Source organism: Phaseolus vulgaris, chromosome 1, assembly GCF_000499845.2.
Source record: "Phaseolus vulgaris cultivar G19833 chromosome 1, P. vulgaris v2.0, whole genome shotgun sequence".
NCBI lineage: Eukaryota > Viridiplantae > Streptophyta > Magnoliopsida > Fabales > Fabaceae > Phaseolus > Phaseolus vulgaris.
Window position 1 is genome coordinate 51,238,788 of NC_023759.2, and position 62,220 is coordinate 51,301,007.

Below are 62,220 nucleotides of genomic sequence, written 5' to 3' on the forward strand. Positions count from 1 at the left end.
TGCCTCCCCCACCTTAGCCTCACCGACACTCACTGCCAATTCCCTCCACCAGAAATATTTTTAAAACATCTTCATACCAATTTTCAACTAAAAACACTGTTTAAAAGATTATCACAACTTCAATATTTATAACTTACTTAAGATTTTTCTTCTTTAAATTTGCTAAAAGTAACTTATCAACTCATTGCAATCAATTTTATAATAATCTTTTTCAAGGAAGTTGTACTAACGTTTTCTTGGAAAAAATAGGTGTTAATAAATCAATTGAGGCTTGGAAAAATTATTGCTTCAATAAGCTTTGGTAATTAATGTTGCCTTCGATGGTCCAAAACTAAGAAAACCTTAAGAAAATGTGTGCTAACATATTATTTGTGCTTTAATATTGATGAATAACAAGTAAAATTTAAAAAAAGCGTATAAAAATTCTCTCCGCTTTTATCTCCACACATTCCAGTATTCGTCCCCATCACAAAGTTATAATGATTCGGTGATACAAGAAAACATGCCAAATTGCAAAGCCACGAGTGACGGAAGTTTCTCTCACTGTAAATCTTATACGGTCGTCAGATAGCATCGCATAAAAAATAAAATTTTTATTTATTGCATTTGACAACTCACTGGGCATATACAATACTATTTCATCAACTGTATTTATATTTTTTAATGTACGAGACTAAATACGTATTATCATTCATTCCAGACAAAAATAGATAATACAAAATGCTTTGCCCACACGCATCATCATATATGATGAAAATATCCCTATTTCACGTAACTTGTCGTTCAATCGTTATTAATATTACAAATACATTCAATTTTATTTCATTTTAGACTAGAAAAACAACACACTTAACAAATGTTTAATTTCGGTTTAACAGTAGATACTCTACATTAACAAATGTTTAATTTCAGTCCCATGTTTGACAAATTCTCCCAGTGCACACACAAATGCAGTGTGTCAGCCCCTAGTTATAATAATTTTGATGTTTATCTATGTCACGACACATGTAATAGTGATAGTGATTGGACAAGTACCTGTGGTTTTTAATGTCCTTAAGTGGGCTTGGTGAGTTTTAAGGCCCAAACAAATCAACTAGGAAGGCAACAACCCAAATTTATGCACTGGACCTTGAAAACTAATAAGATATTCAACCCATAATTGTTCGAAACAGACATTCCATAAACGTCGTAGAGTAGCATATGTTACCGAAGAAAACACAGCAATCCACTAATGACTACTTTACCTTAATCAAAGTTGTAGGCATAAACATTAAATCTCAAAACTAAGCAGAAGCCCAAGCAAATAAAAAAGATTGGATCACCAACCACCATCATTACGAGAAGAATAACCACCACCGCCACCAGATCGTGGCCCAGAAGGTCTATCGTTTGCATATGACACCCTAATGTTTCGCCCATTTAGATCCTAAGGAAGAACAATAGCAAGTCAGTCAACTAACAACGACTATGTCAACAAAAGTTCAAAAATAACAAAGAAAACCACTCTCACCTGCCCATCCATGGCAGAGAGTGCCGAGGTTGCAGACTCGTCACTGGAGAAGTTGACAAATCCAAATCCCCTTGATCTTCCAGTGTCTCTGTCAGTTATAACCCTTGCTGTAAAGCAGACCACCATGTATAAGTATGTGCCAGAACAAAAAACAGGACCGTGCTGGCAAGAAATCTGACCACTCAACTCTTCTAATGTTTATTCCCCAATTTCGTAAATAATTAAACCAATAAATTGTCCCTAGAATACACCAGCACCAGAAATATTTTCGTAGCTATTCTGACGATTAAGATACAAATGCTATTTTGACTACAAATGTTATTAGGCTTTTAAGAATGGTACACAGGTGAAATGCACAGACAAAATGGCATTATGCACACATACTCCAGCTGCCAATAAAAATCTAATGGTGCATCATTTATCAATAGCAGACAGCAAAAATGACAAAAGCTGAAACTCTGCTGCTGCCATATGACGGACTTAGCAGAAGTTGAACCACAATGGAGTCAGGATAGCAGATTGGAGAGGATTTCAGCAATGCCATTGTGCTATAGCGGCCACTATATAACAACTATGCATGTTACAGTGAAACCGAACAAAACTAGATAACATATGGTAAACCGATGCTAACACGTGACTCCATGACTAAAATCGAACCACCATATAACAACAACGAAAGAAACTGAACTCACCCTCAACCACGTCTCCATAGCCAGCAAATGCGTCCCTAAGAGACTGGTCATCAACTCCGTACGAAAGGCCTAAATTATCAAAAGACCAAACAAATAAAAACATAAGAAAATTAGCTTCCACAAACGTGGTCTGTATCCACCACAATCTTTCCAACAAGGTCAATACCTCCAACGAAAAGCTTGCTTGAAGACATGCAGCGAATATAATTAAGCATGGATGAAACAGGTGCTTGTGTGCTGCGAGCGGCACCCTGCCTCAAAACATTTCCAACCTTATTATAAAACGCCATTATGCAACCGAGTTCCTGAAAGCAACAATAAGACCAGTAAGGTGACGATCGCTGGGATGAACACACATGATCATGGTAACCACAACACAACAACCGAATGACAAAATTCTAAAATGTTATATAAAACCCACTTCTCAAAATCCAACACAACTTTTGCCTTTCTCGTTTTAGGCATTATAATCTCCATTTCAAAACAGAAACCTTAGCAAAAGAACTTAGTGATGGCAGAGCATCTATTCTTATCACTGACCCACTAGCATGATAGTTAGTAGAACCCTAAACCCAGAACTCAAATAAGCATAAAATCAGAAAAACGAATGAAAAACCCTTAAACCCCCAAAACTCGAAGGAAATGATCAACAAGAAAAAATAGGGAAATGAGAAAATAAGAGAAAGTGAGGGAGATAAATGCATCATAATGAAAAAATGAGAAGAATGAAGAAGAAAAATACCGAATTGAAGAAGGAAGAGCGAAGCGGCTGGCTAGGGTTTAAGGTGAAAAATGAGAGACTTTAGAGCAGTGCAATGAGGTAGCAATGCAAAATATCGCTTCCTTTATAGAGTGAATGAAGGGTTCTAGTCACCAAAGATTCAATCCTCTGCATCCCAATCTACTTCTTTAAAACTACAACCGCATCTTATTGCTCTACTTTTTCTTTTCCTTCCTTATTATTAAGGCCTTTATTTTGGTTACCCAACTTTTTTTTTCTGAACTCTGTTTCTTAAATAATTAGAATTACTAATAGAAATTGTATTTGTTAAATTGATATTAGATGTTGCTGTTTAATTTATTTTTAATAATAATTATTATTATTAATATTGATTGATATAAAATTTAATAAAGTACAAAGGTAAAATCATAATTGTTTTGCATTTCAATAAGTAATTGGATTAAGAAATCAATACTGAAGAAGAAGATTAAATTAATGTCTTATTATTTTTTATATTTATTATTATTGTTATTTTGAACCCTATTAGTAATTTTCCCCGTACTTTTGGCATAAAATAATTTTTTTTATTTAATATTAAAAACATATGTTTATTATAAATAGGTTGATAAATTGGTATTGATATATAAGAAGATTTTAATAATATTATTGAAATCTAAAAACCAACAATACAAAATAGGAACAAAAATTAAAATTGAAAAAAAATAGTTTTTCACATTATTATTATTGTTTATTCGAGGTGCATAAATTTTTGGGCAAATATTTTAAACATGACAAACAATTCAATTAAATTGAAGGTGGGTAATTTAGGCTTGAGATTAATGATAAGTGAAATGTTGGCAACTTTATATAATCAAGCAACATGATATGTGAAGAGAGCTCTTTTTCTATGACTTTTCTATTTGCTTAAAACCTTTGAAAATGTATTTATAAGCTATTTTAAATATTTGAAGTTCACATCCTAGAAGTAATATCTTTGGTGGTCGTATAGTGTTTGATGGAGTGTTATTGGTGTGGTTTGATTTGATTTTTAGTTAAAAATATATTTGAACCAAATAAAAATTATATGTAATATAATTTGATTTCGATTACATATGAAAATCTGAAACAAACTAAATTAATATTTACAATTTCGTTTGGATGGATCTTATAGTTTTATTTTAAAAAAAATTATTAATACATGTATTTAGTTTAATTTTTTTATATGACAATCTAATGTGATGATTTTATTTTTTACTATGCTATAATTAAATATTTGTTATAGTGAATTTTATGTATAATATTACGTATTATAATTATCTTTTTTTAATATCAAAGTAATTGTAATAAGATATAAAGGTACAAGTAGTGTTTACACTCTCATAAAAAAAAAAACAAATGTGACTTATATTGTATTTATATATTATGATATAAATATTAGATAATCCATGGTATCTCTCATGAGTTTAACAAACCTCTATATTTTTCAAAATTCAAAATATAATTATCAAATTAATAGTCCCTTATATTATTTTCCATCCAATAAATGTTATCATGTCTTAACATTTTTGTCTCTCAAGACTCCAAATTTTTTGTTTTAATTAGTTAAGTTTTTTAAGATTTTTTTTTTTACTTTTTTATAAGTTTTTGCTTCTTAACAACCCAATATTTAAGAATTTGAATGAATAACTGAAAATAATATATTTTTAAAAGTTATTAACACTTGTGATGTGAAATTGTTCTTTAGTGTAAAATTTAGAAAAAGATAGTTATTTATTCTTGTTGTGGTTTAAGGTTTAATATTTATAAAGTTAACATTTTAATTTTTGACAAGTTATCATATTTTGTGGACAAACTGAATATTGTGATAAAGTGTCAAATGATGTAAGATTTTGCATCCAAAAACAATAATTCTTATTATACTTGAATTTTTTTTTTGTTTTTAACAATTATTGTTTATGTCCTGGGATAAATTTGTCAGGTGACACATGTTAAATATGTAAATTAATGTAAGTGATATGTGTCAATTATGTTGAGTGAAACGAGTATCGTATAAAGAGTGTGATATGTGTAATGAAATGATTATCACATATTGTACATGCATTTGTTACATGTTATACATGCATGATGAGACGTATGCCACATGTGTAATGGATAATTACCACATATCAAACATACAACATATGATTAACTCAAGAACTTTGTATCTCATACTTTTACAATTTAATTATTCAAAGCTAAACATTTTTGCATAACTAAAATTTATATTATAAAAAGAAGTATGTATATTTTTCATTTTACACTATGGAATGAGTAGTATTAAATAAGTGTATGGTGTTGACAAAAAAGTCATACTTAATTAGGATGTATTATATATTAACCTTACATGTATTTTTTTTTTGGTGTTTATTATAATTGTTTTGGGATGTGGAGACTATTATGGGTCTCAACATTACATTTCATCATATCACAATTTTGATCTTTAATTGTTGAAACAATCACTTAAACTTAAGACCATAATTTATTTATTTCTCTATTTCTATAGTTAAGTTTAATATATTATTTTTACCTCTATCTCGTATCTTCGTGTCTTGGTTTTTTTCCCGATTCTTTTAATTTTATACAAATAAAATATTTAATTAAGAAAACGTAAATTGTTAAACAAATTTTCTTTCACTTGACTATATCCTAATCCTTTAGAATCTAATACTTAACTTAAAATTAATTTCACAACACATTTACCAAAATTTTTAATAAATGAGGATTGATTATTAAAAATGATTTTGATGAACCTTTTTAAAATAAATAGTGTGTAGTTGTGGTTATTTGGAGACATGCATCTGATGGAGTGTGTGTAAATTTATTTGGCATTAGAAGGAACGAGTGATCGATGTGGGATGTGAGTTTGTGTGGTGACAGTGGTGCATAAGAGACAAAATGGAAGCAAATAGGATTAGCCAGTGAGGTTCCACCATATCCTCCTCCCTCTTCCATTTGGATAATCTAACAAAATATTCCACACAAATTTTTCATCAACCTTTATTTTTTAAATAAATAAATAAACCTGAAGCTGATGGAAAGGAAGCAGACACAGACAGAGGAGCAAAGGACTAAGGTGAGCACTAGTTGATTGGTTAAATCAGAGAAGCTTCTTAATTTGGATTGAATGCATGAGTTGGTTTTATGCAGATGATGATTGCAGGTAATGTTTGATTTATGTGTTTGATCCATCGCCAGTATGAGAATGTTGCCTGTTTGCTCAGCCACCCCGAGTTATTCCACGTCTTCCCAGGTCAATTCCTACCCATTTATTTTCATTCATCTTTCTTCACCATTCTCACATACCCATCAATCAAAATTCTCTCTTCTGCCATGGGAACACTGTTTTTGTCAAACACTCTACTTTTATTTATGTGGGTGTTTCAGGAATTATTTACCACTCCTGTTGTCTCTGGTGTTAGTTTTTGTTTACTTGAAAGCCGTAACCTTGTTCTTGCAGATTCCCTTATTTGGGGGTTTGCTTCCATTTCGAAAGGATCTCGAGAGCAGACTTGTGGTTGAAGAGGGCGTGCATCTGGCTTCGCAACATGGAACTTATTCACTCAGAAATTCGTTTGCAGTGCGCGCTGCTGCAAAGACGGTTTTGGTTGGTTTTTCTTCTTCAACTGAACCGGGAGGATACCTTACAAGCACACTGGGTTATTCACCACTGCCAACAGATGAGCATCATTCACTGAGACACATGGAAAGTTATAATTTATCTACTGTGCCAGAGGGATTCGTGGCTTTTGCAGAAGAACAGTCCACTGAAGCATCTACTACATTAGTGACATCAGCACAACCAGAAACACTATCAAGTACTGATATAATACCAGAGAACTTTAACCAGTATGAATCATTAGCCAGTACAAAAGCAAGTGTTGGGGACCTTTTTGCTGGAATCAATGACTCATTCAAGGCCTCAATCAATCAGGGAGAAAATGCTTTACGGAGCTCACTGGATACAGTCACTTCTTTTGGAGATTCTGTTGTTAAAACTGCTACTAAATCTGTTGATAGTGCTTTTAGTAAGGCATTTTCTGCTGTTGATCAAACAGGGGACATAGCAAACAATAAACTCACTAGCTTTTCAAGTGGGCTGAATGGAGTCACAAATAAAGCACCTGCTGTGGCTATTGATGCGTTGCGCCGCGTAATTGTAGTGGTAGAGAGTTCCGTTACAAGTGGGGCTTCGTATGTTGTCTACCTATATGGGTCAGCCAAGGATCTTCTTCCCGCAGGGATCAGGGACACGGTCAATGTATATGAAGATAAAGCAACAGAAATCTTGAGGCCTGTTGGCTCTGCAACTCAAAGGGTACTTTTACCGAATAACAGAAGTTTCAATAAGATCCTTGTCTCTCAACTTTACCTGATTCATAGTCTTAACTTTACTAAAGAAGTTGTTTGCTCTTACTGGTGGTTGAAATATCTTGAATCCATGTTCTCAACGTGCTGTTTCGTTTCACAAACATTTTAAATTTGACGAATGTTTCTAGTCTATATATGCATTGTAACAATTTATGCTCCATCGGTAGATATACACGGGTGTCTACTCATTGGAGAAGACTTTTGGCTTGGATCCAAATGACCCAATTATTCCATTTATTGTTCTTGTAGGCTCTTCAGCCACATTATGGTATGTGAATTTTCCTTCCCCGAAATTAAGTTTTGTTGTTTATCTATTGGAGAATAATTTCCATAAAAAAACGCTATCGGTAATATATTTCATAGATATGCAGGGCCTTTTATTGGTTGTGGACATATGGAGGTTATTCAGGAGATTTGTCCCCTAAATCAGCTTTTGAGCTGTTGACCGAGGATGCAAATGTTGCACTTATTGATGTCCGCTCTGAGGCAAGTTAAGATTTACTTTTCTGGCTTTTATTCTTAGCAGGGTAGTCAAGTTTTGATACATTCTAATTTTGGTCAACACTTCTTCCCAACTTCAACTATGGTTTCCTCATATTTTGAAAGTTTTCCTACGTTTTTGCATTCGTTTGGCTAACTATTTTGATTCCAAGATTGACCGATGAAATCACTGCTCCTTTTTTCCCCGCAGGAATTGCGAGAAAAAGATGGCGTTCCTGATATTCGACGAGCTGCTCGGTTTCGTTATGCAAGTATAACTCCTCTCGAGGTTGGTTTAAAGCACAATAATGTTTAAAAAGATGTGATTAGAATAATTGTGGTACACCTCATCTTTGTTAAAGGGAAGAAATCCAGAATCTTGGTCGCTTGTTAGATAGATTAGCAACTAATTTATAATCTGTCTACTGCTATATAACATATTATGCACTTGTCAGGTTGATGGTTCCATACGCAAGTTGTTGAAGGGTGGTAGAGATTTCGATGATTCCTTGATTGCTACTATTATTCGAAATTTGAAGACTGTTAAGGTGTTTATCTTTGTATCTTGGAATAGGGTCTATTGTTCTGAATAAAGTTTGTTGAAAGTCCATGGAATAACCCTAGAAAAAATTCCTCTTTTAGATTTCTTCTACTTGACATTCTTTGCAAAATGGATTATACACACCCTTCTATTTCTCTCTCTCTCTCTCTCTATATATATATATATATCTATTTTAATGTGTTGAAAGTGTACTTTACACATGTGATTAGGAGTTGGCATGAAAAATGATGTCTTAAAATCTTATTTTCTCTGGCCTATAGGACAGTTCCAAGGTTATAGTGTTGGATGCTGATGGTACTCGTTCTAAAGGCATTGCAAGATCCTTGAAGAAGATTGGGGTCAAGGCAAGTCTTTTAATAGCTTCTGAGATATTGCTTTCAAAACTACTGATATATTACATAAAATTCTTGGCTGAGTTTAATTATGCACTACGAGATGTGGGATCTAGGTTAGGAATAGCAGTTTACACCGCTTCCATATCTGACATAGAATCCTTCAAATTGGCATTTTTATTTAGAGGTTGGGGTTGCAGAGCTTTCTCATCATTGGGGAAAAGTAAGATAGTAGTAGAGAAAAATTCCAGCAAATGTAGTCCTACTATTCCTCATAACTTAAGTCTTTGTGTCTGCTTTATTTCAACTTTAGCGGTATCTTTATCGTCAATATCAAATATAACATGATAGATTTGAATGAAAATGGATTAAATTTCATACTGTGAAGTTAAAATGTGATGATTTATGAGATAGTTCATGATACTCCAGTAAATGACACGACATTTTGATTGCTTGAAACTGTAAATGGAAAGAAAAGTGAATTTGATTGAATTCAAGTTGCCCTTATTCATATGTTCAAACTAACAGTTTGTCAACACAAATGGCAATTGTCAGATACATAATAGACAGAGACAGCTTTTGATTCAAGTATCTGTGCTTTAGTGTGGTGGTTTGTGTTGCCCAGGTTGACTAACAGATATATTCTGCACAGTCCATTTAAATCACCAACTTTAATATCAAACATATAGTGGAATATCATAAAATTAGCAACCTTTGTGTGATATTACAGAATACATACTTGGTTCAAGGCGGCTTTCAGTCTTGGATGAAACAAGGTCTCCGCATCAAAGAACTCAAACCTGAGACAGCACTTTCGATACTCAATGAGGTATTCACCAAACTACTGTTATTTTGTTAGCCTAAGTAAACCAACAATAATGGGATGAAAACTCTACTGGGTTAGGTAATGGTGCTACTACTTGGGTGCTTGAGCTATGAGTTTATGCTCCTTGTTGTAAATTAATCATTTCTGTAGCAAGCGTTTGGTTTGCTACCTTTAGTTATTCATCTTCCAGTTTCATTGTCTGTCTTTTGAAAGTTAATACAGGATGTGCAAAATCTATGATTATGCATTTCATTTTAGTAAACTTTAAAGGAGTCTCTCGTGGCATATTTTTTAGAAGTTTATCAAAATTGCAGTTTCTTTATAAATCTTGCTTTAGGACAAAAGAAGTGAAACTATATATTTCTAATCCAGTAATTGCTTATTTCTGACATTGTATTGATCAATTGAGATTTCTTACAGCATTCTTTCTATTTATTCTTGTAAGACTTCCTCTTGTGTGTGTGTCAGTTACAAAGCCAAAAATAGAACCTGAAATTTTTAAGAAAGGTTAAGAAGAGTAAGAGAGAAAGTGAAAGAATACATCTGTGATGATCGATCAAATGACAGAGAAAAAGAGAATACTCCTTCCAAGGGTTTCCCCTTCAATAAAGGTTTTCCTCCCTTTGAGCTAGTGCTGGTTCCAATATTGCCAATTCAGAAGGAATCCTCGTTTACCCCCTCCTACTTTTCAAGCTAGCTACCTAACAGATTCTTTCACTACTCTTTATGACCTAATTATGTAACTTACTCTAACTGCTTTGTGTTGTCCTGGGATCCACATCTGTTTCCGTGTTTATGATTTCATTGTGAAGACATGTAAAAAGGTTAAAAGAGAAACTTTAGCTTGATTATATATGTTGGGTTTTCATTGATGCACGTGCATTTTGATACATTTACAGGAAGCTGAAGCAATTCTGGAGGAAGTTCGTCCTTCTCCTTGGCAACTATTGGGTTATGGTTCGGTAAGTAGCAATTTCTTGAATGACATCTTTGTGATTTTCCAAATGTTATTTTGTCATTCTGGCTGGCTTCTCTATGTTAAGTATCAGTCAATACTATAAGGTTCATTTTCTTTTGTAACATGATATGTAGAACACCACCATATGGTAGAAAACAATATTTGCGGGGAAAAGAATTGATAGTTTCTAGTTATTTAATTTTTCTGTTGTTATATTATAACATTTTCAGAAGTATACTTATTGCTGCTTGAATGTGTATGTAACTGAATATTTGTAAGTAATAGACAGTAATCTTAAATAAATATTGTCTACTTCCTTAATACCACGAAGGAATATTTTCTTTCATATTTTTATTTGATTTGGAAATGACTGATTACATGATTGTATTCAGTTTTATTATCTGCTAATAAATGCAACTACTTTTGGTTCAGGCACTTGTTGCAGGGCTGTATGCTTTATTAGGTGCGTGTATGTTCTTTCATAAACTATCAATTTGCTGAGAATTTAAAACTTAAATTTTTGGGTTGCATCAAGGTTGTAGATTAATTTATTTGATTTTATATGTATATGCCTACAAACATATATTTGTGTGAAGCGTATTAGTGATTAATGAAATTTTTCTTGCACTATGTTTAAGAGGTTATGTAGTTCGTGCAAATTCATTTTGTTTTAGCTTAAACTGAAGCTAAATACATCATGCACAAGTGATATCACGTCTGTTTTTTTTTTTGTAAAACCTTCCATCGTCATGTGGGATGAGGCTTTTCTTAGTTATCCTGGTCTGACAAACATCAATATTGTCTCAGAGTGGGAGAGCACACTGCAGTTAATCGGTGTATTTGGCCTCAGTTTGGTATGTGCATTTCCTTTCAGCAAGTACTTTTCAATCAAATTGTTTCTTTTAGAAGTTTCACTGTGTTTAGTTTATACATCCACTTATGTTGGAAGTCATACAGTAGACTCGTAATATGCGTGCTGGGAAATTCTTATATTTTGTCATATTTTATAGTCGTTTGGTCAATAACATCAATGATTTTCCATTTCCTCACAAATGGTTTACTGAATATTTACCAGACCATCTATTTGCGGGTTTCTTCATATGAAAACGCTGAAGATCTAAATGAAGATGTGAGGTAAGTGTACTTAATGCTGGATATTTGGTCATAGAATCATGAAAAGTATAGTCTTTTAGTAATTTAAATACTATATAATGACTACGACATATATTTTCTGTCTTTTTCAAGTTACCTTAATATTCAATCAAGCCATGGAAGGTCTCTCAAAATCTATATCGTATTACAGTGCTTGTTCCAAAATTGCCTTTAATTAAACTGATATATGCCTGAGCTTCAAGCATGTAAAAATATATGGGGAGAAGAGCTTTCAGTCCGAAATTATGCCATGCCAGTAAATATAAATTGAAAATTTAAATAAATAATCAATCTTCAGTCAGAAATTACGACACCCAGAATACAAATATCTGCAGAAGAATAGAAATTAAAAATTAAAATTAATAATCAGTCTTATGTGCAGGCTAATATTATTTTGATTAGAAATAGCCGCCAGGGAAAAGGCTGGTTTCTGTATCCCTTTACGTTTTTACTTTTTCATCTGTTATGAAATTTGATCTCATTGTCTTGTTTTCTCCTTTAAAGGTTGTTGCTTTCTCCTGTGAGACTTGGAGCTAAAGCATTTTCATGGACTGCTAGAAAATTAGAATCAAATGGCTTAGGATTACCTACATCACCTTCATCATTAGATGTTCAGAACCGGGTGTTGCAGGCTGCAGCAAGACATGAATCTCAACCATCTGAGAGTGAAAGTAACCAAGATCCTGTTTCTGAACCCACAGTTCCTCTCAATCAGAATGTATAAGACCATTGCAGACTGTCATGTGTGCTAACATGAAAAACAGAACAAAGATTAATATGGTCACAGCAATTTAACTCAATGACTGAAAGTTAGCAAGTTGACGCCAGCCAACCTTTTCCAGACACTATGCTGCCACAAACTCACTCTTCCCTGCCTGTAGCATTTTGAAAATATAGGGTAAAAAAAATTCACAACTCAGAAGGATGATTATGTTTGATTTGTTGCATGCCATGCCTGAAGTGCATGGTACAATTTCGTCGGTCCATAGAACAAGAATGTAACTATTTGCAATTTGTTGTAAAAATGTGGTGGTTCAACTTATAGTTTTGCAAGTTTTTCCTTCCATAAACTCATTACTATTTTGGTCTTCTAAGATCAACAGATTTTGTTTATGGAAAAACCATTTTTTATAGACACTTTTGGAAGACAAATAAGATGTGTGTATGCAGAGAAACAAATGGTCAATTTTGAAACAAGGATATGGTTGTTTTTGTGAACATAATGTTTTTCAAATCAATTACTGATAAGTTAGTTATGTTCTTTGATTTTTATTTTATACTTAATTTTTAAAATATCCAGTGATGAGCTACTTAATTTTACGCCCTGAGCACATCAACCAATGTAATACATTAATAGAAATGTCAATAAAACTCTTCTCTAATATTACACTTTATTTTAATCCATTTTATTTTTAATGAAATAATTAATCTTTAATAAAAATTCTTACACTATTTACAATATTTTTAAAATATATTTTACACCATTCTGGCCTAATTTGAGATCCATTTTTACTTATTTTGGTTTGAGAAATTTTGTGAACTTATGAGTGTTTTTAATGTGAAGTTGAAAGTTATAAAGAATAAATCTCAGATGTTTGATATTTGTGGGTATTAAAAAACGTATAAAAATGGAAGAGAAATAATTGAGTGTTACATAGGTTTACTTTTTATAGATGATGGAAGTAAATAAATAGGGGTTGGTTCTCATCTGGATCTGGGATGCGCATAGGTAACGAATTTAAAGTTACCTATTGCGTTGGAATTCCCCTCTCTCGTCCCAACACGAGAGAGAACGCCCCATTCATTCATTGTAGATCTTTTCTCTTTAATATCATCTTCAGTTCCCTCCTTCTCATTATCTTCATGTTCAATATGGGACATTAGCTGCACCACTTTTTTGCAGGCAGCCAAGACAACAGGTGTGGTGGTATCCATATTAACCTAATTCATCATCTATTCTTCATTTATTCTTCATTATTCCAATCAATCTTCATTGCAGCTCTTTTGGATCACACATATCTTGGCCCTGCCCAGAGTTGATCCAGATAATCAACAATGGGGACAATACATGACAACGTGGTTGGCCTTATACTGGCCGTCTCTTCCAGCGTCTTCATTGGCTCCAGCTTTATAATTAAGAAAATGGGTCTTAAAAAGGCCGCCAGCAATGGCAGAAGAGCAGGTTCATCCTCTTCACCCTCTTACTTTTTCTTTTGTTCATTTCTGTTCTATTTTATAAAATGATATCAGAACTATTATAAGTTTATCATAAAAAGAGTTCGTTAGCCTTATCAAGTCATCTTCTATCAGCATTCCGACCATGCATAATATGTTATCTCACTGTCACTCTCGACATGCGATATGTTGGAGATAAGACATTTGAAGCATTTTATAGTATATAAGTAGTTGCATTATTCTTTTATATCTTTAACGCATTCTTTGTTTTGATTTTGTCAGCCACCGGAGGCCATTCCTATCTCTACGAACCCTTTTGGTGGTTAGGAATGATTTCAAGTGAGTCCTGTTCCTACATATCCAATGAAACCTAATTAAGAATGAATGAATAGTTTATCCTGAAACAATGAAGCATGCATTTTGCAGTGATCGGTGGGGAAATAGCCAATTTTGCTGCTTATGCTTTCGCTCCTGCAATCCTTGTAACTCCTTTGGGAGCTTTGAGCATCATTTTCAGTTCTGTGCTAGCTCACTTCATATTGAAAGAGAGATTGCACATATTTGGCGTGCTTGGGTGTGCCCTGTGTGTGGTGGGATCAACGTCTATTGTTTTGCATGCACCCCATGAAAAAGACATTCACTCTGTGAAGGAAGTGTGGGAACTTGCTACAGAACCAGGTTTTCTTGTCTACATCTGTCTTGTTGCTGTACTTGTTTGCGTCCTCATTTTCCGCTTTGTCAAATCCCATGGCCAGAAAAATATGTTGGTGTACATTGGAATATGTTCTCTCACCGGCTCCATTACGGTATCTTCATTACTCTCATGCATGCTCCATGCTTATTCATAATAATATATATATATACACACCATAACCATAAACTTATTATATATTATCTCCATCTTTAGGTTATGGGAGTGAAAGCAGTCGGAATTGCTTTGAAGCTCACATTCGAAGGGATGAATCAATTCTTTTTCTTTGAAACCTGGGTATTTACAGTGGTTGTCATAGGATGCTGCCTTACGCAGATTAACTACCTGAACAAGGTACGTATATACTACTATATGAGTGTCGGTGTTCGATACATGTGTCTGACACCGATATACCATTTAAGAGAAGTGTCCGAATCTGATATGAATAATGTGTGTTGCAGGCTTTGGACACGTATAACACTGCTGTGGTGTCGCCAGTTTACTACGTGATGTTCACATCATTTACAATAATCGCGAGTGTGATAATGTTTAAGGAATGGGCGAAACAAGATGCATCGCAGATTGCAACGGAGATGTGTGGGTTTGTGACAATTTTATCAGGAACATTTCTCCTTCACAGAACTAAGGATATGGGAAATAGACCCTCCGAAGTTCATTCCACTCCAGAGCCACACCAATTTCCTCAAAATAATGATACTAAGACACCTCAAACCCTCGAAATTTGAATACTCTCTCTTTCATTCATTCATGCATTAATGCCATCAAAATATGGAAAGCAGATGTTTAGGGCATAACAGGATCTTATTCTTTTATTTATAAATAGAAGCCTTTCTCTTTTGGTTTCTTTCTTTCAATCTCTTCCATTTCACATCTTTTTTCATCCATTTTCTTTTACTTTACTACCCAAAATTCAGCTCACATCTCTATATTTTTATTTAAAAAAAAATCAAAAAATATAAATTATTACCAAATATTACAATTAAAAACTTATAAAAATATGTATTTTAAATTGTTTTCTCTATTTATTCATTTTTTGAAAGGGATATTCACAAATATAAGTTTATTAGATTTACGTCAGGGATATTACTTATTATATCACTTATATGTGAATAAAAAAGTTGTACTTAGAAAAAAATTGTTTACACTAAATAAGAGAATCCTATTATATATGATTATATATAAGATTTGTGTTGTTGGATGAACATAGAGAAGTTGAATATTAGTTAATCTTTTAATAATAGAAGAAACAGAAAGAAAGTAATGGGTTTGAGGTTATATATTTCACTACAAGAAGTTCAAGACTTTTGTTACTTTTACAATACAAAAAGTTGCTCAGTTCAATTTAAACCATACATTTTCTTTTCTAACTTCACCTATTTTACAAATTTTTTGGATCCATAAAATTTTGATACTTTTATTTCCAATAATTAAAAACTGTCAATAAAAAGATTGAAAATAGTAAATATTATTACAGTTGAATACGATGGATTTTTTTAGTAAACATTATGTTAATGTTAGAAATGACCTATTTAACAAATTTTAAATAACTATTATAGTCAGTGAAAAATAATTGAAAATATCTAATAATTATCAATTAATTTTAGTAGAATAATTCAATATGTTATTTTTTTATTTTACTGCTTTGTAAATTTGTTGTTGTTTTTTTTTTATTTTACTGCTTTGTAAATATGTTATGTTTTTGTTTATAGTATTTTTTTTAAAATAATAAATTACTTTTGTTTTTAATCGTCATTATTTTTAATTTTAATTCCTATAAATAAAGTGTTTTTTCATTATAGTTATTATAAATATGTCACTTGTATGATGGAAGAGGAATTTAACAATAGAACTAAATACAAAGAAACATTTAAAATAACAAAAAAAAATCAAAATCAAAACATCCGTGTAGGTGTAGTGCCCATGATAGAGTTAATTAAGCCTTACTTTTGTATTGAAATCTGTAACCATCTAAATTTTTGTTTGGAATGACAAAGGATTGGATAATTGAGAAAAAATAAAAAATAACGTAAGAAAAGAAAATTTCAATAAATATAATAGAATAAAGGATTAAAGAGAATGTAAAAATAAGTTTTTAAAGTTAGTTAATAAATAAATAATATTTTAATAAACAAAACTGAGACAGGTATAGAAGAAAGAAGAGATGGGTATATATCCCATCTAAATTTTTTTATTCTGATATATAATTTAAAAAATTATATATTATCTATATTCATAAGGTGTTTTATGTCAAAATTAAGATAAATTGAAACAATAGAATTTATTTATCATAGACTTTATATATATATATATAATTTGTTGAAGAAATTATTTATTTGTATTTGGAAGGGACATAGACAGTTTTGGGGTTTAGTATTATACTCTCTTTTTATTAATTAGGATATAATCAGTGAAGAGATCGCTGGATAGACATTTTTTAAGTAATACACGTTCACAATATATATTTACAATTATGAGAGTGTTAGTTTCATCTTATTTATAAACTATGCACTGATATAATAGATTAATTTTATGTTATAATCCAATCCAATTACAAAGTTCTAAATTTTGGTAATAACTATTGTATTTTGATAATTGATGATATAAAAGTGTTTTAAAAATATAGAATCCCATTTATTAGAAGAACTTGTTTAAAGAAATGTGATGTTATTTATTTATTTCTTCTCAGAATTTGATTTCTGCAGTTAAAGAGATAGTAACGTAATTCATGTACATGTTAATCATTTGCTTTTCAAAATAAGTAGAAGAAACTTTCCTTTTCTGAACTCAATACACTTTATCTTACTCTTTATTTATTTCTACAGAAATAGTTAAAACCATCATTTCCGTGATTTAAATTAATGGTGACAATTCATTTTGGTGGATTACTTGGTTTAATTGAAAAGATAAAACTTTGAAGCAAAAATAAACAAAGATTATGCTCTAAATTTAGTTAATGATTTATAATGACTTCTGGCCACTTGTTTTTCTTCTTCAACCAAACATTACCTTGACCACAAAGCTTACTAAAATAAATTTAAAAAGTTACTTTAATAACATTCGATTGAAACTTGCTAGAATAGCCTAAAGTGTCCCATAAATAAGCCAATTTGGCATGACAGTTTCAAGTCTAAATTGTAGAACATAATATTTACAATTAGATAGAAAACGAGTTTCATCACGTGATGCACTGTTTCAACCTCAAATAAAGGTTCCAGTTCTAGAGGTATATACAATTAGTATGATAACTGATAATATCCTTAGCCTGAACTACCACTGAACCGAAGATCAAGCTGCAACTGTTCTGAGTACTTTTTCAACAGCATCGACGAAGCTTGATATATTTTTTCGAATATGAGTATCTAAAGAATTGGCCAACTTCTGAAAAATAAAAAAGCCCAATAGCAGAATCAGCACGAAAACCAGGTCATGATCAGAATAACACTTATATGAAAAATAAAGACTGATATGACTAAGTACTTGTAGAAGGAAAGAAAAAGCTAAAGTAAAATAAGTTTCTTCAATGAATTAAAATTAAATTCTACACTTCAACTTTTGTAGAAACTTCGTATTTGACTTCTCTACAAGTTTAGATACATATTTTGGTTTTAACTTATGAAAGAAGTTTAATTCGTTTTTACTTTATAATTTTCTTCCATAGGGAAAAATCTATCCAAGTAAGATTTAAGCATGGTCAACATGTCAAGTATAAAACCACCAATATGGTGTGGTTAATTTGAATCCTACAACAACAAAATCTTATCCTAGTATTTGAGGTCAACTACAAGATCAAACAACAGCATTCAATTTGGATGATCAGAAAAATATAGTAAAATGATACAAAAATGGGAGGATTTACTGCTTGCATAAACTTATATTATTTCCTTTCTCCAAATTTACATAGAAAGTTGACGTAGTTTCAAAAGGTGGATTTCAATGTAGTTATATTTAAGTTCAAGCTTCAACCCCTTCAACATTTGATAACCTCCATCACAACCCTGGTCTCGAATTGCAATTATACAGAAACTTTAGCGACAAACTACTGCATTTAGACCAAAATTGACTGAGCCACTGCATTAACTTTCTAGTTGTCAAAAGAAACTAAAAAATACATCTAGGATTAAACTACTATGGGATTTCAATAGGTTTAGCAAACAATTAAGTACAAACATTTTGAGCTTAAAACCCTGATACCAACCACATTGGTACTCTTCGTAAATATCCATAAACCACAAGGAAGAATGAAGGCAGAAATTTTATAGCTAATACAGACTGAAATTCCCTCACCTCAACTTTGCAATGAAAACTTAGAGAAGTTCTCTTCAAATCATCCGGTCCCTTTATGCATATCAGCTCCAATGGAGAACCAAATATGGGCCAACCATGTGACAACTTTATGTACGCATCAGTTCCTCCTGCCATATGAGCCACAATAGTCTCATCTTTGTCGAAGTATTCAAGTGAATATCTGCATTGACACAATAAATGTAAAGAAAACACTAAATGATATCCAAATTTAAGAGCATCAAAGCCAAACAGTCTTACCTTGATTTATTAGCATCCTTTATTACAAGACTCCGGAGTGTGCTTAGTATAATTCTATCTTGCACTTTCTGAATGAACCACTGCAACGAGGGCTTGCTGCATGGTAAATGAATGTCAAGGAATAAGTTGTGGCCACAAGGAATCTCGGACCCATGATTAAGAGAAAAATGAGGACATGGCAAACCTGACAGACTTTGCATAATCAACAATGTCGCTCAAATATATATCATTAGGAATAACCTAAAAAATAATTCCAAGAAATTCAATAAATCATCTAAAGATAACAAGGATTATAAAAATGGAAAAATAAATTCATAAGTTTAAGTTTTTCATATGTTGTTCTTGCGGCATAAACAAATGGTATCATATCAAAACATCCTACAATACAAACTTAAAGGAGATTAGGAAAGAAAAAGGTAAATGCATTCTTGTGTTCTACCAGGATCACACTAAAAGTATGAAACAACAGTACTAATGAATAGATATAAATTCCTAGATTACTTAATCTGATAATTACTCCCTCTTCAATCATCTACGTGAAATCTAAAGTTCAAAGCAAAATCTGATATTAGGTATTCAAGAAAAGTTTGGGTACAATTTGAAAAGGGAAAAATAAGTAAAACCTTCCATCAAATTCCCACTAGTATCTTTAAAAATCTATTACATATTGTGATGGAATCTTTTACATCAACATAATATAACAAGAAAAGTTTGCTCGTTTATCAAACATCCGATCACATTGTAACACATAGTTGGTATTATCAATTAAGTGTTTTAATCTAGTTTATCTCTCTTCCACACCTTCTGTACCCAAGACCCACAATCTCTACGATCTCCACGACTTTGAAATTTCTAAACTTATTCTCCAATGTTTCTCGAGTGCAAGACATATACCGAACATTGATCCCCTACAATAAAGGCCCTAAACTAAAAATAGCAATAATTGGAGTAGAAATCGGAAAATAAGAACAAAGCACTGATGTCAGCACATGATATATCCAGAAAATGACACCACCATCCCATTCCCCCTGTGAGGAAAAGATGCATCATAAAGTATAAAGTTTAAGACACTAAAAGATCAGTCATTATCTGAACTAAGCAAGAAACTAATGAATTAATGATAATTATAAAGCCAGTGGAATATTATAATAAAGATTACTAACTTAAACCAAAAGTCATTGTTTCTTGAGTCATTGAACCTGAATTTATTAGTTAATTGTCTGTCTGCTACAAAACACTGAGGTCTAAAGCACAACCAGCTCAAAAGTACGCAAGTAACAAGTTAATTCTGTTGAACAACAAAACTCATACAAAAAGTCAAATTAAGATAATGACCTATTTTCATACCTGGACACTCTTTAACTTCATAGTCCCCTCAAAAACTTCAATCAATAACTCATGATTCAGCTCAGCTGCATCAGTGGTATCTTCTTGAACACTCAGCTGGTAGGAAATGCCCTCAAATGTTGGTATATAAGTACGCAATGACAACCTAACGTAATTCTCATCAAATGCAAGCACTCTTAGACCCGTGAATGCATCCTCAATCTGCTCGACAACTTCAAACCTGAACAAGGAAACAAGTTGAGTAAGCTGTGACACAGAATTACAGATAAGCATTTGAAGTGTGAGTAAAAGTTGACTGACCACTTGACTGTGAACTGAAGATTCTGCAGAGACTTTAGAATCAACTTCATTTCATCAATCTTATTTTCAAGTTCAAATTGCTGCAACATATGAGCAAAAAACATAATTCTTAATAGATCTCATATAATCTGCATGTCTTTGAAACTAATTCAATTCAATTCAATCCCCAAGAAGAAAATAAATAGAAAGTAGCATGGATTGTCCGTGTCAACTACACCTCTAAATTTTTGTCTAGATTTTCAGCGGCCAAATTTGAAGAATCATCTTCCAGAATTGAGGAATCGATGCCTTCGGGAGCCTCAGATATGTTCTTCTGATCCTGTAATTATTAAAAGCTAATATAAAAACATGATAACTACATGAAACCCCTCGTACCACTCCGCATTTGACAAAGGGATGGTTAATGAAGTGGATATAGTAATAATTAACCTTCAGAGTGAACAAAGGAATTAGCCACAAACAGTATAAAACACAAACAGGTGCTTAATTTACAAGAGAAGCAAGAAGGAAGCAGCAACCTTTGATGAATTAAACCGTAAAGAAAACTCCAATTCTTCAAGTTTGGCCTCCAAGATAACAGAATCTGGAGAGAGGGGAACAAGAAGTAAAATGTGAAATGATTCATGATGGTGGCGTAATAGCAGTACCAGTAGAGAACACAAATAACATGAACAGGATTAAAAATGGCAGGAGCTGGTGAGTGCGAGTGAGTGTAAAAGAGAGACCGTCGTTGTGAGTTCTGGCAAGAAGGTCAATCTGGTCAGCTACTTGGGCAGATTGAAGGTGGACGTTGCGAAGCTCCTCTTGCAAATGGTGTATGAAAGCATCTGGAGTGGAGCAATCAAAGTTAAGATTGAATTTCCCACAGAAAACGAGATGAAATGAAAAGAGAGAAGGGAGTGACCGAAAAGAAACCTTGAATTCCATTAGAAGGGAAGTCGGATAGAATGTGGTGCAGTGTGTTCTGTGGGATTGAAAATTGAAAGTGAATGGATAGGAAGCCGTTGGGAATTGGGAATAGCAACGAAGGAAAACGGGTAACCTAATTTAACCTGAAGATGAAGAGCGCAGTGATTGGGGGTATCCGATTCCGAAGGGTTGAATTCATGGTCATCGCAAAGCTTCTGAATCTGCGCGATTCGACTGAAAGAAACACACAACAAGCGTGACAGACAGAGACCGGATAATCAGAATCAGAAGACAGTGAAGGAGTGAATACCTGCGGAGCTTCGAAGATTCTTCTTCACCCATCTCTTTCTCTCTCTCTCTCTCTTTCACACACACACTTTTCCCACCCAAAAACATTTCAAATCTCTTCCCCCCAATTTGTGTTTAAATATCTCATTTCTCACTTTATTTTATTTTTTTTACCTTATTTTTTTCAAATTAATTACTGGAGTAACCATTTAGGAAAATATATATGAACAACCCCATTTTTTATATAATCACATTAAAATTTTCAATACTATTATTTTAATATTTTTTTATATTATTTAATTACAAATTTATCTTTTATTATAAATATTTATTTTTAAACCTAAAAGGTTTTATACAACTCCATTTATTATCTAAATAAATTATTATTTTATTATAATATAATACTTTATTTCAAAAACAGTAATTAGAGTATGAAACAAACTTTAGCCGGATCAAATCAAATATTAATGAGAGAATGATTAAGAAAAAAATTACACAGTAGAAGAGAAAGAAGATTGAAGATAGAAGATGAAGATGAGAGGCTAAAATAACCAGCCTTTGCGGGGTTTGGGTGCGAATTGCTGCTGCACCACCAAAATCGATGCACGGCTCTCCAAATCCGGCGAGGCAAGAAAGTCTCCGATGACACCTAACTCTGGGAATTCGCTCCAGTTTGTGAGTCCCTGCGTCTGAGGGGAATCGAACCCATGCCTCCTCCCCACGATGAAGAAGTCATGCTCTTTCGCCACCTCGTTCAGGAACGCCGCCGTCTCAGATCCTTCCTTTGCCACTATCTGTTGATACCTTATGTTATTTTCATGCCTGTTCTTCATTTCTTCCAGCTCTTCTGCCCTTTCATCCCAATCCTTCTCCGCCTCGTACACCAGGTGATACACCACAAGCTTCATCCCCTTCTTCATCATCGCTCTCTTCGCTATGCACAGCGCCTCCTCGTCATCCTCTCCCCCCAAATATATCAGCCCCAATCGAATTGACGTCTCCTCTCTCATTTTCTGCCATGCTCTCGACACCAGGATTGCAACCGAGCATGGAGCTATTTCCAGGACCCTGCAATTCAGTGCCCTTATGCTCTTCTCGTCCATTTCCACTTCCCCATCCACCGACCATCTCTGATGAAACGGAAGAATTATTATGGACGCCACCTTGTCGAAGGCAAGGTTGCAAACGTCTTCGTACATCAGGTTCGGTGGCGACACTGCGGTGCAGGGGTACGATGACACCGCACCAGGGTTCTCGTGCTCGTAAACGTCGAAAGCAAGGATTACCTCATCTGAGTATGACCTGTGCTGAATCCCTGATTCTTGCCTTTGAATACGGTGGGGGATGAAAATCGGCAAGGCGCGTCCCACCAGCTCTATTAGATGCAACGCATCCACTGCGATTGGAGTTTCTCCCGTTGGACAACACAGGTCGACCATATCTATCATCGACGATATCTGGTTTGGCTTGTGAATGCACACCAGCATCCTCAGCTCAGACCAAGCTCTTAAACTCATGATGTTTCTTTTTTGGTACCCTGCGTATTTTCTTGAAGGGTCGTACAAAAACCTCACAGACCATTGCACCGTACATGCTACCACGATTATGCTCAGAATCATTATTCCGTATGTTAGCCCATCGATTATCTGCAAGTTTTGTTTGCTATCTATTAGAAATTCTGCATCAGGCATAGTATAACAAGATAAGATAGTTGAACAATGGAGTACCTTGTAGTCGTATAAGAAGCAGTAGAGTCCGATTTCCACAACGCCTTTGGAGTTCAAAATGAGGGAGAGAGCGAGAGCATCACGGAAGGGCATGTTGCTGTAGAGGGCGGGTAGAGTGCAGGCTATGATTTTGACCAAGTGGGTGAGGATGATGACGAGACAGATATTGAAAACTAAAGCGGAGGAATAAGAGGAGGAAAAATCTGCTTTGAGCATGCAGATTGTGATGAAGATTGGCAAAAGGAAGGTGGTACCAAAGAAGTTAAGCTTCTTGACCAATGCAGATCCTAGTGGAGGTCCCTCTGGCACGGCCAATCCCAGAATGAAAGCTCCAAGCACGAATTCTTGGTTTATTTTAACTGAAGCCCAACCTAACATGAAGAGCAGCACGATGATAACGTAAACGTAACCATCTTTCACAGGTCTTCCTTCTGGAGTGTTTCTGATGATCCAAAACATTACTGGGCGACACACTAATGGGACAAATATACCCATTGCAAACAAACCGAAGAGGTTTTTAATAATCTCTTCTGAACCACCCTCACAGAACATAAAAAGAGTGCCTACGGTGGTAGCGAAGGTGCACAATACGTCACTCACCAATGCGGCAGACAATGCCAATTTGCCAAGTTCGGAGTTCTGGATTTGAAGTTCATTGAGAAGGGAAGCAATGACGGCAAATGAAATAATAGTGTGGGAGACCAATGCAACAACGAAATGGTCGTAGTTATCTTTGACAACATCAAGCAGTGGATATTTGAACACGGCCAGGATTGATATGGCGGTGAATATGGGCACTACCAATCCTATAATGGCAATGGTCCATGCCCTCTTTCCCATCCTTGTTATCAAGCTAAAATCCATCTGCACACCGTTTATGAAGATGAAAAGCACAAAACCCATCGATGTTACTGTTGTGATGGTGTCGTGAGTTCCATAAGGAAACAGCACCCTCATGTACGACCCCAGTGGTTCCCCAGCAAAAAGAGCCTGCAGAATTAACCCAGCCTGCATCCATACATGTAAACAAACAGATTGATGAACACAAATACATATATACATATAATATATGCACACAAAATACAGAACTTACCATCATCTGGGAAATAAAGAGAGGGACTTTGAAGGGCATGAGGAGGAGCCGACAGATTTGGGTGAGGGCAAATATTAGAAGGACTTGTAACTCAAACAAGGGGAGAAAAGATCTGATTGGAGTCCTTGTATTTTGTGAGCTGCCATGCCATAACCCATCTGAAACAATGTGGGGTGGCGCAGCAAGGCATACCAGGTACCTCTGTTTCATTTCATCCACTTCTGTAATTGAGAGGAACATCGTTTCATTTGCATTTAACTTCATTTTCCCCACTTGTTAATGAATATCAGTATTTGAGATTACCAATGCAAATGAACTCAATCAATTCCCTCAAAGTTTGAAAGATATGGTATTATATGTATATCCCAATGCCATGGTTACCTGATGATGATACAGGTAAGAAGCACTAATGGAGTTGATTATGCAAAGTTTGACCACGGTTGAGTCTACAATCTCTTGCTTTTCCATAAGTAATTTCTGCTCATCCTACCTGTAATGGAACTTCAGACCATATTTACACCTTCGCACAGTTGTAATCTCCTAACTAATTTCAACTGTTTATTATAATTAGACAAATACAGAGTCAATAATATCTCCAAATTTGTCATTTAGATACATGCCACCTCAATGATTAAAATTACCCAATCCCTTCTGTTTATCTTTTACTAAAAACTTCATATGCTCCTGTTTAATAATTTAATCATCTATATATCCTTTTCTAAATTATGACTGAAATCAAAATAATAACGTCTGGTTTTATTTTTGTCTCAATGCTCGTGTGCTAAATTTTCTATCTAACATTATTTACATTTTTATTTCCCCATTTAGCACTCATTTGTTTTTATTTATCTATCTAACATCCTTTTGTTTTTATTTCCCTATCTAACACATTTTTAATTTTTTATTTTCCTATCTAACACCATTTCAAAAATAAATAAATAAATAATAAATTAAAAAAAATTGATAATTTTAATTTAGAATGCATTAAAAAATAAATATTTTTAATGTTTAAAATAGTTAGAAATATAATTAATGAATAAATATTCACTCACGGTCTGGGTCTTACTACGCCCTATTCCTTGGGTCTTTTGGTCTGAAAATTTTACCAGACATTCGTCATTGTGTGTATTGAGTTTTGGCTGAAATTTGAGCCCCAGATTTGTCGCACAAGATTTTCAATAAATTTTTTTATCATCACTGCCAGGGTTGAAAGGAAGGTTCATTTGTGTGTGAAACAGTTTGATTTATTTCCTAGGTGAATACTCATCCGTTTGACGTGAAATTTGTCGCGTTTTGTCCCGAATACAGGGAAGAAAAGTCAGGACATTTTGTTTTCGGAAAACCGATTTTGTTCACTCTCGGTCTGGGTTTTACTACGCCCTATTCCTTGAATCTTTTGGTCTGAAAATTATACCAAACATTCGTCATTGTGTGTATTGAGTTTTGGCTGAGTTTTGAGCCCCAGATTCGTCCCACAAGATTTTTAATAATTTTTTTTATCATCATTGCCAGGGTTGAGAGGAAGATTCGTTTGTGTGTGAAACTGTTTGATTTTCTTCCTAGGTGAATACTCTTCTGTTTGACGTGACATTTGTCGCGTTTTGTCCAGAATTCAGTCACGATTCTTACGTGGAATTTCAGGAAAGAATTATTTCGGGACCATTTTACTTAAATTTTGTGAAAAACCAATGCTATCCTCTAGCAAAATTTGTGAAATTTCGCCATTCTCTCTACAATTTTATTCGGTGTCCATATTGCGTTGAAAAATTGCAAAAGAAAATCACACAAGTACTTTCATGTGTTGTTTGAACCCTCCTAAGGAGACACGTCCATAAAAAATTCACAAAAAGAAGATACAGGGAAGAAAAGCCAGGACATTTTGTTTTCGGAAAATCGATTTTGTTCACTCTCGGTCTGGGTCTTACTACGCCCTATTCCTTGGGTCTTTTGGTCTGAAAATTTTACCAGACAATCGTCATTGTGTGTATTGAGTTTTGGCTGAGATTTGAGCCTCAGATTCATCCCACAAGATTTTCAATAAATTTTTTTATCATCACTGCCATGGTTGAAAGGAAGGTTCGTTTGTGTGTGAAACAGTTTGATTTTTTTCCTAGGTGAATACTCATCCGTTTGACGTGAAATTTGTCGCGTTTTGTACCGAATTCAGTCACGATTTTTACGTGTAATTTCAGGAAAGAATTATTTCGGGGCCATTTTTCTTAAATTTTGTGAAAAACCAAGACTATCCTCTAGAAAAATTTGAGAAATTTCGCCATACTCTCTGCAATTTTATTCATGGTCCTATTTGCCTTGAAAAATTACAAAGAAAATCACACAAGTACTTTCATCTGTTGTTTGCACCCTCCTAAGGAGGCACGTCCATAAAAAATTCACAAAACGAAGATACAGGGAAGAAAAGCCAGGACATTTTGTTTTCGAAAAATCGATTTTGTTCACTCTCGGTCTGGGTCTTACTACGCCCTATTAGTTGGGTCTTTTGGTCTGAAATTTTTACCAGACATTCGTTATTGTGTGTATTGAGTTTTGGCTGAGATTTGAGCCTCAGATTCGTTCCACAAGAATTTCAATAAATTTTTTTATCATCACTGCCAGAGTTGAAAGGAACGTCCGTTTGTGTGTGAAACTGTTTGATTTTTTTCCTAACTGAATACTCATCCGTTGGACGTGAAATTTGTCGCGTTTTGTCCCGAATTCAGTCACGATTCTTACGTGGAATTTCATGAAAGAATTATTTTAGGACCATTTTTCTTAATTTTTGTGAAAAACCAAAGCTATCCTTTAGCAAAATTTGTGAAATTTCGCTATACTCTCTGCAATTTTATTCGTGGTCCTATTTGCCTTGAAAAATTACAAAGAAAATCACACAAGTACTTTCATGTGTTGTTTGCACCCTCCTAAGGACGCACGTCCATAAAAAAATTCACAAAAAGAAGATACAGGGAAGAAAATCCAGGACATTTTGTTTTCGGAAAACCGATTTTGTTCACTCTCGGTCTGGGGCTTACTACGCCCTATTCCTTGGGTCTTTTGGTCTGAAAACTTTACCAGACATTCTTCATTGTGTGTATTGAGTTTTGGCTGAGATTTGAGCCCCAGATTCGTCCCACAAGATTTTCAATAATTTTTTTTATCATCACTGCCAGGGTTGAAAGGAAAGTTTGTTTGTGTGTGAAACTGTTTGATTTTTTTCCTAGGTGAATACTCATCCGTTTGACGTGAAATTTGTCACGTTTTGTCCCGAAAATTAGTCACGATTCTTACGTGGAATTACAGGAAATAATTATTTCAGGGCCATTTTTCTTAAATTTTGTGAAAAAGCAAGGCTATCCTCTAGCAAAATTTGAGAAATTTCGCCATACTCTCTGCAATTTTATTCGTGGTCCTATTTGCCTTGAAAAATTACAAAGAAAATCACACAAGTACTTTCATGTGTTGTTTGCACCCTCCTAAGGACGCACGTCCATAAAAAAATTCACAAAAAGAAGATACAGGGAAGAAAATCCAGGACATTTTGTTTTCGGAAAACCGATTTTGTTCACTCTCGGTCTGGGGCTTACTACGCCCTATTCCTTGGGTCTTTTGGTCTGAAAACTTTACCAGACATTCTTCATTGTGTGTATTGAGTTTTGGCTGAGATTTGAGCCCCAGATTCGTCCCACAAGATTTTCAATAATTTTTTTTATCATCACTGCCAGGGTTGAAAGGAAAGTTCGTTTGTGTGTGAAACTGTTTGATTTTTTTCCTAGGTGAATACTCATCCGTTTGACGTGAAATTTGTCACGTTTTGTCCCGAAAATCAGTCTCGATTCTTACGTGGAATTTCAGGAAATAATTATTTCGGGGCCATTTTTCTTAAATTTTGTGAAAAAGCAAGGCTATCCTCTAGCAAAATTTGAGAAATTTCGCCATACTCTCTGCAATTTTATTCGTGGTCCTATTTGCCTTGAAAAATTACAAAGAAAATCACACAAGTACTTTCATCTGTTGTTTGCACCCTCCTAAGGAGGCACGTCCATAAAAAATTCACAAAACGAAGATACAGGGAAGAAAAGCCAGGACATTTTGTTTTCGAAAAATCGATTTTGTTCACTCTCGGTTTGGGTCTTACTACGCCCTATTCTTTGGGTCTTTTGGTCTGAAATTTTTACCAGACATTCGTTATTGTGTGTATTGAGTTTTGGCTGAGATTTGAGCCCCAGATTCGTCCCACAAGATTTTCAATAATTTTTTTATCATTACTGCCAGGGTTGAAATGAAGGTTCGTTTGTGTGTGAAACTGTTTGATTTTTTTCCTAGGTGAATACTCATCCGTTTGACGTGAAATTTGTCTCGTTTTGTCCCGAATTCAGTCACGATTCTTACGTGGAATTTCAGGAAAGAATTATTTCGGGACCATTTTTCTTAAATTTTGTGAAAAACCAAGGCTATCCTCTAGCAAAATTTGTGAAATTTCGCCATACTCTCTGCAATTTTATTCGGGGTCCATATTGTGTTGAAAAATTGCAAAAAAAATCACACAAGTACTATCATGTGTTGTTTGCATCCTCCTAAGCAGGCACGTCCATAAAAAATTCACAAAAAGAAGATACAGGGAAGAAAAGCCAGGACATTTTGTTTTCGGAAAACCGATTTTGTTCACTCTCGGTCTGGCTCTTACTACGCCCTATTCCTTATGTATTTTGGTCTGAAATTTTTACCAGACATTCGTCATTGTGTGTATTGAGTTTTGGCTGAGATTTGAGCGTGGGATTCGTCCCACAAGATTTTCAATAATTTTTTTTATCATCACTGCCAGGGTTGAAAGGAAGGTTCGTTTGTGTGTGAAACTGTTTGATTTTTTTCCTAGTTGAATACTCATCCGTTTGACGTAAAATTTGTCACCTTTTGTCCCGAATTAAGTCACGATTATTACGTGAAATTTCAGGAAAAAATTATTTCGGGGCCATTTTTGTTAAATTTTGTGAAAAACTAAGGCTATCATCATCTAGCAAAATTTTTTAAATTTCGCCATACTCTCTGCAATTTTATTCGGGGTCCATATTGCGTTGAAAAATTGCAAAAATAATCACACAAGTACATTCATGTCTTGTTTTCACCCTCCTAAGGAGGCACGTCTATAAAAAATTCACAAAAAGAAGATACAGGGAAGATAAGCCAGGACATATTTTTTTCGGAAAACCGATTTTGTTCACTCCCGGTCTGGGTCTTACTACGCTCTATTCCTTGGGTCTTTTGGTCTGAAAACTTTACCAGACATTCGTCATTGTGTGTGTTCAGTTTTAGCTGAGATTTGAGTCCCAGATTCGTCCCACAAGATTTTCAATAATTTTTTTTTATCATCACTGCCAGGGTTGAAAGGAAGGTTCGTTTGTGTCTGAAACAGTTTGATTTTTTTCCTATGTGAATACTCATCCGTTTGACGTGAATTTTGTCGCGTTTTGTCCCGAATTCAGTCACGATTCTTACGTGGAATTTCAGGAAAGAATTATTTCGGGACCATTTTTCTTAAAATTTGTGAAAAATCAAGACTATTGATAGTTGTCGTTTTGCTGTCAAATTAATATGATTCTAGCGTAGACTTGTGTAACACTAGAGAGATGATAGTATAATTGTGGACAAATGTCCCCAAGTCGTCTCCCAACGAATCCAATAGTAAAATCAGTTGATCAGGGTTTAAAATCTATCTGCAAGCAATAAAAGTTAGCAATAACAATAAAGATAAAAAAAAGGGGGGGTTTGAGATAGTTGTGCATAAAATATAAAAGAGATTAAAATAGCAAATAAAAAGCGGTTGATCCCAAGTTCTTCCACCATTGAATTCTTCACAGGTTCTCTAAAGAATAATCTTTTCTCAATCCTCCGACAGAGCTAAACCAGATTGAACATGCGCCGATCTGATTCAACTGGAACTCACTAGTAAAACATGCGTCTACTAGTTTAATCAATACCCACTTTGTTCCATGCGTATACTCCATGGGAATGCTTACCTCCTCTCCCTTATAAGAATATTAATTAAAACAATGGATTTATTTATTATTATAGTCCAATAATCTATGAATAAGGCTAATGAGTGTGAATAAATATATGCTTATCAACTATCCTCTAGCAAAATTTGTGAAATTTTGCCATACTCTCTGCAATTTTATTCGGGATCCATATTGCGTTGAAAAATTGCAAAAAAAATCACACAAGTACATTCATGTGTTGTTTGCACCCCTCTTAAGCAGGCACGTCCATAAAAAATTCACAAAAACAAGATACAGGGAAGAAAAGCCATGACATTTTATTTTCGGAAAACCAATTTTTTTCAGTCTCGGTCTGAGTCTTACTACGCCCTATTCCTTGAGTCTCTTGGTCTGGAAATTTTACCAGACATTTGTCATTTTGTGTATTGAGTTTTGGCTAAGATTTGAGCCCCAGATTCGTCCCACAAGATTTTCAATAAATTTTTTTATCATCACTACCAGGGTTGAAAGGATGGTTCGTTTGTGTGTGAAACAGTTTGATTTTTTTCCTAGGTGAATACTCATCCGTTTGACGTGAAATTTGTCGCGTTTTGTTCCGAATTCAGTCACGATTCTTACGTGTAATTTTAGAAAAGAATTATTTCGAGGCCATTTTTCTTAAATTTAGTGAAAAACCAAGGCTATCCTCTAGCAAAAATTTTGCTATTTTGCCATACTCTCTGCAATTTTATTCGGGCTCCATATTGCGTTGAAAAATTGCAAAAAAAATCACACGAGTACTTTCATGTGTTGTTTGCGCCCTCCTAAGGAGACACATCGATAAAAAATTCAAAAAAAGAAGATACAAGGAAGAAAAGCTAGGACATTTGTTTTCGAAAAACCGATTTTGTTTATTCTCGGTCTGGGTCTTACTACGCCCTATTCCTTAGGTCTTTCGGTCTGAAATTTTTACCAGACATTCGTTATTGTGTGTATTGAGTTTTGGCTGAGATTGGAGCCTCGGATTCAGATTCGTCCCACAAGAATTTCAATAAAAAAATTTATCATCACTGCCAGGGTTGAAAGGAATGTCCGTTTGTGTGTGAAACAGTTTGATTTATTTCCTAGGTGAATACTCATCCGTTTGACGTTAAATTTGTCGCGTTTAGTCCCCAAATCAGTCACGATTCTTACGTGGAATTTCAGGAAAAAATTATTTCGGGGCCATTTTTGTTAAATTTTGTGAAAAACCAAGGCTATCCTCTAGTAAAGTTTGTGAAATTTCGCCATACTCTCTGCAATTTTATTCGGGATCTATATTGCGTTGAAAAATTGCAAAAGAAATCACACAAGTACTTCCATGTGTTGTTTGCACCGTCCTAAGGAGGCACGTCCATAAAAAATTCACAAAAAGAAGATACAGGGAAGAAAAGACAGGACATTTTGTTTTCGAAAAACCGGTTTTGTTCACTCTCGGTGTGGGTCTTGCTACGCCCTATACCTTGGGTCTTTTGGTCTGAAATTTTTACCAGACATTCGTAATTGTGTGTATTAAGCTTTGGCTGAGATTTAAGCCTCATATTCGTCCCACAATATTTTCAATAAATTTTTTTATCATCACTATCAGGGTTGAAAGGAAGGTTCGTTACTGTGTGAAACTGTTTGATTTTTTTCCTAGGTGAATACTCATCCGTTTGACGTGAAATTCGTCGCTTTTTGTCCCGAATTCAGTCACGATTCTTACGTGGAATTTCAGGAAAGAATTATTTCGGGGCCATTTTTCTTAAATTTTTTAAAAAACCAAGGCTATCCTCTAGCAAAATTTGTGAAATTTCGCCATACTCTCTGCAATTTTATTCGGGATCTATATTGCGTTGAAAAATTGCAAAAAAAATCACACAAGTACTTCCATGTGTTGTTTGCACCCTCTTAAGGAGGCACGTCCATAAAAATGTTACAAAAAGAAGATACAGGGAAGAAAAGCCAGGACATTTTGTTTTCGGAAAACCGATTTTGTTCACTCTTGGTCTGGGTCTTACTACGCCTTATTCCTTGGGTCTTTTGGTCTGAAAATTTTACCAAACATTCTTCATTTTGTGTATTGAGTTTTGGCTGAGATTTGAGACTCAGATTCGTCCTACAAGATTTTTAATAAATTTTTTATCATCACTGCCAGGGTTGAAAGGATGGTTCGTTTGTGTGTGAAACAGTTTGATTTTTTTACTAGGTGAGTACTCATCCGTGTAACGTGAAATTTGTCGCGTTTTCTCCCGAATTCAATCACGATTCTTAAGAGGAGTTTCAGGAAATAATTATTTCGGGACCATTTTTGTTAAATTTTGTAAAAAACCAATGCTATCCTCTAGCAAAATTTGTGAAATTTCGTCACACTCTCTGCAACTTTATTCGGGGTTCATATTGCATTGAAAAATTGCAAAAATAATCACACAAGTACTTTCATGTCTTGTTTGAACCCCCCTAAGGAGGCACGTCCATAAAAAATTCACAAAAAGAATATACAGGGAAGAAAAGCCAGGACATTTTGTTTTCGGAAAATCGATTTTGTTCACTCTCGATCTGGGTCTTACTACGCCCTATTCCTTGGGTCTTTTGGTCTGAAAATTTTACCAGACATTCTTCATTGTGTTTATTGAGTTTTGGCTAAGATTTGAGCCCCAGATTCGTCCCACAAGATTTTCAATATTTTTTTTTATCATCACTGCCAGGGTTGAAAGGAAGGTTCGTTTGTGTGTGAAACTGTTTGATTTTTTTCTTAGGTGAATACTCATCCGTTTGACGTGAAATTTGTCGCGTTTTGTCCCGAATTCAGTCACGATTCTTACTTGGAATTTCAGGAAAGAATTATTTCGGGACCATTTTTCCTAAATTTTGTGAAAAGCCAAGGCTATCCTCTAGCAAAATTTGTGAAATTTCGCCACACTCTCTGCAATTTTATTCAGGGTTCATATTGCGTTGAAAAATTGCAAAAATAATCACACAAGTACTTCCATGTCTTGTTTGAACCCTCCTAAGGAGGCACGTCCATAAAAAATTCACAAAAAGAAGATACAGGGAAGAAAAGCCAGGACATTCTCTTTTCGGAAAATCGATTTTGTTCACTCTCGGTCTGGGTCTTACTACGCCCTATTCCTTGATTCTTTTGGTCTGAAAATTATACGAAACATTCGTCATTGTGTGTATTGAATTTTTGCTGAGTTTTGAGCCCCAGATTCGTCCCACAAGATTCTCAATAATTTTTTTTATCATCACTGCCAGGGTTGAGATGAAGATTAGTTTGTGTGTGAAACTGTTTGTTTTTCTTCCTAGGTGAATACTCTTCTGTTTGACGTGATATTTGTCGCGTTTTGTCCAGAATTCAGTCACGATTCTTACGTGAAATTTCAGGAAAGAATTATTTCGGGACCATTTTACTTAAATTTTGTGAAAAACCAAGGCTATCCCTCTAGCAAAATTTGTGAAATTTCGCCATACTCTCTACAATTTTATTCGGTGTCCATATTGCGTTGAAAAATTGCAAAAGAAAATCACACAAGTACTTTCATGTATTGTTTGAACCCTCTTAAGGAGGCACGTCCATAAAAAATTCACAAAAAGAAGATACAGGGAAGAAAAGTCAGGACATTTTGTTTTCGAAAAATCGATTTTGTTCACTCTCGGTCTGGGTCTTACTACGCCCTATTCCTTGGGTCTTTTGGTCTGAAAATTTTACCAGACAATCGTCATTGTGTGTATGGAGTTTTGGCTAAGATTTGAGCCCCAGATTCGTCCCACAAGGTTTTTGAATAAATTTTTTTATCATCACTGCCAGGGTTGAAAGGAAGGTTCGTTTGTGTGTGAAACAGTTTGATTTTTTTCCTAGGTGAATACTCATCCGTTTGACGTGAAATTTGTCGCGTTTTGTCCCGAATTCAGTCACGATTCTTACGTGTAATTTTAGGAAATAATTATTTCGGGGCCATTTTTCTTAAATTTTTTGAAAAATCAAGGCTATCCTCTAGCAAAATTTGAGAAATTTCGCCATACTCTCTGCAATTTTATTCGGGATCTATATTTGCCTTGAAAAATTACAAAGAAAATCACACAAGTACTTTCATGTGTTGTTTGCACCCTCCTAAGGAGGCACGTCCATAAAAAATTCACAAAACGAAGATACAGGGAAGAAAAGCCAGGACATTTTGTTTTCGAAAAACTGATTTTGTTCACTCTCGGTCTGGGTCTTACTACGCCCTATTCTTTTGGTCTTTTGGTCTGAAATTTTTACCAGACATTCGTTATTGTGTGTATTGAGTTTTGGCTGAGATTTGAGCCTCAGATTCGTTCCACAAGAATTTCAATAAATTTTTTTATCATCACTGCCAGAGTTGAAAGGAACATTCGTTTGTGTGTGAAACTGTTTGATTTTTTTCCTAACTGAATACTCATCCGTTGGACGTGAAATTTGTCGCGTTTTGTCCCGAATTCAGTCACGATTCTTACGTGGAATTTCAGGAAAGAATTATTTCGGGACCATTTTTCTTAAATTTTGTGAAAAACCAAGCCTATCTTTTAGCAAAATTTGTGAAATTTCGCCATACTCTCTGCAATTTTATTCGGGATCTATATTGTGTTGAAAAATTGCAAAAAAAATCACACAAGTACTTTCATGTGTTGTTTGCACTCTTCTAAGGAGGCACTTCCATAAACAAATCACAAAAAGAAGATATAGGAAAAAAAGCCAGGACATTTGGTTTTCGGAAAATCGGTTTTTTTTATTCTCGGTTTGTGTCTTACTACGTCCTATTCCTTGGGTCTTTTGGTCTGAAAATTTTACCAGACATTTGTCATTGTGTGAATTGAGTTTTGGCTAAGATTTAAGCCTCATATTCGTGCCACAAGATTTTAAACAATTTTTTTATTCATCACTATTAATTAGTACTAATTGTGTTTGATTTTTTATAATTATGTCGTGTATTTTTTACTTGAAATTGACATGATTACTTGATCATATAAATGTAAATACTAATTTATGTTTGTAGATTCAACTTTTATGTTGTTGTAAGGTTTAATTTTTTATTTTCTTCATTCTTAAAAAAATAATTTTAAACTAAAAATTTAAATTTATTACTTTTTAATTTTTATTTTGTAAAAACTCATTTCTTTATTCATTAATTATATTTCTAACTATTTTAAACATTAAAAATATTTATTTTTTAATGCAATCAATATTAAAATTATTAAAAAATTATTATTATTATTATTATTATTTTAAATGACTCTAGATAGGGAAATAAAAATAAAAAATAAAAGGGTACTACATAGGAAAATAAAAAATAAAATGGTGCTAGATTGAAAAATAAAAACAAAACGGTATTAGATAGGAAAATAAAAATAAAAGGGTGATAGATAGAGAAATAAAAATAAAAGGATCTTAGATAGAGAAATAAAAGTGTAAATGGTGTTAAATAGGAAATTTACCCAATTTCAGAACTCGATATATATTTTTTAAATATTTAATCCCTCTAGTTTATTTATTGTTAAAACTAGTCAAGTACATCCATTATTTTTATTTATATAAAATCCTCAGGTCTTGTTTCTGCGGTTTTGTAATAATTAGAGAATTTAATTTAAATGGATTTGAGAAAAAGATAGAAATCTCAAAAATTATAAAACAAAATCCGACCTGCCGGATTCGAACCAGCGACCTAAGGATTGTCTGCACCAACTACAGTCCTCCGCTCTACCAACTGAGCTAAGGTCGGAATATGAATTATAATTTCAACTTTAAGTAATCCTAATGTATGAAATTTATTTCAACATTATTATCTACTTATTCAGATTATTTTTAATGCAAATATTTGTTTATGAAAATTTTTAATGTCAATATAATTTATATAAATTATAGTATACTCATCTTTGATGGATTAATATTATGTATTAAATTTTATAACCACCTTTAAAAAATAATTATAATTAATCTTACGTAATATAGAAATATTATTTAAGACATTATGTTATAAGTATTAAGATTCATATAGAAATATCTGTTAAGATTTTTTTCGAGAAACTTATATCAACAAAGTCTTAGAAAGATTTAACATAAAAGTTGTTCAAGAGAGTGTAATTGCTTTTATATAGGGTGATAAACTGAAATGAAATGAGTTCCTAAAATACAATCTTAAACATAAACACATGAAAAACATTTCATATATATTCAAGATATGGCATTTGTAGTTAAAGTTTTGATAATATATTAACGTAATTTAGGTGTTGACCACTAAAAAGCTAAAATGAAAAAACGAGAAATCTTCTATGATAGTGGTTTCTTACTCATAACTTTAAAAAATAATCAACTTTTAGCCTCTGTCTGTTTCCCCTTATTCACTATACACGAAGAAAGAAAAAAAGACATGAATTATTTTCGTTTGTTTCTATTAATTAGCGAGCATTTATGAGCAAAGAAAGGCACGAAAATAACTTTTTCTATCTTCACTTGTGTCCGAAGATATACGAAGAAAGTCACATAGATAGTGTTAATTACCCATATTATCCTTAATGTTATAAATTTATTTAATAATATTAATAATAATTATTATTTCTAATAATAATAATAAATATAATTATTTATAATAAAAGATAATTTATATAATAATAGTATTATGAAAATATTTATATATATATATTTATAAAATTTTAATTAACTAAAATTTATATAAAAAAATCTCATATTTTATTATTTAAATATTTTTTTAAAAAAATAAATTTGTAAACTTCTATTTTACACATTTAAAAAAAATTAAAATCTCCTTACAACTATCATATCACTCACAAACTTCAATAAACTTTCTTCACAAATCCACTATAATATACCCTAATCCAAACAACCTTATTTTTTTTACACTTTCCTCTCAAATCACTCCAAATCCACTCTCTCAAATCATCTCCTCAATCCAAACACACCCTTAAAAAGTAAATACGTACTCTTGGCAAAGCTCAAGTATTGTTTTCGAAATGGCACATTGCGGGAGGAAGTTATCCCATGTATCTTAAATAAAACGACATCATAAATTATTTTCCTTTCCTTTTAAAAACGTATTACAAGACAATATATAGAACTTCCATATTTCTGTTAGACCATGAAAACTAAACGTTTTCTCTATTTCCCACATTCCTTATTTCATTCCATTGACTCTGTAAACAAACGAGTGATTGGTACATTACCACAAACATTAAAAACCAAGCAGAATATCAACAGTCAACAAGGGCAAATGACCCGTTTTAAAGCTTCGACAATTTATTATTCTTTGGAGGGTGAATAACTGCACCAAGATCATAGTAATATGGACTTACCACTAAAAATAAAATAACAAAACCAGAGTCCGCAAAAATACCCGTTGTTGCTCTGAACCAACATTTATAATTACAGAGTAATTTACAATTATAAAATCGAAAACTATGTTAGAGACAAAAACACAATGCAAAATAATGAAGGTGAATTCCCTTAGCCTGACTGTACACGTAACTTGTTTGCCACATGGAGCAAATGACTAATGTTTGTAGAGGGATAACTTTGAAGCAACTTGAGGTTAGAAGTGAAATCACCCGCTAGGAGGCGCCTACGGACGAAAATTAGCATTGCGCAGCATATTCTGAGAAGTGTTTCCTACACAGTATCGCAAGAGTTAATATTCCTCCTTATTCTATTTTCACCGAGTGAAAAAATCATTACTAGTTCTATGCAATAATATGATGAACAAAAGGAATTTATTGTTCCAATATTACAATCAAGGAAATCACATGACTTGTAAGCTGTAACATTTCCTAGTTCTCTCAAACGCAACACAAAAGGAAGTAACTTCGAGTTTGTTCTAATCATCTTTCCTTACAAAAAGATCCTATAAATTGCAGGTTACACTGCAGGTTGGGGTAAATAGAGAAAGCGTTATAAAGTATAGCACACAAGAAACCTGTTTTTAACGATGCTTAATAGGTTTTTAATTACGACATCTTCAGGATAGTTGCAGGTTTTCTAATATAAATTGAAAAACATATCAGTGAAACTATTCACTTAGTCCGTATTAGTTCCTATACAAAAATATAGTAAGTTTTAGTTACTATACAGTTTTTGTTTGGCCTTCAGAAAGTTTCCATGAATACAAGCCAAAATGCTTTCTATGGAGTCCTCAACAGGGACCACAACTTAACTTGTACAGGTTCTACGTAGTTAAAAGGTTTTATGCAGAGTTCTCAACAAGGACCACCACTTAAAGCGTACACATGTGAAAGGGGACTAAAACTTCTAGTTTTCTCATTTAGGGACTAAAATTTGAAAGAAATTATAAGGACCAAATGAATAGTTTAACCAAACATATTCAAATAAAATAAAAGGCTAGTTTAATTTTTAACTTAATTTTGAAACACTTCAAACTTCTTTAAAACAAAAAAAGAGTTTTGTTTTTCAATTGTTAATTATAAGAACAAATCATTCAAACCTTCCAACACCATATCTGGGGGGCAGCAGCAAGTATCTCAGGTGCTTCCACTGGACAATAGATGGCAAAAGCCAATCAAAGCCATTTAACAAACACAACCGAAATGCCTCCTTAATGAGAGGGTACATGTTATAATGCTGGCAATCACATGGCTAGACGCAGGGTCCAGTGTATAAAATGGATGATGCACAATGGGTTTCAAAACACACTGTTGCTGTCATGAACACACAGGTCATACAGAATAAAAAAGAACTCAGCTGAATTTGAGACATGAAGATATGCATTGTTTGGCAAAAAGACAGCCAACATGCAGAAGCACTTGAAGGCTTGCTGTGGACCTTACCATCCAAAACTGTAATTGCATGCAATACCCATTGGTGGCGTGAGGAATGAGAGTTTATCAGTGGCAGATGGCAGAAGGCAGTGGCCAACCCCAAACATGCTATAGCCAAATGGCAGAAAGGATGACTGTTATTTAATAATTTTACATCATTACTTATATAAATATAATGCTAAAAAAACTCAAATTTCATGAAATATTCATAATAATCAATAAAGAGACGCAAGTCTTACTGTGTTAAACAAAACATAAGAGGAGTAGTTGAGAAGTGTCGCAACTCATGTGGATTCAGTCTAAAAATTGAAAACTGAAAACTACAATAAATTGAGAACTAATTTATAAAACTGAAAACTAGTTTTAGGTTTTAAAAATTCTTAAACTTAGAACTGACAAGCAAAACAAACCAACACTAAAAACTGACAAGCAAAACAAACCAAAACTAAAAACTGACAAGACAAACAAACCAAAACCAAAAACTAGTTCCCCCGCTTGTTGCCAGTCTTTGGTGGATGGAATTTCCTAGGAGGGTTTTGGAGCAGTTGCGGTGTTTCCTTTTACTGTTTTCTCTGTCAAATGTATTCCTGCGGCTTCTTATGGGGGCTTTCTTTTATTTTCCTTCAGCTATGTGACTTTGTTTGGAGGATAACTTAAAACTAACTCCTAGTGAAGAAGTACAACATCATATTTCAATAGGTCAATGCCTTTCCTTTTTATTAGCTACCTTAAAGTAACTCTGAAACTTAAAATCCAATGTCATCCCTTACCATTGACACAGCTAAGTGTGGCGGACCATGAGGATAAATGTCAATCCATTAATTTTATTTTGAGGGAAAAGTTTAGGCAGTCCAATATAGTAGAAGGAAAATAGGAGCAAAACTGTACCTGTGGACCCTCTGGATCACTTAAAATGATGTCCCAAATATGGAGGATGTCAGAAAAATTAAATTCCTGAGTCAAGAGGAGAGTAATCCACCTAAATGCATAGAACTGGGGATTGACCTGACATTTAGGATTAGAAATAGAAACAGAAATGTGAGATTTGTCATTTTTCTAATCAACTGCACAATCAAACACGTACTTAAATCATCTGACAAAATTGACACTCACAATAGAACACTGACTAATTAAAGACTAAAAATGACACTTAAAGTAGTAGATGAACATAAAACAGTCAAACAGAAAAAAAAATGTCCAAAAATAACAGGTGCAACATAGAACGCATCACTGAATCAATGAAGCAGCTAGCAACACACTTTCTAGATCATTTATTAATTAGTTTTACTAATAAAATATTGGATGAAAATCTTTTTAAAACAAATTTAATAAAACAGAGAGAGGTCAGAGAACAATGTCTTCATTCCCGCCCTTGTATCATTTGCCAAACAAAATGAGTTAACCACCATTGTTCTAAGGAAAACTTCTTCTCCATAACCCTCCTGTTCTCAAATTGTTAAAAAGATTTTTTACTTTTAGACAGAGAACGTACTTAAATTGCCTCTTACCTGGGTAGTGACCTCAAGATGACGCCACAGTTCTTCATCGTGTTCTTTTAAAAGCTGGGATAATCTTGTAATAGTGGAACGGATTCCAACAATACTATTATCAAGTTGTTGACAAAAATTATCTTGGAACCCACTCAATAGCTCAACAAAACAAAAGAATGTGTCTGCTTCAGCAAAGGCCTGCATTTAGTTATTGGAAACAGCTGGAAAAATTAAAATTTATGAGTAAAATAAAACTACATTAATCAGTCACTGCTATCTGAAAAACTTTTAGGAAACAAAAACCTCTTATCAACATTCCCATGGCCATATTTTTTTTTATAAAAGGAATTCACTCCAGAAAACATCATTATGAGACTTTGAAATCTCAACTAGATTAGCACCCCCCAAAGCATCAACAATCATGTGCTTCTAGAGGAATATGCATTAAAAAGAAAAGAAAAAGATACAAAATACTACAATCAACCATGGGGACAACACCAAACCCATGTAGCAATCACGAAAACCCTATGGTCTACCGGTTCTAAAAAAGTCCCGAGTATAAGTGGGCAACCTACTATACCAAGCGAACTCTACACTAGAATCCAAACCCAAATTAGCAAGCCTATCATTGCATTTAGTTCCTCCTCTACATAAGAGAAACACGAAAATTAAAAGCCCTACACATAAATCCCCATGGCCATATTATATTAATTATTTCACCTTTTTTCATTGTGTTTTTAAGTACATGGAAACATTGTATATCACAGATGGCAATATTTCTTGACCCAATTCCATAAGTAAGCATTTCTACATTTCTAAGTTTGCAAGGATGTACTTACAGCATTTTCCTCATCAGGGTCATTTTTGAATACATAGAAGAGAGGAGCCAATACTTCATTCATCCCTTGAACATATCTTATACCTGGATTCAACTTTGCAAAAATAAGTAATATGTTCTTCAAAGCATCCTGAAAATTCCCCAAAAGTTGAAAGTCAAGAAAAAGGATTGCTACTGAATGTGTCCATATGGATTTCAAAATAAATAGAGGAACAACCTGATTAGATTTTGCCAATTGAGAATCACCAGAGAAGAAGTGTATATCTGGATGAGTCCGTTTTACATCACGATCAATCTGCTCTATGAGATCTGTGTCCTGAAAAAATGAAAAACAAGAAGAGTACAGGAGATTAGATTAAGTTTCGGTAATAGTAGTCATCATATTCAAGACACAGGAAGTAGCATGGAAGTTAATAAAAGATTAAATTATTGATAACAGAAAGATAATCAGCAGTATGTGGTAAAGGATGCGCTGTGCTAAACTAATTCCCCCCATAGACACAGTGGTAATGGTTGCACAAATAAGGCATGACTCGGGAAGTCAGTTGCATATATAGAAGCAAATCAGAAACTTAGCATGCAATCGAGAATACTGTAACTGTAAGTGTAGGAAGTAACGTGCAGAATTGCAGTTTGTAATTTCTTAACCGTAAAGTAGGTGATAGTTATGTGTAAATAAGATATATATTAGATTTAGAGAGAAAAGATTGCATAGACATTAGATTAGTACCTGGAAGAACTGATTCCATACGCTGGTCTTGCCAAGACTCAAAGGGTGATCTTCATGAGTGATTTGTGATCTAGAAAGCAAGATACGAGTCTCAGATTTTGCATCATCGATGTCATGAGCAGCGGAGTTGTAGATCCTCCTCGTGATTTCTGACTGACTAGGCACAGAAACATTCAGAAGTGTGTGGTTGGGACTCTATAAGAAACGGAGTAATTGATGTAAGTGACGAACTTACAGGATTCATGAGGAGGTCGTCTTTGAAATGTTTGTACTGGGACCTCTTATTGGCTAATTCAGAGGACCAAAGGGCACGATCGGACGGAAGATATCCAAGCAAAAGCTGCGAAGGTTAAAAAGCAACATAAATTGTGTTTGTGTCTATGTGTGAGAGATGGTATTGAATGGTAAAGAGAGGGTAGGTACCTTCCAGAGCGTAGGGCGTAAAGCAGGGGCGGCAGCATGAGGAATACCTTGAGAAGCGACTCTCCTCAACTCGCGCATGTCTACAACCTTCCTAGATAACTAATCACAAACTAACTTAGCAACCAAACAAACCTAAATCCATGGATTAATGATTGGGAAAGCTAACCTCGGTCAACAACTGAGCTTGAGAGGAGATGTCATCGGCGGCGGAGGATGCAGAAGGAGAAGAGACGACGGACGAAGAAGAAGGAGAGGCATTGTGATTAGTTGGGGGATCTTCTCTGACAGAGACGGGGGGAGGCGGAGGCGGAGGAGGAGGAGGCGGAGAAGGAGGTGGAGAGGGCGGGCCAAAGCGGTGGTGGTCGGAGGGGGAGGACCACAGAGAACTATTCATCCACTCCGGTACCTGTTTCTTCTTCTTCATCATTTGCTTTGTTTTACTTTCTATCTAGGGTTTCTTCGCTCAGGAACAGGACTATAATAGATTAGATTTGGTTATACTTCATAAGAAGAAATTGAAATTGAGATTGGAAATGGAATTGGAATAGGAATTGGAATTGGAGGAGAAAATATTCAACCAACAATTGAGATTGCATTTGCATTTTTTCATTCTCTTCCTCTACTCTTGTCTGCTCAATTGGAATTGTATTGTATTGTCTTTGTATTGTATCGATACACATGGCTCCGCTACACTATGCCACCACAACGCAGTTCACCACATAATCACGAAAATAACACCAAATATTTCCTGCTATACATTTTAATAAAAAAAACCCTTGTAATTATCATAAATTCTTTACTTTATTTCAGTAAACTCATTGTATAATTCGCTACAAGTTATATTGCCAAAATTTTACTATAAATACTCATCTGGTGAGTTTGTTTTAAACAAAAAGCATCTAAGTTATTTACTTCCTTCATATTTAATAGGAGACAACAAGATCATTTAACTCAAAACACCCCTAAAACCAGTTCTAACAACACAAACTAAAGTAATTCAAGATTTTGTTTGAAAACAATGTCTTGTCCGTTAACAGAATTAGGTTTTGCTGTGAAATTTCTGGGTCCACAATTTCAGTAAAGCTACGATCTGGAGAATGTTTTGAACAACTTGATGTCGATACAAGTATGAATCAGGAGGCATCCAGCTCGGACCTTTGTTTGCAGGGTACCTTTTAAAATAGTATCTGCTCTCCAATTTTTCAATGGTGAGTGCAAAAGGAGTTTTCTTCTACTTAAAAATGTCTTCGTAAATTCTCATTTTTTTTTTCTTTCATCTTCTACTTAAGAAAGCGTCAAATTTTATTTATCAACAGAGTACTGTATTCTTTTTTCTAAAACAAACTGTTCCACTGCTTTTCAGATCCTACAAACAATTCCATTTTGATGTGCCAATCTGGATATACTCTCAGATACAGTATTGTGAAATTGATTAACAAGTGTAAAAATCAATTTCAGTCCAGAGTTTGTCACTGTAGCTTTCTAAATAAAATTTGTATGTGCCAAGGGTATATATACAGTTAAGGATTTGTTACCCAGTGATTGGTGTAGGTTCATAGTTTTGCAATTCTAAGATGTCTGTCAACTATAACATGAGTCTGGGGTGCATAATTTGTTTTTGTAAGCCTCAGCAACCAGTTTACCAAAACCATATCAAGATCTATATGTTTGAACAATGAACAATGGCAAACATATTGTTCCTTCCAACCAAGAGAAAACAAGTCTTGCTCGCACCATAAAGAAGAAACACAAAGTAAAAGCAAATGAAACCGAGCGTCACTTTAATCTGTCGTAGTGTTATTTACAGTCCAGGAAAGAAATTGGGGAATAATACAGTTTCTAGTCAGAGTAAGAGTAACCGTATGCTACCTAAATCTTCAGAACTAGTCTAATAGACAAAACCATTCTAATCACAGTAAAGGTATCAGATAATTTACAAGTCTGTAAGTAAACATCGAAAAACAAACTTCCGAAAACAAGAAACCTCTTCTTTCAAAACTACTTACAAATTTTAAATACCCTTTCACATGGACATAATAAAGAGAACAATCCAAATGAGTGTTCTTCTTACTAGCTTTGGACTGCCAGTACCTGCAACTGATCTAGAAAAACTTCCAAGCTCATGTCATCAGTAAATATAATATCCGATCCATCTGTGTAGGTTGAATTTTGAGTAACGGATGGATTCAACTTGGCGAGAAGAAATCTAGCCTGGCTACTATGCTGGTCACATCTTATAATCCTTGGCACTGGAACCCTGTCCGCTACCAATTGCTCTGCATCCAGTTCTGGGGCTTCCAACAGCTTCCTGAAGTTCTCATGATTGGGGTCCTTATCATAACCCAGCTTCCTCCACTGAGCAATCTTGGACCCGTGATGAATCACCACATAGAAGAAAGAATCAAAGAGCAAGATAAAATCCGGAGAAACAGAACGAATATCCAGCAGTACTGGAACAGGTGGACCATCAAATGAATATTGGAAAAGCGTAGGTTGAATCATTATAAGCGATCCTACTACTCCCTCGCGGTTCAGCATAAGCCGGAAAAATGCAGTTTCATCAGGAGTAGTGTTACAGACATCAATGAATTGAGATCGCCTCAAGTGAAACATAAATTGGGGATAGAGGGAAAAGTTGGAGGATAGGCGGAAGGAAGATGGATCTTCTGCCACATAGTCCCCAAACTTGGAAGTAAAACGTATGAGCGTGTCATCCAGCCATCTAATGACATCACGGGGATGGCATGCCAGTGCACGGAGAATGGCAAGTCTTGCCATAACTGCAGCGGCGGCTTCTTGATCAAACCCAGCAGCTATATCAGCAGAATGGTTTTCAACCCATCGTCTTGCAGCAGTGGTCACTCTTTTCCGGCATCCCATGTTCCCCTGCCTGTACCGCGTGATAAACTGAATCAAAAATGCGGAGCCGGGTTGAATTATCTGCTGTTGATTTACTTGGAAGAAAAAAGCAATGCAAGTTTTGTGGGAGAGTGTGTTTAACTTCCACAAAGAGGTGCCACCTTGTCCAACCTCAGTCTCACTCACCAAACTGTTCTTTCTGTGCATAGACACGCAAGGGCCAAGTGCTCCACAGATTTTGACATCTTTGGTGGTAACTATCTCAATAGTGGCATCAAAGTTCATCTTCAAATGGCCCTGGTCGTCAGGCTTGAACATATGCCTGAGACATTTCTTAAACTGATCGGATTCGAAAGATTCGGAGAGAATCATGAATCCACCAGATTGCTCAACAGGTTGTCGAAGCTCGGCGGCCCCAACTTGATCCAGCGAACAGGCAAAGAGATCAAGAACAACAGACGCATCAGAGAGCCTCTTGGAGAGTTGGTCATAGAAAGAGCAAGAGTTGGCGTGGTGTCTGGCTTGGGAATTGAAGATGTGATGGTGGGTTCTGATGGGTTGGCGGAGATCAGAATCAACAACGATTCCGGGTCCGATAGTGGCAGGTCCGGAGGTGAAGAGCATGATCCTGGCGCCCGTGGTGACAAGGCAAGACTCTAGAAGTCCGAGGGCGACGGAAATGGCAACGCCGGTGCACCTTGGAGGGCGAGTGGCGGAGGTGAAGTCGAATGTGGAATGAATGTCTTCAATTGCAGAAGTGATGGAGAATTCACATTCGGAAAATGGCAACAGAAAATCCTGTTTGGGGGTGTGTCCGTGATGCAGCGGGTGGGGGCGGCCAATGTTGAGGAACTGGCGAATCTGAGGGAGAGATTAAGGAAGATTGAATAACGTAGTTGATAATTGAACGAAGAAAGGGAGAACTGAAATGGAAGAATAAGAATAATAATAGTGGAGTGAAATACCTGATTGGAGGAGAGATGGCGGTTGCCGTGAAAGAGGTGGAGGGAGGAACAGGGGGAAGAGGCGAGATGGTGGAGATAGACCATGGAGTCGAAGGTGAGGAGAGCGACGAGGGCTTGGTCGGGGAAGTGGTGGTGGAGGAGGAGGAGGAGGTCCTTTTTGAGGGAGAGGAGCTGGTCGTGGGGGGAGGAGAGATCGAGGAGGAAGACGAAGGCGGGGGGAGGGGGAGGGGGAGAGGAGGAGGGGAGAGAAGGAGAGTATTCGACGGTGCTGTAGGTGGGGAATAGCTCGGCGGGGAGGTTGGTGTCGGCGATGGGGCGGGGAAATGGGTTGCGGAGGGAGCAGAAGGGGCAGTGCCAGATGCGGGACTGGTAGTCGAGGCGTGCGTAGGGGTTCAAAACGGCTGCGCAGCGGGAGCAGAGGAGAGGGTGGTATGGGAGAAGAGGGACCTCACTCACCATCAATGGACTGCACATTATGCTCAGAGGGATCACCAGATTCGTCCCCTCCGCCGGCCACGAATTCCACGTCCACCGGAGCCCTTCCACCGCCTCCAATTCCACCAGGTCCATTTCTCTCTCTCTCTCTCTCTACTTCCCTTGCCCTTTCCACCCACCAATTTCCATTCCACCCTTCTTTTACCCTAACACACCACCCTTCTACACCAAAATCCTCTTCTCCACCTTTTCAAAATTCATTAAATTATGTTTTATTAATAACAAAATTAATCATCAAATCATTTATACATATATAGTTATAAAATTTATTAAGAAATTAATCTTCCAGAAATACTATAACATAACTAGGAGATATGTATCACATGTTATATCTTTTATTATTCATACACTCATGCTACTTACTTTGATTGCTATTCCCACTACGTGCTGAGGAAAAGTTTGTGATCGATTAGCCACAATATGCATTCTATAAAAAAATGTTTTCTTTTTAAATCAGAGCATGTTTTCTGTATAAAAAAAATTTGTTTTTCCATTAAATTCACGTTATTGTTGCAAATAGCTTTTTTTATATATAAAATTCTGGTTTTTTTTTTAAATAGTGTACTTAAATATATATTTTTTCATTTCCTCCTAATCCAAAGAAAGCATTTCCAAACTGAAGTTAACGCTCTTATCTAATTTCTATTTCAAAATATATTCTAAGCGCTTACCAGTAAATGCACAAATTATCTAAATAACTAGTTAAATAAATTGTGTTATACTATATAAAAAAACGAATTAAATAAATATTACGTTAATATTTTTGTAAAATGAAATAAAAGTGTATATTTAATACACCGAAGCGGTCTATGCATGAAAGGTGTGAGAGGTTTTTTTTTTCATAAGGAACATAGATTCAAACTTTAGAAGCTTTAGAAGCAAAACAAGGGAATTAAATTAATTAAATAAAAAAAGTAGTGTATTTGGTGCATTAAAAAGGTTCCCCTTTTTTGTGATTGCAATGTATAAAAGTGTTCCTACAGAAGGAATAAGGAATGAAGGTAGATTGCACTTACTTGAGTACTGAAATGGGTTGTTGGGTTATATTGTGTTTATCAGTGTTGTACTTCTCATTAAGTTCAGATGCTGACTATGGTGACTATCAAGTTCCCATCCCAACCACTCTGGATGGACCCTTCAAGCCTGTCACCGTTCCTCTTGACCAAACCTTCCGAGGAAACGCCGTGGACTTGCCACACACGGATCCGCTGCTTCAAACCACCGCTCAAGGCTTCCAACCACAACAAATCTCTCTCTCCCTCTCCGCTTCTCATCACTCTGTTTCCATTTCTTGGATTACAGGGGAATTCCAAATTGGGGACAACATAGAACCCTTGGATCCTAACAGTGTTGCGAGTGTAGTTCGATATGGAAGGTTCCGAAGGTCCATGAGTCACCGAGCTACGGGTTATTCCCTCGTTTACAGTCAACTTTATCCTTTTGAAGGCCTTCAGAACTACACCTCTGGAATTATACATCACGTTCGTCTCACAGGCATAACACTTTCTGCAAGCTTCCCTTCTAAATTCTAACTAACCCACATGCATTTATGGCTTCAATGAGTGAAATTAAGTCAAGTTTGTGTTTGCAATATTTTCTGCAGGATTGAGACCCAACACACTCTATCAATATGAATGCGGAGATCCTTCTTTATCAGCAATGAGTGATGTTCATTACTTCAGGACTATGCCAGTTTCTGGCCCCAAGAGCTACCCTAACAGAATAGCAGTGGTTGGAGACTTGGGTCTTTCATACAATACCACATCCACTGTAGACCACATCACCAGTAACCATCCCGATCTTATTCTGTTGGTTGGAGATGTTAGTTATGCCAATCTTTATCTTACTAATGGTACTGGGGCAGACTGCTATTCTTGTGCATTTCCTAACACTCCCATCCATGAAACGTATCAACCTCGTTGGGATTTCTGGGGAAGGTAACATTCACTTTCTTCTTTACCATTCTTCCTGTCTTCCACTTGGACTACCCTATCTTCATTTTGGTTACAACTCAACTTCTTGTTCTTTCAGGTACATGCAGCCTCTGATTTCTAGTGTCCCGATAATGATAATAGAAGGGAATCATGATATAGAACCACAAGCTGAAAACCAGACATTTGTTGCTTATAGTTCTCGATTTGCTTTCCCATCAGAAGAGAGTGGATCATCATCCACTTTATACTATTCTTTCAATGCTGGAGGGATACATTTTATGATGCTCGGGTCCAGCACATCGTATGACAAATCAGGTTAACTCTTGCTTCTTCGTCCTTTTTCTTTACTGTCTTCTATACGACCCATATTCTTCGTGTTACTAGCATGGTTTTGACTTAACAAAGCATTGCTGTTTATTTTTACATTTGTGTTACTCAATACTAGTGTCATCCGCTCTGTTATTGCAGGGGACCAGTACAAGTGGTTGGAGAGAGACTTGGCTTCTGTTGACAGGGAAGTAACTCCGTGGTTGGTAGCTACATGGCATGCACCTTGGTACAGCACCTACAAGGCACATTATAGAGAAGCAGAGTGTATGAGAGTAGAGATGGAAGACTTGCTATATAAATATGGCGTTGACATTGTCTTCAATGGACATGTAAGTGTATTTTTGTATTCCATGTGAATATGATCCATAATATTAATTCGTGATCCCTATCGATGAAATAAACATTGCTGAGTTAAGAATTTTATGTGAAAGGATAGTTGCTCCTTTCTCTATCATTGTTCATAATCCCATAAATAAATTAAGAGGTGAAGTTTAATAATTGGATACACAATTGCATTTTTGGTAAGTCATGGCTTGTACTTGCAAAATTTATGACAGGTTCATGCGTATGAGAGATCAAACCGGGTATACAACTACACATTGGATCCTTGTGGTCCTGTTTATATCACGGTTGGTGATGGTGGTAACAGGGAAAAGACGGCAATCACACATGCTGATGAACCTGGACAGTGTCCAGAACCATCAACTACACCAGATGACTTTATGGGTGGCTTCTGCGCCTTTAATTTCACATCCGGCCCTGCAGCGGGTAACTTCTGTTGGGATCGACAGCCTGATTATAGTGCTTTAAGAGAAAGTAGCTTTGGTCATGGCATTCTGGAGGTATACCTCATCTTTCTTTCACTACTCTTCATACCTTTTTTAAGGATGGAAATTGCTAAAACAATGTTGATATATTCATGCTATAAGTTCAATAGTTATTGCATTCATATTAGAACAGAAAATATGAATTGAGTACGACTTCAAAATAACTTGTAACGTCTTATATATGAAGGTGAAAAATGAAACCCATGCACTGTGGATTTGGCATCGCAATCAAGACTTTTATGGTAGTGCTGGAGATGAGATTTACATTGTTAGGCAGCCTCAAAACTGCCCACCGTCAGCTACATGACTTAATGTATTGATGTACATTGTTCAATCCTTCTTAAAGACAAATAATCCTTGAAATGCTTGAGTTTTTATCCAACATGTGTACTAACTAACACAATTGTAAGAAATTCATTGTAAGAAAGCACTTTAAAACGGTAATGATATTACTAATTATTGCGGTGTCTGAGAAACACAGTATGCCACGGCAGCGACCAAAATGAGCGATTGACTTAAATTAAAGCTCTAGAAAGATACAAAACAGGGTCTTCTAACTTCCCACATGAGAATAAAAACAATGGATAGGACTAACACAATATTTATGTAGTTTCATTACAATGCTACAAAAAAAGTGTCTCCTAGGAAGAGAATGAGAAGAAAGAGTAAAAAAGAGGTCATTGTGTTTGAAGTAGGGGTAGAATTTTGGGGGATTTGAGGGTCCATTCCTGCACCATCCCGGCCATGGATTGGAGTAGTCGTTGTCGAGGAAGGTGTTGGCGCTGTTGTATTTGTAACTTCAGCAGTACTAGACATTATTAATTATAAGATATGAAATCGAGTGAGTAAGCAAACATGAACCAGTTTACATAAAATAATAAATAATCACACCTCTTTTCAATTTCATCACCTAGTTTTTTTTTCACTAAAATAGTACAATTTGACAATTCATTACGAGGATGGCAAAATATTTTTTATTTACGAGATTGGATACACGAATTTGCTTGAAAGAAGTCATTCCAGAGCAACACGATATGGACTCACAAAAATCGTGTCATCACAAAAATCGTGTCATGGTTGGAAAACTTTAGTCGAAACTTTCACGATTTAAATCATACATGGTTAGTAAAACTTTTAAAAAAAGCTCATGATTAATTGAAGTCACTTCAATTGTTTTATTAAATTGACGTTGTACGTAACTTTAACGACTTTAATTATTTTATTTTATATGACACAACTAGCTTTCTATTAATTTGGTAGTTGGTAGTAAATTTAAAATATTTTTTTTAATTATATTATTATTTGTATTGTTTTACTTGCGAAAAAAAGTATTATTATGCAGAGTAAAATAAGAAGAATATTATTAGGAAAAATAAATTAGATTTAAAGAAATAATAAGATTATTTTTAGTACATAAATGTAAAGAAATTATCTGAGACTGTAGCTCGTGTTCGGTTGGTGGAGGTTGTGGTAATGGATTATCGTCATTGTAAAATATTTTTTCATTTATTTAAATGGAATAGAAATGAAAATACAATATAAAAATAGTTTTTGAGCAATAAAAAGTAATTTGTATGTACTTTTTTTCTTTAGCATCAAATTATTTTGTATTCATTAGAATTTAAATGATAAAAAAATAACAAAAAGATATCTCTCTCCCACTTATTTTGAAGAAAAAAAAAACATGATAGTACTATGGAGATTCAATTAATGGAGGATTTGCAGAGAAGGCGTGGAGGTGGGCAACGCCCTGATCCGTGTATTTGCGGAAGAAGGTGAAAATGAATGGATGAGACAAAATAGTTGAGAAGCACGAGAGAAAAGAACGTACAGTTACAGAGATATCTGACCTCAACTCACTCACGCATGCGTCTCGGTTCTCACAATGCACGTGAACTCAGACCATTCCCACTTCTTTCCCACCATTTTTTCAATCTTATCCATGTTTCAATTTTCAATCTCTATCACTAATTTACCTACTTCCTTCATTGCTGCCAATAATTACTTAATTAAGGATTAATTAAGGTGGCATACCTGGCGGTTGGAGTTGCCACTGCGGAGGAGGACGGGTACACGCAAGATCCATAGCCTGTATAAACATAAACAGTGAGGGAGAAATTGGAAAATGTCCTTGTAAATGGCATCGTATAGTTCAGAAGAGCACTCACTGGGATCTGTTTGGGCGACGGTTGAAGCGCCATTGAAGAGGCAGGCGTTAGAAGCTCTAGCGTTTCGCTGGTAAAAGCTGTTGAAGGCGTAGGAAGCGTGAGCTTGAAGGGTGTTGGGAGTGAAGCAGAGGCCGTTGGGCTGAATGGGAGCGCAATCGGCACCGCCGTCTCCTCCTCCACATGCAGAGTCCAATGCTCTCTGCAATGCTTCCTCGCTCACCCCAATCTTCGCCACGCACCAACTCCCTCCTCCCACCATCTCCATCACCATTGCCGTAACTGTAACTGTAACTGTAACCGTCACTGCCACCACCATTCCCATTCCGGTTGCGTTACTACCTAGTCAGTGAAGGATGGCCACACTCACAAACTGCACTTCAGGCACAGAAAGAGGGAAATAAATAAATAACCATGGAGGGACGGATATATATTAACATTTTCTTCACAAAAATATGCCTTTTTAATTTCATATTAACATTTTTTTAATTATTTTTTTTTTAGTAAATCTCCTAATTACTTGTTCACTGTCACTGTTGAACGATGGGTGGTGATATGTAAATAAAAAAGCATTCACAATCACAAACAAACAAACTAATAAAATAATATTTTAATTATATTTAATTTATTTTTTTAATTTTAAATATTATTATATTATTATAATGTATTATTAAGTATATTTTTTTACTGAGTGTGGGTCAAATATATATTTTCCAAAAAAAATCTATTCTTGACAAAAGTAATTTTTATTGGGTTAATTATAAATTTGATTTTTATATTTTGCAAATAAAAAATCTATCATTTTGGTGCTTGTAATTTTTTCCTTACTATTCATTCCTTTAAATTTTAACTATTGCCATTTTTTTCTTGAATATTTTTAAATTAAATGTAATTTATTATTTTTCAACTTTAAAAACATGTTGAATTATGATCAAATTACATTTGGCATGAAGTTCAATCATGTAATATAGTGTTTAAAAACCACGAGAGAAGAAAAAAATTAAGATAGATGAATAATGAATATTTTATTACTTTAAATTATATATATAAATATATACATATATATATATAATGAAAATCTTTTATTTTGTATTGATGTAAAGAAAATCTTTATTTGATGTAAGTTTAATTTTAATTTGGATAATCAATTGTTTGATCTTATTTGATAGTTATTAGTATTAAGCTTGAAAACTGTTTTCTTATTTCATAAGTTTCTTATTTAAAAACAATTCAGCGTTGGAAAGTTAAATTGGACTAAATTAGCAACTATAAATGTAAGTATTAACAATAAAAGTGTTTTGAATTTTGAAATGATAAGTTGTGACTCAAATTGAGAGAAAACATTATTCGTTTGTATTTAAATAATATTCAAAATATGTGTTAGTCACACGATGGTGATTACTTTTGTGTATCTGTATGAAAAATAAATAAATTGTTTAGTTAAATTTTGACTATCTCATAAATTTAAATATTTTAAAATGATCTTTATTAACATTTTTTTCTATTAAGTATCAAGTATCTTTATATTTTTTTAAGTACTTATTATTAAGTGACGTGATATGACAGTTTGATATTTCACTTTCAAGCATAACACCATGAACTTAGATAATCAAAAATTGAAGTTTTAGAAGTTTTATTATCTTTATAAAAAGCAACTTCATTTCATTTTATAAATTAAATACTAAAACAAAAATAATCAATTACCAGACACAAAATAATAATGTTGAATAATTTATATCAATTTATATTTTTATATTTTAATTTAATATAAATTTTTATTATGTTAATTTATTCTTCTTCTTTTTTTTATATGTAAATATAATTGTAGTGAAATTCTTGTAATTTAATTTAGCATACTTATCATGATATATTTTATTTAGGTTTTATATTTATTTTAAATGTTAAAAATCGAATACATTGATATTTTAATTTTAAATTTAAATATTAGTATTATAAAACCATGATATCAGATTTGTTTAATAATATTATAGTGTATATTATTTATCAAAATCAATTCTATCGAAGGTTCAACTAGAGTTTAATGAATAATTAGAGTTTAACGAATAATATGGTTTTTAAAAACATTCATTTCAACAATATCTATTGTACTCAAGATTATGTATATTAGAGTTAACAAAATACAAATTTAGAGAGAAGAGAAAAAACTATGAAAAAACCAAAAAAATAATAATAAAATATTCATTAATATCCAATTACGCTTAAATTTTATTTTATTTTAAATGAAAATAGAATGAATAAACAAAATTTTAAAAAATAGCAGTAAATAAAAATATTAATTATATATATATATAGAAATTTCATTACAATTATTTGCTTAAAAGTTGTTTTTTTCCTTTTTTATCATATCTAAATTCCATAATAACTTTCTAATATTTTGGTGTTTGAATTCAAAGTAAATATAGGATGACTTTCATTTTAAATAAATAATAATTACATTTATAATTAAATTAATTGCATTTACTAGCAATAATGCTTTAAAATGAGGTGTATATCATTTAGAGTAATAATCCATGCATTTATGAAATTAAATTAATTTAATTATGCGATATAATTATTTCTTTCCATCATAGCTCTTCAAATTATTACACAAACTTAAGAATTGTAACTTCAAATTGCTTTCATCCTATAACTAAAACAATAAAATTTCAATTTTTTTAAAGTTACATTTTTTTATATAATATAAGTTGGAAAAAATATTTAATTGAGATTGGTATTTTATACCAAATTTTTTTGCGTCTTAATTGTTTTTAAATTTTTATTGTATTAATTATTTTTAAAGTTTTATTGTATTAATTATTTTAACTTAAATTGAATATGCATATATTTAAATTGGAAAATTAAACATATATTTTTCTGTAGAATTTAATAAGCATTGTGGAAATTAAATTTTTGTTTGGTGGAGAAAAACTAGGAGTCAGATCAGCACACAGAAAGGAAAACAATCAAAACTACTAAATTTGTTGCAAAGTGATAGTTTGCATCTATATAACTCTCACTTTTGTAGTGTTTTTTACTCACTCAAATAGAATTTGCTTCATTCCAAAAAGAATCAATCATGACTAAATTTGTGTTTGTACTTCTTCTCATCTCTCTCATGGTTTTCGTCTCTCAACTTGCCTATGTAACTCATCTTTCTCTCTCATGCATATATATATATTTTTTTTGTTATTCATACTTTATTTCATGTTACAAGTTAAACACTTCATTTATTTCATTTAAACTTATTTATGCACTTGATTGAAGTGTAACATTGAATTTTAACTATTTTGTTCTCTTATACGTTGTACGTGTATAGGGTGGTGGCGAAGGATCTCTTAAGCCTGGAGGTAGTGATTGTAATGAAATATTTGAAAATTAAAATAAAAGTATTTGAATGTGATGTTGAGAATTTAAAATTGGTTTGGTAAATTATTTCAGAATGTTCGAAAGCATGCGAGTATCGTTGCTCAAAGACTCGGATTCCGACGACGTGTCTCCACTTTTGTAACATGTGCTGTGATAAATGTTTATGTGTTCCGTCTGGAACCTATGGCCACAAGGAAGAATGTCCATGTTATAACAACTGGAAATCCAGACAAAGAAAACCTAAGTGTCCCTAATTAAACTTTTTCATCAACAAATCAACTTTATCCCTTTTCTCTCACTTTCTCCAAACTTTTAATATTGGAATTGCCTTTATAGTGTGATATTTACTTGAGAAATAAATTCATCTTTATCGTGTTCACTCTTTCTTCCTTTATCTTTTTATTATTAATCATCTCACTCCTTAAACATTTAGTGTTGAATTGAAAAACTAAAAATAATAACAACACCTTCATTTTAACATTTTTTAAAGTTGTGTTATCATTCGTTTCAAAATAGGATTAACTAATTATTGTTTACACTACAATTTTTAAAGGATGCTAGTGAATATCCTAGTTTTACTCGTAACACGCCGCTATTATTTTAAATTAAGTCTTCTAATACTTTTGCATTGAAATAAAAATTATAATGAAAGTTTTTATAACTGGTTTATAAAAGTTACAATAAAATCTTAAAAATAATGTGAGATAAAGGGACCTATAAAAATTAAATCAAGACAACATGTAATGTAATGAGTTTTACAATAAAAATGATTTAAAACATATCTTTATTGCACACAAATCATAGATTCAATATTTGGGTACAAAATTTAAGACATTGAGACTTAAAACATTTTACTTGTTTTAAAAACCTATTGGGTTAACAAACAAATAAACAATTAATTAAATTATTGCATTATAAAATCCTTATTTAGAGTAAAAGATGCAAATTGAAACTAAATATAATATATATATATATATATATATATATATATATATATTAATAAATGAATTTTAAAGTAACTCAATCCTAAAAACTAATTTTTTAACTTATTATAAACTACTAGCTATTTAAGGGATGAGTTATATTGGTTAAACAATCATTAAAATTTGGAAGGGCAAAAGATAAAACATATTCTGGATAATATAATTTATAATATTTTAATGTAAATTTTATTGATAATGTTTTCATAAATATCATTATGTTTGAGAATTAACGAGATAAAATTTGATTAATGTGATTTGTAAATTACCAATGTGATAATTTGAATTGTTTGAAAATATGTAAATACAATTAGTGATATGGAGAAGTTGAACACAATATAAATATAAAAACATGAGTAAATATTTAATTTTATTCTTTGAAGATTGATGTGCTCACTTATTGGTTTTTAAATGAAATATTTTTCATATTTTAAGTATCATAAAAAAGTTAATATATAACATGTTAGTGTATTCACGGCTGAAAATGTTGATTTCAGCCATAAACATTCATTTCAATTCATTAACACAAAATTTCATTTAACAATTAAGGTTTTTTTCTTTCAAATTATTTATTTTTACTTCAATAATATCTTATATATAAATAATATGTATATATACTACAAGATAATCATTAAATTACAACTAAATTTAGAGATAAAAAATAATTAATCATTTTATTGGCTAAAATATATATTATCTTATATACTAACAAATTATTGGTATTTAAGATGATTTCTATTATTAATTAAAAATTATAAAATTATTTTTAAATTAGTATCTAAATTAACTATCAAGATTTTAGCTACTTTATTAAACTTTACTAGTAATAAAAACTACTTTAAATATCAATAATTTTTAGTTTATAAAATAATCTATAATTTAATCAATATAATAATTAATTTTATGTTGGTTTTTACGATATTTTTTATTAAATGAATTTCTTTTAGTAATATACCACGTGTTTATTTTTTATATGTATTGTTTTTAATTTTATTTAGTTTTAATGAATTTGCTCAAATGTGAATAAATAATATTAGTTGCAAGGTTTTGTTTGCATGGGATGAAAATGAAGAGAAAGATGGTGAAGTATGATGAGATTGAGAGAAAGATAACGAAGTGAAAAAAATATATATTTGACTTTGGGTGAAAATAACGTGGAGAAGAAAGAAAAAAAAAATGCTGAAAAGGAAACAAAAGATGATGAAAAGTCAAAATATGAAAAGAAGATTAGAAAAATTTGTAATAAGTTTGATTGATGTATAAAAAAATAATTTTTTTAAATAATGTAATAAATAAAAAATATATATTTAATTTAATCCTAATAAAGTCTATTACAATTTAAGATTGAAAGATTGTTAAATATGAAACAATTAATTTATAAAATAGAAATGATATTTGAATTTATTTTATTAATAAAATTTTATAAAAGTACACTCATCTAAAGAATAACAAATTTGTAATATAATTTTACACGTCTATATAATTTTATTTTATTTTATTAAATAAAATTACTAATATAAGATAAATATCCAATTAAGCTTGTATTTTATTTTAATTTTAAAAAAATAAAATCAATTTAAATAAGCAGTGAATAAGAAATTCTATATAGAGAGAGAAACGTCATTACAGTTATATAGTTTGACTTTCGTTTAAAAAAAATTAAAGCAATAATAATCACATTTATAATTAAATTAATTGGATTTGACAACTACAAGCAGTAATACTTTAAAATGAGGTGTATATCGTTTAGAGTAATAATCCATGCATTTATGAAATAAAATTACTTTAATTATGCGATATAATTAATTCTTTCCATCACAGCTCTTCAAATTATTACACAAATTTAAGAATTGTAACTTCAAATTGCTTTCTTCCTATAACTAAAGTAAAAACAAAAAAAAATCAAATTGGTTTGAATTTAATTTTTGTTAAACAATATAAGTTGGAAAACATTTTTTTAATTTAATTGAGGTTAATATTTTATACCAAATTTATTGGCGTATTAATTGTTTTTTAAGTTTTATTGTATTAATTAATTTTAACTTAAATTGAATATTGAATATGCATGTATTTAACTTGATAATTAAATATATATATATATAGAAATTAATAAGCATTATGGAAATTAAATTTTAATTAAGTTTGAAGAAAAACTATGAGTGAGGTCAAGGAAAACTATAAGTGAGGTGAGCACACAGAAAATATAACTATCAAAACTACTAAATTTATTCCAAAGTGATAGTTTGTATCTATATAATAACCATTTTTGTAATGTTTTTTATTCACTATGACTTTGCTTCAATCTAAAGAGAGTCAATCATGACTAAATTTGTGCATGCACTTTTTCTCATCATTCTCATCTCAACTTGTCTATGTGACTCATTTTTCTATTTCACACATATATTATTTTCTTATGTCTTTGTTATTCATATTTTTACTTATTCATTTTGCATGTTTATTTCATCTAAACTTATTTGTGCACTATATTAAAGTAGTAACAATGAATTCTAATTATTTTGTTATCTTGTACAGAGTGGTGGGGAAGGATCTCTTAAGCGAGGAGGTATTAATTGTGGTGACATTTTTGAAAGTTAACATAAAAGTATTTGAATGTGATGTTGAGAATTGAAAATTGGTTTGGTGAATTGTTTCATAATGTCCAAAAGCATGCGAGTATCGTTGCTCAAAGACTCGGTTTCCAAAGAGATGTCTCCACTTTTGTAACATGTGCTGTGATAAATGTTTATGTGTTCTGTCTGGAACTTATGGCCACAAGGAAGAATGTCCATGTTATAACAATTGGAAATCCAGACAAGGAAAATCCAAGTGTCCCTAATTCAACTCTTTTATCCACAAATCAACTCTATCACTTTTATCTCATTTTCTCCAAACTTTTAATATTGAAATTACTGGATATAGTATAACCATTACTTTAAGAAATAAATTCATTTGTCTCCTGTTGAGTTTTTCCTCTTTTATCTTTTTATTCATCATCTCACACCTTAAATAACTAGTATTAAATTGAAAAAATAAAAATAATAATAACACCCTCATTATTAATACGTGTTAACATTTTTTAGAGTTTTGTTATATTTGATTTAAAATAGTTATTTACTAATTATTGTCTACATTACAAATTTTAAAGAGACGCAAGTGAATATCCTAGTTTTAGTAATAACATACCGTTATTTTTGTATTGAAATAAAAATTAGAACGAGATTTTATAAATGGTTTATAGAAGTTACAATAAAATTGTTACATAAAAGGACCTATAAAAAGTAAATCAAAGACATGATGAAATCTTATTGATTTTTTTTTATTGCACGTGTTGTACACTATTATTATAATAATAATAATAATAAATAATAAATAAAAAATAATAATAATAACGACATTATAACTGTTATAATAATGATGTTAATATTAGTAATATTAATAACGTTTATAATAATATTGAAAAAAATAATATTAAGAATAATATTAGTAATAATTTCAACAATATTAATAATAATATTACTAATAATAATTCTAATTCTAATAATAATATTAATAATAATCAGAATGTTAATATTAATAATATTAGTTATAATTATAATAATAATAATTTTAATATGAATACTATTTACCATAATATTATTAATAATAGTATTACTAATAATAAGAATAATAATTACAATAATAATAATAATAATATTACTTATAATGATTTTAATATTAATAAAAAGAATAATAATAATAATAATTGAGCATAATAATATTAACTATAATTACAATAGTAGTGTTAATGATAACAATAGTAGTGGTGTGTTATGTGCAGGTTTTATTGGGTTCTTCCACCAGGCAAGATTGGATTGAGGTGAGGTGTGTGTCACTGGGTTATGCTTAGAATATATTTGTGTTGTGTGCAGATCTATTTGGCTTATGATTTCTTTTTCTAGGTTTGGTTATTTTTTTGTGTGTATTTTGACAATTAGGTTTGGTATATGTCAGATTGATGGCAAAGACATGGTTTAAGTGTTGGACGCTCTGTATATCATGAGGGTGTGTTTCACGGGTGGGTTGATGTTATTGGGGACTCTGGTTCTTGTCTTGAATTGTAATTTTGGGTAATGTGGTGTAAGTTCTTTTGGATTCTAACTGGTTGGGTGTAAGGAAACCGGTTTTGTTTTGTGTATAACGGTTTGAGCACCCCTAAAGTGTTTCATTTTATTTTTTTTATTCTTTCCTTATAAAAAGAAAAAGTAATAATAATATTATTAATAGTAATAATAAACATAATAATATTTTAAACCTAATTTGACCCCACAAAACTGTTAAGTTGATGTTTGTCTCCACTTGTATACTAATATGACACTATAAACCCAAAAAAGTAAAGTAAATTAAAACCAACTTCTTGTCATGACTCTTGCAATAAAAATACCTTGCATGATTGTATTCTATTATATTATTCATTAATAGCTTAATTAAGTTTTAAGTCTCTCATAAATTTGTGTATTTTTAATTGAGTATCCATTAAATTCTTTCGGTATATTGAGTAATCCAAATTTTATATTTTCCAACTGAGTTTTTACCATTTAATTTTTTATGTTAACTATTTGGTATCTTGTTAGTCAACTTGTTTATTTCTTTCCACATGTTAAGAAACGTGAGATTTTATAGTTAATATAAAATAATATTATAGTTAATAATGTAAAACTATTAATAATTTTTATTGTGTTTTATTGAAAAATTGTTAGATAACAATGGACACCTATATTAATAAGATGAAGACAATCTCTTAGTTGAGGTAAGTGATGACATAGAAGCTATTGAACAGCACAACAACCTCTTTGTCCAACACGTTTCCAATAAAAAAATAATAAAAATCACTTATTATTTTTATTAATACCAATAACATATTATATTAATCACAAAATCTCACATTTTAAATAAATAATAACCAAATTTAAAGTCAAAAAATAATTAGTCGTTATATTAACTAAATTAGATACTATTTTAGAAACTATAAAATTATTCACTTTTAAAGTGATTTCTATTATTAATAAAAATTTATAAAATGGTTTCTAAATTTGTATATAAATTAGCTATCTAGGTTTTAGTGACTAATATTTTAAATTATAAATTAGTCTCTAAAAGACTAATAAAAACTAATTTATAATATAAAGTAGTAAGTAGCAAAACCTTGATAGGTAATGGTTAGATACAAATTTAAAGATCATTTTAATTTTTTTTATTAATAATAAAAACTACTTTAGATACCAATATTTCTTATAGTCAACATGTCACATAGTTAACG

The 62,220-nt window shown here is 33.0% G+C and overlaps 9 protein-coding genes and 1 non-coding gene across 18 annotated transcripts; 3 read left to right on the top strand and 7 right to left on the bottom strand.

Moving 5' to 3' along the window:
* Window positions 1–1,129: 1,129 nt before the first annotated feature.
* On the bottom strand, window positions 1,130–3,105 carry LOC137815311 (glycine-rich RNA-binding protein 2, mitochondrial-like). The gene is made up of 5 exons (XM_068618451.1): window positions 2,945–3,105; window positions 2,369–2,507; window positions 2,203–2,271; window positions 1,511–1,617; window positions 1,130–1,426 (listed from the first exon to the last, which is right to left on the bottom strand). The coding sequence occupies exons 2-5, from the start codon at window positions 2,490–2,492 to the stop codon at window positions 1,319–1,321; spliced, it is 408 nt and encodes a 135-aa protein (XP_068474552.1). The 5' UTR covers window positions 2,493–2,507; window positions 2,945–3,105; the 3' UTR covers window positions 1,130–1,318.
* A 2,643-nt stretch (window positions 3,106–5,748) lies between these two features.
* On the top strand, window positions 5,749–12,682 carry LOC137815312 (calcium sensing receptor, chloroplastic). Its single transcript, XM_068618452.1, has 14 exons — window positions 5,749–6,035; window positions 6,110–6,212; window positions 6,420–7,277; window positions 7,498–7,598; window positions 7,702–7,816; window positions 8,022–8,099; window positions 8,266–8,358; window positions 8,633–8,716; window positions 9,435–9,533; window positions 10,430–10,492; window positions 10,921–10,951; window positions 11,296–11,342; window positions 11,564–11,622; window positions 12,145–12,682. Exons 2-14 carry the CDS (start codon window positions 6,159–6,161, stop codon window positions 12,362–12,364), a joined length of 1,902 nt encoding a protein of 633 aa, XP_068474553.1. The 5' UTR covers window positions 5,749–6,035; window positions 6,110–6,158; the 3' UTR covers window positions 12,365–12,682.
* Window positions 12,683–13,355: 673 nt separating this feature from the next.
* Window positions 13,356–15,381, top strand: LOC137815313 (probable magnesium transporter NIPA2). The gene is made up of 6 exons (XM_068618453.1): window positions 13,356–13,559; window positions 13,640–13,822; window positions 14,098–14,154; window positions 14,242–14,621; window positions 14,723–14,860; window positions 14,968–15,381. Exons 2-6 carry the CDS (start codon window positions 13,696–13,698, stop codon window positions 15,250–15,252), a joined length of 987 nt encoding a protein of 328 aa, XP_068474554.1. The 5' UTR covers window positions 13,356–13,559; window positions 13,640–13,695; the 3' UTR covers window positions 15,253–15,381.
* A 2,153-nt stretch (window positions 15,382–17,534) lies between these two features.
* Window positions 17,535–22,049, bottom strand: LOC137815296 (uncharacterized). Its single transcript, XM_068618424.1, is given in 13 exon segments — window positions 17,535–17,830; window positions 17,832–17,905; window positions 18,812–18,992; window positions 19,070–19,165; window positions 19,254–19,309; window positions 20,417–20,636; window positions 20,717–20,796; window positions 20,934–21,035; window positions 21,235–21,299; window positions 21,442–21,543; window positions 21,632–21,680; window positions 21,769–21,859; window positions 21,936–22,049. Coding segments are annotated over 13 exon segments (1,248 nt in total). The 5' UTR covers window positions 22,022–22,049; the 3' UTR covers window positions 17,535–17,784.
* Window positions 22,050–22,355: 306 nt separating this feature from the next.
* Window positions 22,356–25,195, bottom strand: LOC137815294 (cation/H(+) antiporter 8-like). The gene is made up of 3 exons (XM_068618423.1): window positions 24,734–25,195; window positions 23,641–24,648; window positions 22,356–23,559 (listed from the first exon to the last, which is right to left on the bottom strand). The coding sequence occupies exons 1-3, from the start codon at window positions 24,995–24,997 to the stop codon at window positions 22,456–22,458; spliced, it is 2,376 nt and encodes a 791-aa protein (XP_068474524.1). The 5' UTR covers window positions 24,998–25,195; the 3' UTR covers window positions 22,356–22,455.
* An 11,178-nt stretch (window positions 25,196–36,373) lies between these two features.
* Window positions 36,374–36,458, bottom strand: TRNAY-GUA (transfer RNA tyrosine (anticodon GUA)). Its single transcript is given in 2 exon segments — window positions 36,374–36,409; window positions 36,422–36,458. It is a non-coding gene; the product is annotated as a tRNA-Tyr (tRNA).
* Window positions 36,459–37,965: 1,507 nt separating this feature from the next.
* On the bottom strand, window positions 37,966–43,814 carry LOC137815298 (uncharacterized). 7 transcript variants are annotated; one of them, XR_011081725.1, is made up of 11 exons: window positions 43,170–43,697; window positions 43,004–43,102; window positions 42,816–42,920; window positions 42,581–42,733; window positions 42,068–42,166; window positions 41,852–41,980; window positions 41,031–41,210; window positions 40,411–40,527; window positions 39,532–39,630; window positions 39,189–39,238; window positions 37,966–38,359 (listed from the first exon to the last, which is right to left on the bottom strand). XR_011081725.1 is itself a non-coding variant. In XM_068618430.1 (11 exons), the coding sequence occupies exons 1-10, from the start codon at window positions 43,428–43,430 to the stop codon at window positions 39,226–39,228; spliced, it is 1,281 nt and encodes a 426-aa protein (XP_068474531.1). In that variant the 5' UTR covers window positions 43,431–43,697; the 3' UTR covers window positions 38,075–38,359; window positions 39,189–39,225. The 7 variants fall into 7 exon arrangements, 3 of the variants coding, with proteins under 3 accessions (XP_068474530.1, XP_068474529.1, XP_068474531.1); XR_011081724.1 differs by having other exon boundaries at window positions 39,189–39,402; window positions 39,532–39,656; XM_068618430.1 differs by having other exon boundaries at window positions 38,075–38,359; window positions 39,532–39,656.
* A 1,058-nt stretch (window positions 43,815–44,872) lies between these two features.
* On the bottom strand, window positions 44,873–46,911 carry LOC137816128 (protein transport protein SEC23 G). The gene is made up of 3 exons (XM_068619218.1): window positions 46,828–46,911; window positions 45,095–46,723; window positions 44,873–44,944 (listed from the first exon to the last, which is right to left on the bottom strand). The coding sequence occupies exons 1-3, from the start codon at window positions 46,909–46,911 to the stop codon at window positions 44,873–44,875; spliced, it is 1,785 nt and encodes a 594-aa protein (XP_068475319.1).
* A 219-nt stretch (window positions 46,912–47,130) lies between these two features.
* Window positions 47,131–50,795, top strand: LOC137815297 (purple acid phosphatase 15-like). Of its 2 annotated transcripts, none has more exons than XM_068618425.1 (7): window positions 47,131–47,391; window positions 48,382–48,816; window positions 48,926–49,259; window positions 49,354–49,571; window positions 49,725–49,915; window positions 50,144–50,428; window positions 50,601–50,795. In XM_068618425.1, the coding sequence occupies exons 1-7, from the start codon at window positions 47,151–47,153 to the stop codon at window positions 50,718–50,720; spliced, it is 1,824 nt and encodes a 607-aa protein (XP_068474526.1). In that variant the 5' UTR covers window positions 47,131–47,150; the 3' UTR covers window positions 50,721–50,795. The 2 variants fall into 2 exon arrangements, with proteins under 2 accessions (XP_068474526.1, XP_068474527.1); XM_068618426.1 differs by having other exon boundaries at window positions 48,406–48,816.
* On the bottom strand, window positions 49,691–52,987 carry LOC137815299 (PLASMODESMATA CALLOSE-BINDING PROTEIN 2-like). 2 transcript variants are annotated; one of them, XM_068618432.1, is made up of 3 exons: window positions 52,582–52,987; window positions 52,448–52,502; window positions 49,691–49,821 (listed from the first exon to the last, which is right to left on the bottom strand). In XM_068618432.1, exons 1-3 carry the CDS (start codon window positions 52,901–52,903, stop codon window positions 49,794–49,796), a joined length of 405 nt encoding a protein of 134 aa, XP_068474533.1. In that variant the 5' UTR covers window positions 52,904–52,987; the 3' UTR covers window positions 49,691–49,793. The 2 variants fall into 2 exon arrangements, with proteins under 2 accessions (XP_068474533.1, XP_068474532.1); XM_068618431.1 differs by lacking the exon at window positions 49,691–49,821 and adding an exon at window positions 50,841–51,221 and having other exon boundaries at window positions 52,582–52,986.
* Between the last annotated feature and the right edge of the window lie 9,233 nt (window positions 52,988–62,220).

Excerpts from the sequence above, each read along its gene's own strand:
- LOC137815311 (XM_068618451.1), bottom strand. The coding sequence starts at position 2,492 with ATGGCGTTTTATAATAAGGTTGGAAATGTTTTGAGGCAGGGTGCCGCT. Across the intron at positions 1,618-2,202 it reads CTATGGAGACGTGGTTGAGG|CAAGGGTTATAACTGACAGA; the intron begins GTGAGTTCAGTT and ends TCTGCTTTACAG. Across the intron at positions 1,427-1,510 it reads TCTCTGCCATGGATGGGCAG|GATCTAAATGGGCGAAACAT; the intron begins GTGAGAGTGGTT and ends GTTCTTCCTTAG.
- LOC137815312 (XM_068618452.1), top strand. The coding sequence starts at position 6,159 with ATGAGAATGTTGCCTGTTTGCTCAGCCACCCCGAGTTATTCCACGTCT. Across the intron at positions 8,359-8,632 it reads GAAATTTGAAGACTGTTAAG|GACAGTTCCAAGGTTATAGT; the intron begins GTGTTTATCTTT and ends TCTGGCCTATAG. Across the intron at positions 10,493-10,920 it reads AACTATTGGGTTATGGTTCG|GCACTTGTTGCAGGGCTGTA; the intron begins GTAAGTAGCAAT and ends CTTTTGGTTCAG.
- LOC137815313 (XM_068618453.1), top strand. The coding sequence starts at position 13,696 with ATGGGGACAATACATGACAACGTGGTTGGCCTTATACTGGCCGTCTCT. Across the intron at positions 13,823-14,097 it reads CAGCAATGGCAGAAGAGCAG|CCACCGGAGGCCATTCCTAT; the intron begins GTTCATCCTCTT and ends TGATTTTGTCAG. Across the intron at positions 14,622-14,722 it reads CTCTCACCGGCTCCATTACG|GTTATGGGAGTGAAAGCAGT; the intron begins GTATCTTCATTA and ends CTCCATCTTTAG.
- LOC137815294 (XM_068618423.1), bottom strand. The coding sequence starts at position 24,997 with ATGAAGTTAAATGCAAATGAAACGATGTTCCTCTCAATTACAGAAGTG. Across the intron at positions 24,649-24,733 it reads TCTTTATTTCCCAGATGATG|GCTGGGTTAATTCTGCAGGC; the intron begins GTAAGTTCTGTA and ends GTATGGATGCAG. Across the intron at positions 23,560-23,640 it reads GCTTCTTATACGACTACAAG|ATAATCGATGGGCTAACATA; the intron begins GTACTCCATTGT and ends CAAAACTTGCAG.
- LOC137815298 (XM_068618428.1), bottom strand. The coding sequence starts at position 43,430 with ATGATGAAGAAGAAGAAACAGGTACCGGAGTGGATGAATAGTTCTCTG. Across the intron at positions 43,103-43,169 it reads AAGCTCAGTTGTTGACCGAG|TTATCTAGGAAGGTTGTAGA; the intron begins GTTAGCTTTCCC and ends GTTTGTGATTAG. Across the intron at positions 42,921-43,003 it reads TACGCCCTACGCTCTGGAAG|CTTTTGCTTGGATATCTTCC; the intron begins GTACCTACCCTC and ends TAACCTTCGCAG.
- LOC137816128 (XM_068619218.1), bottom strand. The coding sequence starts at position 46,911 with ATGGTCTATCTCCACCATCTCGCCTCTTCCCCCTGTTCCTCCCTCCAC. Across the intron at positions 46,724-46,827 it reads GCCATCTCTCCTCCAATCAG|ATTCGCCAGTTCCTCAACAT; the intron begins GTATTTCACTCC and ends TCTCTCCCTCAG. Across the intron at positions 44,945-45,094 it reads TTTTTCTAGATCAGTTGCAG|ACTTGTAAATTATCTGATAC; the intron begins GTACTGGCAGTC and ends GTTTACTTACAG.
- LOC137815297 (XM_068618425.1), top strand. The coding sequence starts at position 47,151 with ATGGGTTGCGGAGGGAGCAGAAGGGGCAGTGCCAGATGCGGGACTGGT. Across the intron at positions 47,392-48,381 it reads ACCGCCTCCAATTCCACCAG|TGTTGTACTTCTCATTAAGT; the intron begins GTCCATTTCTCT and ends TGTGTTTATCAG. Across the intron at positions 48,817-48,925 it reads ACATCACGTTCGTCTCACAG|GATTGAGACCCAACACACTC; the intron begins GCATAACACTTT and ends TATTTTCTGCAG.
- LOC137815299 (XM_068618431.1), bottom strand. The coding sequence starts at position 52,903 with ATGGGAATGGTGGTGGCAGTGACGGTTACAGTTACAGTTACAGTTACG. Across the intron at positions 52,503-52,581 it reads CGTCGCCCAAACAGATCCCA|GCTATGGATCTTGCGTGTAC; the intron begins GTGAGTGCTCTT and ends ATGTTTATACAG. Across the intron at positions 51,222-52,447 it reads GTGGCAACTCCAACCGCCAG|TACTGCTGAAGTTACAAATA; the intron begins GTATGCCACCTT and ends AATAATGTCTAG.